Genomic DNA, 72,089 nt, shown 5'->3' with positions numbered 1-72,089 from the left:
CAGTGGACCTGGGTTCGAATCCTGACTTGACCACTTTTTCACTGAGAAGCTCAGGAAGAGCACTGACATTTGCTGAGCTTCAGTTTCCTCCCCAAGATAAGGTTGGGGGGGGTAAACACACAACCCCCAAGCCGAGTGTCCCAGAGGCGAAGAAGACTGCTTGCATGAAAGCTCTTGACACTAGCAGACATTAAATCATGAGCTCTTCCTGGCTGCTCTGATGACCAGGGTCAAGGTCATCACCCCAGACCAAGGGCAGGGCATAAACCTCTGCAACTTGGGCTCAATCCTAGAAAAGACCGGCTGGAGAAGAAACCATTGCTGCTTTCTTTCTGGACTCCAGCCGTGTGTGACACACACCAGGGGCACCCATGTAACTGTGCATATACCTACATCCCAAACTCAGCCCCAACCAGAGGCAGCCCAAGTTCAGGGTGTCCTTTGCTCATAAGCTGCACTGCCCAGGTCAGTAGCCATATGCGGCTATGTGTCAATATTTAAATTAATTTGATTTAAATGAAATTAAACATTTAATTTATCGGTCACAGTACCCACATGTTGCGTGCTCAGCGACCACACGTGGCTGCTGTAGTGAACAGTGTAGATGTGCAAGAACATTGCCATCATTGCAGAAGGTTCTATCAGACGGTGCTGCTCAATGGCTCAGTGCAGCTCCAGAAGACACCCCTAGAAAGTGCAGACTTCTGGTCATTTGCAAAAGTGTCCTCTCATTTCTGCAACAACTTCACTATATAGGGAAACAGAAACCTATAAAAATGTCATCTAGTGTCTGAAGTATTTGCGGGATGTGCCTATGAGAAAGCAGCTCCCTGGGTGGGTGAGGTCTGGGGGTCCCCCTGCAAGCCTCAGGCCCTGAAGCTGAAAGAAGCTTCTGCTCACTGGCTGACTGCTGTTAAAATACAGTCGATAAAGAGATGGTGCTTCTTGTTTCTTTAAACAAAAACTATTTTAAGGAATTCTTGTTTCAAAATGGCTTGGTGCTATTCACAGGAAGGAAAGAAAAAGGGCAGCCTTATGCAGTGAGGCTCTCTGGGAACCATAGCCAGGACAGCTCTGTGGGGGCCGAAACAAACTCAGGAGCCCCAGAACCTACAGAGTGGGGCTCCACATCCTCTACGCTCCAGCCCAGGCTCTTGGCGCCCAGAGGCCTGCTGTGGCTTGGCCGCGTGGCAGGACAACCTGTCTCCACGGGGTGGATTTGCCTGGAACGTGGATGGGATGGGCTTGCGCTGAGTTATAATAAACCTTCTCTCACTTCACATCCAGCTCTGCTTGCCCAGCCTTCTCTAGAGAGCCTTTTGGAATCTTCTTTTCGATTGCAGCCCTGGCTCCTGCCACATGGAACAGTTTGAACAATCTATTCCAGCCTTAGATGGGTTGTGTTCCTCCCCCAGGAGGTGTAGGGGCTGCTGGCAGTGCCTACCCATGCCCTCAGGCCATGCCACTTCAGGGAGCATGAACTCACCGTGGCTGCCAGCACCTGTGTCTCTTCTCCTGAGCTCACCTCACCCACAGGCAGATGTGGCCATCCATGGGTGTCCAAATTGTGTGCAACAGTGGGTGATAACACATGTGGCTACTCTGTCACCCCTTAGAGGAATAACTCAGGCATTGCCCCAGAGTCCGCAGCACTGGAGCCTTAGTCGCCCACGGTGGTCACGTGATCAATCCCGGTCTTTATACCATTACTTCCTGGGATCACCTCCCAAATCAAATGTTTATCTTCAACATTCTTGTTGTAGGGCCTGCTTCTGGGAAAATCTCACCGACCACTAAAGCTCCAATTAACCTTAGGTTGGGTTCTGGGAGAAGCTAAGACTGAAGTGCACAAGAAAGTTCTAGAATCAAGTGAGAAATGCGTGATTGAAACGGGAGGAGATGGCCTGTCTTTTGAAATCCACAGAGAAGAGGATCTGAGGGATTTCTCAGTGAAGGAGACCAGCTGCTTCTCTGTGGAGTTTGGAGCCGCTTATCCAGGGATCCCGAAGACTCAAGAGGATCCCCAAGTTTCAAATATGCTCTTCTAGACACTCAGACTGGTAACCATGTAGTGGAATCTGCCTGTACTTCTTCCAAATAATAGTTCTGGGGGGTTGAAAGGAACAAGAAAGGGGCACAAACTTCTCCCCTGTGAGGTCAGTTTCAAGCCCTCACCTAAGAGAGGCCTGGACTCCTAGCAGAGGCTCAGCTCAGAGTGGTGCCAAGCCCAGGGGGGTGCCAAGCTGACAGGGGTGTCCAGCCAACAGGGGTGCCCGGCCCAGGGGAGTGCCCAGCCCTTGGGCCCCAGGTCCAGTAATTGCTCCTCTGCCTTGTGTCAAGCAAGGGAGGCCGGAGGCCTAGTGAGCACCCAGAACTCACTGGAAACCAGAAGGCTTGGGCGCCAAACACAAGACACTGTGGTCCCAGGTGGGGATGGGGGAATGGGGGTCACAGGGAGGGAAGAGGCAGGTGCATCAAGTCCATCACTAGTCCCTGTGCAGGAGGAGACAGCAGGCTGCCATCACCCCATCTCTTCGCCGCAGAGAGATGGTCCTCTTTCTGCCTTCTTCCTCTTTTTGGCGAGGCTGACACCCTCCCTGGGCTCAGTCAGAGCCCCCCCACACATCCCTTCATCCCTACAGCATACCAGGAAGGCAACTCACAAAGAGGCCACAGCTCCTGGGCACATCCACACCCCAGCCCAGTGCCCTCCTGAAACCAGGGAGCGCAGCCGTCCTCTGGTGGAAAAGTGAGAACTTAAAAATGTCCTCATTGGCTGCATTTCAATGTCTCTGGAAAAGCATTCACAACCAACTCATGCTTGAGAGAAAGCTTTCATCCATAAATGCTAATAACAGCCTGAAGGCTGAATCCCAGGACCAAGGGTTTCCTCTCCTTGAAGAACCAAACTGTTATGTCTAATTCTCGGTTGACTTTTCCAGGTGGCTCCGCGGTTCCTTCAGTGTGGTGGCACTGGTGGCCCGTGGGAGGCAGCTGGCTGACAGCACCGACTGTCTTTGAGCTGGAAGAGTCAGGTGAGTTGCTTGATGTCTGGGAAAGGGGCTAGGTGTGGTCAGAGAAGCAAGTCCTACCTGTGTTTGCCTGCCTGGCCCCGGACCCTTCTCCCGCCTTTCCAGGGTCCACTGAGCACAGAGGAAATGGAGCCAGGTAGCTCGTTGCCTGGCTTATTGTGTTGTTTTGGCTTTTAACTTTTAATTTTAAATTAGTTTAATTTTAGATTTAGAGAAAAGCTGCAAAAAATAGTACAGAGAGTTCCCTTATATTCTTCAGCCTGCTTCCCCTAGCATCTGACATAACCACAGCATGATTACAAGAAAATTATCACCAGTGAATTGAAGTTAATGTTAGTTAACTAAATAGCAGGCCTTACTTAAATTTTACCAATTTTTCTAAAAATGTCCTTTTTCTGTTGCAGAATTTTATTCATGATCCCATACTGCATTCGTTGTTATTTTTTCTTTGTCTCCTGTGGTCTGTGACGGTTCCTCAGTCTTTTCTTGTCTCTAATGACTTTGACACTTTTGAAGAGTACTGGTCAGTAATTTTGTAGAATATCCCTCAGTTTGGGTTTGTTCAATGTTTTCTCATGATTGGAGTGAGAGTATGCATTTTTGGCAAGAATACCATTAAAATGATGTATGTCCTTATATCAAAGAGCTCACTATGTTAATATGTCTTGTTACTAATGATGTTAACCCGATCGTGTGGCTAACTTGGTATCTACCAGGTTTCTCCACTATAAATGGACTAATATAATATGTACTGTTTGGTGCCTTTTTTCTCAATAATAGTTTTTAGATTCATTCATCCATAATGTTGCGTGTATTGTTTGTTCCTTTTTATTGCTGTAAAGTGTTCCATTGTGTGACTATACCAGCACCTCTCTCACCTCCAGCACAGGTGAGGAACATCAGCATCTATCTCTCCATTGCCTACAGCAGTATTCGCATTCGTACCACTGAGTACAATTATATGGTGCACAACTAGTGCAGCTAAACATGGCAAGCTGGAATCCAAGGACTGCCTGAATCACAATGCAAGTTCTCAGATTTCTTTACCCCCAGAGAACTGATTCTATTGCATGCCGTCATTTGGGAAACTCAGGGTAAAGTCCACACTCTAGCATGGCAGCATGGTAAAGTGGTTAATGAACATGAGCCCTGAAGTCTGGCTCTGGGTTCAAATCTTGTTCTTGCCACTAGGTGACCTTGAGCAAGTTACTTCGTCTCTGTGACTGTTCCATCAGTAAAATAGGTTTAGTGATGATAGTCCCTGTGCCATAGGCTACTCCAAGGATTAAATTTAATTTAATTTTAAAAAAGCCTTGGCCAGGTGCAGTGGCTCATGCCTGTAATCCCAGCACTTTGGGAGGCTGAGGCAGGTGGATCACCCAAGGTCAGGAGTTTGAGACCAGCCTGGCCAACATGGCGAAACCCCAGCTCTACTAAAAATACAAAAATAGCTGGATGTGGTGGCAGGCACCTGTAATCCTAGCTACTCAGGAGGCTGAGGCAGGAGAATTGCTTGAACCTGGGAGGTGGAGGTTGCAGTGAGCCGAGATTGCGCCATTGCACTCCAGTCTGGGCGACAGAGCAAGACTCCATCTCAAAAAAGAAAAAAAGAAAGAAAGAAAGAAAGCATTTAGCATGGTGTCTGGCATAGAATAAACACTCAACATGTTAATAGTGTTATTGCTAATAAACATCATTGTTGGCAAGGCACGGTGGCTCATGGCTATAATCCCAGCACTTTGGGAGGCTGAAGCAGGCGGATCACCTGAGGTCAGCAGTTCGAGACCAACCTGATCAACATGGAGAAACTCCATCTCTACTAAAAATACAAAATTAGCTGGGCATGGTGGCGCATGCCTATAATCCCAGCTACTTGGGAGTCTGAGGCAGGAGAATCAGTTGAACCTGGGAGGCGGAGGTTGCAGTGAGCCGAGATTGTGCCATTGCACTCCAGCCTGGGCAACAAGAGTGAAACTCCATCTCAAAAATAAATAAATAAATAAACATCATTGTTGATTTTTGTGGATTATTTATTTCTTGTTATTAATATTATAATACTACTCATTAGCTTTGCAGCCTCCATCTCTGAGGGCATGGTTTGAATGAGCATGTATCCTGAGAGCTGCCAGCAAACAGAAGAGTCCCTACACCTCTTGGTACCTGAATGGTCCGGGGTCACCAACAAATAATAATACTCACAGCATGGGGTGTTCGTCAGGATTCTACAGAGACATAGAACCATTTGTGTGTGTGTGTGTGTGTGTGTGTGTGTGTATGCATGTGTGGAGAGAGGAGGAGAGAGAGAGGGGGGCTTGTTTTAATTGGCTCATGTGACTGTGGAGGCTGGCAGAACTCCCACTTTCTGTAGGGAGTCAGTCTCTTTTCTCTGAAGGCCTTCAACTGATTGGATGAGGCCCACCCACATTATGGAGGGCAATCTGCTTTCATCAAAGTCCACTGATATAACTGTTACTCTCACCTAAAAGAACTTTCACAACATCTAGACTAGTGTTTGACCAAATATTTTGGATGCCGTGGCCTAGCCAAGCTGACATATAACATTAACCATCACAGAGGGCTACAGTTTGTGGTCCCCCTTCGCATACAGAGGTTGACAACTCAAAAGCCCTACAGCAGTCAGTGCAGATAAAAATGGGGAGGGGGGGTGGGCTTACCAGGCGGACTTGCCTTGGGGCACAGGGGGACTTGGACTGCCTGGCAGTCCCTGCATCAAGTCATGGTGGCCCATGCTTGGACCTAGGCCAAGACATATCAGGACTGCCAGACAGTATTATTTCAAATAATGCCAAAATCTGAATTTCTAGGTGAAAGCTTCTATTTCTTTAATACTGTCAACTAGTTAAATGTTTTTAAATGTGTGCAGGACAAACGCACAAACCCAAGGGAAAGACGTGCCCTTGGGCAGCCCATTTGCAATCATGACCTACACGATCTTACTAAATCTGTCAGCTTCCTTGTTTTAGGTATTCACAGAGCTTCTAGTCATAAAAATTGTAGTTTTGTAGGGGCGTTGGTGAGTTCTTTGAAAGCAGGATTTCTCTGCAGATCCGGAGCAGTGCTTCCCACTCTTTAGCATGGATCAGAATCCCGGGAGGGCTGTGAAACAGCCACCACACCTCACCCTCATCTCTGATTCAGTGGGTAGGGGGTGGGCACAGAAAATCTGCTTTTCTAACAAGCGCCCAGGAGGTACTGATGTTGCTGGTACTGGAAGGTGCTGGTGGAGATGGCAAGTACTGTGGAAATAGACTCATCCTGTCTGGGCTTCTCAAACCAAAGCTGGCCTCTCCAACAATGGTAAGATAGTCACTGTATTCCCAGGGTGTCATCTTGACACTCCTCCAAATCCTCGCCCCCAAGTCACTTGACTCGACCTCCACATGGCTCGCTGGAAAGCCAGCAGGGAGCACAACTCTTACCTCCAAGCAGCTGCCCCATATATACCACCCCAGGCCCCTAAGAGGCTGAAGCTGAAATCCCCAACCCACCCTGGGTGGGCTCCGTGACACCCACAGGAAAAAGAGTGGAAAATCCTACAGAATTCCTGTGCGATCACAGTGGGGTGAAGTCCTGCCTCCACTGGCCCACCCAACCCAAATGGAAGTCAAGTGATGGCAGTAAGGGACACCCCAGCTCCCCTGCAGGAAACAGGATTTGCCCTGCTGAAATGAGCGGCCCTGCCCTGCCCGGCTGGGGTCTAACAGAGGCTTCCCGCCAAGGCCAAGAGCAAGAAGCCCAGCACTGCTCTCTGCCGCTCTTGGCTGCAGTGCCAGCAGGTCTCCCCAGCATCCTGCCAGTCTCTGTACCTCCTCCAGGCACGAACCAGGGTCTCCACAGCTAAGCCAACATGGGATTGGTCTTCTCCAGGCTAATCCAGCTGAACCACCCCCTCTGAATTAGAAAGGGCCCCAGGGCCCACGTCTAATTGGATACTCACAATGACCAGAAAATCAGGAAGAATGAACCCCAAACTGCTCACAAATGCCCCATTCTCCACTCCCCAAGGAGGCCCTGTCCACAAACAAATGGGCAAGCAACAGGCCCTTTCCCCAACCTCCTGGTGGGATGATGCCTTGGCGACGCCACACATTCCTTCTTGCCCAGACGCGGTTACCTCATGCGCCCAGCATTTCCTATGAAGAGGAAAAAGTCATGCCAAGCCCATCTCAGGAAACATGATCTCTGGCCAGAGAGGCAACAGTCTGAGAGGACCAGGCTCCTGCCATGTGGTCCCCAGGAGGCAAGGGAAACTCTGGGCTCTAAATCTACAGCCCCCACCTGAAAACAAAAATCAAAACCCCACTGATTTTGAAAAGAACAGAGTTTCTGTCTCTCTTTGATTCTTTACACTTTAACCAAATATCTTTTGCATTTATTATTTGGCTGGGAGACACGTGCCTCCCAGGGAAGCACCCACCAATATCCGGCCCCCTGGCCTGTGCCCCAGCCAGTGCCATCCACACCCTTTGTCAGCCAGCAAGGGGGCAAATAGATCCCCCAGGCATGGACTTGAAGCTGCAGCCTGCGGTGTGAGATGTGGTTCTTGGATCAGAGAAAGTCATGGATGTGCCCAAGGCAGGCATCTCGTCTCCTCCTCCTGTCACTTGTCTCAGCCTGTCAGTGAAGGAGGTCAGGAAGGGGCCCTGAAGGCACGCTCTCTCCCACCTGGATGGTCCCATGAGCAGCTGGAGTCCCTAAATCCAGCATCCTGGTGGTCTCCAGGCTCTGCAGCCACTTGTCTTAGGTCCAAGTTAGAAATGAGTTTGAGATACTACAGCACTGGTAGCAGAACTCTTATTTTTTTATTTTTTGTTTTGAGACAGGGTCTCACTCTGCAGTGGTGCAATCATAGCTCACTGTAGCCTGGAACTCCTGGACTCAAGTGATCCTCCTGCTTCAGCCTCCCAAGTAGCTGGGACTACAGGTGTGCACCACCACACCTGGCCAATAGTGGACTTAAAAGCACTAGTATTTGCATCTCCTCTTAGCCCATCCACCCCACTATCCCTACTCCTCTCTGGGCAATAAGCTTGGAGGGATCCCGTGTGGTGGCCCTGGGTTCCAGCCCTGGCTCAGTCATGGCAGCTGTGCAGGCAGGCCTAGCTCACGGGTCCAAATGGTGGCCCATGTACCATATGTCTGAGTATTTAGACACTATAAATCAAGCAAACAAACTGTTCAATAAAATATGTTCCATGCTCCTACTTTGACATATATGACCCATGAGGCTGGATTTGAGTTCAGGATTCTAGGACTCTGCACAGTTCTACTCCAGGGTGTAGCAGTCTAAGAAGAGTTCACCTGACCATGGCCTGGCCTCTTGCCTGTCCCTCAACAATTCTGTCTGGCATTGCAGGGGGTCTTGTGTGCATGCACACAGACACTCAGCCCGAAATCCAAGTCCCATCCACACGTCCGTGAAGAGCTACCACTTGATAGCTCCTGCACCTACATGCTTTAGTCTCAGGTCACTTTTCGGGGGACACACCTAGGAACGAGACCAACATGGGTCCTGGGAGGAGGCTCCATACCATTTGGGCAGAAAATCCAGGGTCGGGCTGGGCGTGGAGGCTCCTGACTATAATCCCAGAGCTTTGTGAGGCCAAGGCAGGAGGACTACTTTAATCCAGGAGTTCCAGACCAGCCTGGGCAACATAACGGGACCTTATCTCTACAAAAACATTCTTTTAAATTAGCTGGGCATGGTGACATGTGCCCGTGGTCCCAGCTACTCACGAGGTTGAAGTGGGAGGATCACCTGAGCCCAGGAGGTCAAGGCTGAAGTGAGCTATGATCACACCACTGCACTCCAGCACAGGCAACAGAACAAGACTGTGTCTTAAAAAAAAAAAAAAAAAAAAATCTAGGGCTCCAGGTACATGAAATATGGCCCAGAAGGTCTCAGGCCCTAGGTAGACATGATCCCATAGCAACCAGACTCCTCAGTCTGTAGGGAGGGACAAGGCCAGAGGAGGGCCAGAGAAGGGCCCTCTACAGTACTGGGTACAGGGTAGGGCCCCCTACTTGTGAGGGTCTAGGGCTGTATTGGTATGACCTTGGGATGCTCTCAATGTGTGAGTCTGCTCAGGCTGCCATCACAAACATCACAGACTGGGCGGCTCAAACAGAAATGTATTCTCATAGTTCTGGAGGCTGGAAGTTCAAGATCAAGGTGTCAGCAGGGCTGGTTTATCCTGCGCCCTCTCTCTTTGGCTTGCCTTCTTACTGTCTTCATGGCCTTTTCTCTGTGCATATGAACTTCTGCTCTTTTCCTCTTCTTCTAAGGACACTAATTATATCAGATTAGGGCCCCACCCGTATGGCCTATGACTCATTTAACCTTAATTACTTCTTTAAAGACCCAACCTCTAAATATAGTCACATTTGGGGGTGAGGGCTCCAGCATACATATTCTGGGGGAGACACAATTCATTCCATAGCACTCAACTTCTCTAAGCCTTAGTTGCCTCATCTGTAAAAAGGAGATGATAATAAGGCTTGCTCCATGAAGATGGTATAAAGATTAATTGGAATAAAGCAAGTAAAATGCCCAGCCCAGTGTCTGAAACATAGTAAGTTAAGTAAGCACTGCTGTGTAACAAATGACTCCAAGGCTTAGTGACCCAAGACAACCCCCATTCTACTATCTCTCACAATTTTATGGATTAGGAATCTGGGCAGGGCTGGGCTGGGCAACTGTTCTGCTCCTCATGTCTGTAGGACAGTCCCTTTGTGTCTAGAAAGTAAGTCGGCTGGTTTGAAGGAGCTTCACTTACATGTCTGGTACATTGGTGGGGACAGCTGGAAGGCTGACCTTAGCTGGGATATTGATCAGAGTACCCACACATGGCCTCTTCAGGATGACCAGCCCAGGGTGGTCAAACTTCTTACAAAGGGCAAGGCTCCCAGAGCAGGAGTCCCAACAGTGGAAGTGGAAGCTGCCAGACACAGACACCTAAGGCCTGGGCCCGGAAACTAGTATGGCAGCACTTCCACCATTTTCTACTGGCCAAGTGCCCACAGAGCCTCTCCAAATTCAAAAAGAAGGGACACAGGCCCCACATCCCAACAAGAAGAGTAGTAAAGAATGTGTGGCCATCTTTAACCTACCACAGCATCCAGGAAGTATTAACTATTATCATTTTTCAAACATGGAAGGTAAAAAACGGGAGGCCACAAGAGTGGTGGAGTCCTTGGTGGTCTTTGACACCTGGAATAGAAAAGGGTTAGTTTTTGGTACTTTTAATGTTCAGAGCCTCTCCCCTCTCTCATGACTCCACTACCTTACCCATCTCACGTCCAGTTTCAGGGACCCTTGCATCACACGAGTTAAACTTCAACTTAAAGTTCCTGTTGAGTGCGGTGCCTGTCAAGAGCTGCTGGTGGGAGACACATGGGCTTGCAGAGCTGCCCCGCCCTCCCTCATGAAGCTCGCATCCAGCCCAGGGAATAGGAAGATAAGCAGTGCTATGCTGGTAGTCAGCTTTCTAGGGGATGGGAGGACCCCGACTTGTAACATTTGCTGATTTCCCTGGCATAAGTAAACCAGGGCTGATTTCAAACTGCCAAAATGACTTTGATGAACCCAGAGTTGAGAAGAGATTCCCAAAACTGGCTCTTGCAAGCTGATGCGTGCTTGTTCCAAAGATGGAAACAATGCAGGGTCTGGTGAATGCCAAGCATAAACTGCAGGAAAGAGCAGGTCCAGTTGGGGGTAGGATGACGGGGATGAGGCATCCAGGATGAGGCTTGGAGGATGGGTAGAAATGACTGAAGGAGGACATTCCAAGCAGGAGGAATAGCTTTAAAAAAGATCTAAAGGGGGCTGGGCACGGTGGCTCACGCCTGTATTCCCAGCACTTTGGGAGGCCAATGCGGGCAGATCATGAGGTCAGGAGATTGAGACCATCCTGGCTAACAAGGTGAAATCTTGTCTCTACTAAAAATACAAAAAAATTAGCCGGGCGTGGTGGTGTGTGCCTGTAGTCCCAGCTACTTGGGAGGCTGAGGCAGGAGAATCGCTTGAACCTGGGAGGCAGAGGTTGCAGTGAGCCAAGATCACACCACTGCACTCCAACCTCGGTGACAGAGCAAGTCTCCATCTCAAAAAAAAAAAAAAAAAAAGAAAGAAAAAAGAAAAAAGAAAAGACCCAGAGGCAGGAAAACCCAAGGTATACCAAAGAACATCAAGGGGCAGGGTTTGTAGTGGACAGCACATGAAGGGTGGTTAAAGATCTGGGTAGAAGGCCAGGCGCCGTGGCTCACGCCTCTAATCCCAGCACTGTGGGAGGCCAAGGCGAGCAAATCACTTGAGGCCAGGAGTTCTAGACCAGCCTGGCCAACATGGCAAAACCTGGCTCTACTAAAAACACAAAAAATCAGCTGGGTGTCATGGCAGGCACCTGTAATCTCAGCTACTAAGGAGGCTGAGGCAGGAGAATCACTTGAACCAAGAGGCAGAGGTTGTAGTGAGCTGAGATCTTGCCACTGCACTCCAGCCTGGGCGACAGAGGGGGAAAAAAAAGATCTTGCTGGAAAAGGTGAAGTGGGCTCTAATGATGAAGGGATTTGAGAGCAAAGCTGGGGGGTTAACATGGTTAAAAGAAAAACTTTAGACACATTTAACAAAGTTTAATTGAGCAAGGAAGAATTGTCGAATTGGGCAGCCCCCAAACCAGAATAGGTTCAGAGAGACTCCAGTGCTGCCACATGGTCAGAAAGGATTTATGGACAGAAAAAAGAAAGCTGCAGCCAGAAGAAGGAAGTGTGGTACAGAAACAGCTGGACCGGTTACAACTGGGAGTTTGCCTTATTTAACAGTTGGCCACTTGTGATTGGCTGAAGCTGGGTGATTGACACAAGAGTAGGTTACAGTCTGTTTACACATCCGGCTAGGTTACAGTTGACTGTGTCTGGAGAAACCTTTAGGCCCAACTTACAAGATGCTGCTTTAGGCCAAACCTAACATACTTCATTTACTAGGGAGGGTGTCAGAAGGCTTTTGAGCAGGGATTGACATGATCTGGAGGGTGCATTGGAAGCGGGGTGAACTTGGAAAGTGGGACCCCCTGAAAGGAGACAAGGAGATGGGACTGCCGATGGAGCAGGGGAGAGTGGGCCCAGCTGCATAGATTGGCTCTACCATGGAGATGTCAAAGGTGTGGGCTGCGAGGCTGAAAGCCAGGATAGGGGATGATTTGCCCCGAGGAGCTGTTCTCCAGGGAAATCAGAAATCTTCATGGTCAAGTCTTGAAAAGTTTTGGTCTCCAGACAAAGGTTTCCAGTGGCAGCTCCTGGGGAGAATCTGGAAGCTGAGGACTTCCCCAAGGCCTTCTTTCCAGTAAGCAGCCCCCTGCAGCCACCGCACAGACCCCCTCAGGCCTCAGGTCCCTCTTGGGCCCGTCTCCACTGTGACAAGGGGAAGCCAGGACAGGGAAAGCTGAGGGTGAGTTTGAAATTGAGGTGCCTGGGGCTGGCAGATCAGTGCTTTGTTCCCCTGTCCTGTAGTATTCCACCACCCCCTGGCACTGTCCTGAATGACACGTGTGTTCCTTACACACATGCCATGCTCTACAGCCCATCTAGTGCGTCGGGAGGCAGCATCCCATTTAATCCATGCACATCCTGTCTGAGAGTCGCTATTTATAAGCCCATTTCATAGGTGAAGGAGCTGAGGCCCAAAGAGGTGAGGGACTTCAACAGGCAGTATGTGGCAGAACAAGGGCTCACAGGGCCTAACGCTTGTGCCTCAGAAGGTTCAGCCTATCTGGGGACACAAAACTTGCACTCACAAAATAACTGGAGGGAAATAAAGAAGAGCTCTTTCTGGGGTCTTTTCCAACTCAACAACCCTGACAACCCTGGCTCTAGAAAAGCCCCTTGGGGAACCCTGCCAGGACAACCTGTTTCATCTATAAGTGTTTATTACACAAACATATCTCTTATCCTTGATCCAAATGAAATCACTGCCATTCATATGTAACTAGGATATAACTGGGCCATGCTGGGGCCCATCTAAACACAGTGGCCTTTGAATAAACACAGATCTCTCCCAAAGCCCTGAAAACCTTTTTTTTCTCAAGTCTCTTGAGCAGGCAAACATAGCAGGAGAGGAAAGAGTTGGGGGTGGGGAGCCATGTGCCAAACCCAACGCTGCCCACTGCAAACTTCTTACAGAGTCCTTCTGTCTGTCTCTGTCTCCAAAGCCCACGCCACAGGGCAGGGGCTCACCCAGCCCTCCCTCTCACCCTCAAACTCTCCGCCCTGCTAGTGTCCTGTCTCACTCCCCCTTTTCCCTCCTCCCCCACTACAAGCCCTATTCCAGAGGTTTCCCTTCTGAGAGCAGCTCTAGAGGCTTTATTTTGAAAATCGAGGTAGCCCATTACCCCAGTTAGCACAACGAAGGGCTGGGTTAGGAAGTGGGTGCAGGGTCCTCCAGAGGCCAAGGGAGAGAGGAAGTGTTTGTGGAAGTCCCTTCTTTTACCAGGTGTGGTGAAAAAGATGCTGAGCGGCAGCTAAGGGTGCCTGGACTTAGCTCAGTCATTAAGTGTGCCACCTTGAGTAGGTGATTTCACCCTTGGACCTAAGAATAGAAACTGGGTATAGTGGCTCCTCCCTAAGGAGAGTACGAGGAAGACAGACGCTGTGAACTTTGAACCCACTGGGTTTGGAGATGAAGAGTGGTTCCTGCCAATGGCACAGCCTTAATCTGATCATAAGGAAACAAACAGACCTGAACTTGACAGCATTTCCCGAAACAATGGGTCCTTTAAAATGCCAGGGTCATGAAGGACAAAGAAGAAAGACCAAGAGACAAGACAGTGGAGGGCAAGGTGTAATCCGGGATCGAATCCTTGACTTGGGGAGGGAGTTTCTATAAGGGATTGTACATCAGATAGTAGCTATGAGTCAGTGTTCTATCTCTTGAATTTGATAAATTGCTCCGCGGGTATGTAAGAAGATGCCTTCGTGTTTAGGAGATAGAGGCTGAAATACTTAACGATAAAGGGGCAGGAGGTCTCCAACTTTCTAAAGTGTTTCAGAAATTAGTAACAGTTTGCGTATATATATGTGAATGTGTGTATATATACACATATATAAGAGAGAGAGGCAAATGTTACAAGTTGGGAAATCTGGATGATTTTTGTCTCGTTTTTGTAAGTCTTTTTCTAAGTGTGAAAGTATTTCAAAACAAAAAGTTAAAAAATAAAAATTGAAAAAAGCAGCAATACATAAGCGCTCTGAGTTTTATGAATTTTAATCAATTAAAGAAGCTTGTTGTTACTCCATTCATTCATTCAACAAATACTGGCTGAGCGCCTACCCTGTGTGGGACACTGTGCTAGGTGTCAGGATGCAGGGAACAAAAGGCCCGGCCTAGTGACCAGACCAAGGTTGGGTCTGCAGTGCATTCCAGGGGCCTCCCCATAACCCCTAATCCCTCCTGCTTTGAGACCCAGGCTCTCCTTGCCCTAGAGGCCAAGCTGTCACTGCTGCCAGGGGGCCCTTCCTGAGAACTGCCCTCACCTGAAGAGACCCACTTTGACCAAGCTTATGTCCCCTCCTGGCATCCAATGTCAGTTGGGCCCCCTTGCCTGGACTGGAATAACTCCAAAGACTATCCCAGCTTCAGATCTCCCACAGGGCCAGCTCCAGCCCTCATGGTGACAACATCGCAGTTCAACTCCTCCCTCTGCCCAAGAGCACTCTCCGAAAACTTCCTGCACATAACCTCTGTCTCAGAGTTTGTGTCTGAGGAACATGGTCATTACAGAGTCCCAACAGGAAACAAATGTCACAATCAAATTAAGAGCATTCCAGATGACTTATTAAAAGGACTGTCTACAAAGGTATGGGCAGGGTGTAGTAAGACCACCAAGAACGATGCAGTGACCTGGGGCTAAGAACAATTAAGCCTTTACTAAAGGAGATAGCCACGTGGAGAAGGCAACCATTGGTGGAGTAAGATCCTTCAGCTGAGACTCAGCCAGCCCGAGATGACCCAGCAGAGACGGAGCCACAGGAATAAACAAATGCCTTTCCTCACTCTCCTCATCCCCTTCCCGCCACTCCTGCCTGGGCCCCCCATTGGCCACACCCAGCCGAAAGTCTGAAGAAGGATGAGGGTGGCTCTGGTGGCGGACAGAAGACCTCAGTACAGTGTCCCATACAGCACCCGAGCTTGACCCCTCTGGGAGTATCTGATGAAAGTTCTGGACGCTCCCCAGGAAATGGATCATAAATACACACACACAATTTTACACTTAATTTTAAGGAATTCATGGCTGCTCTCCCAGGAAGCCCAGGCACCTGAGATTAAACACCGCAGTGCTATGAAGTGGTAGAAGCAGAGGCACAAAACATAGGTGATTGAAGGGAAGAGAAAAGCAGAAAGGGAGGGGCACTGATGTCCTCATCTTACAGAGCTGGGAATCAGCAACTGCTGTCAGAAGAGGAAATGCTCATGCAGGAGTCAAAAATAGTCATGAAAGTTCAGACATTGGGAATAGTGAGCTAAATGCTCATCTTACTTATTGGGGAGTGAATAGCTGTTGTCTAAAGATGGTAACTGAGGGATGGAGGTATACGTACGTGATTTGGAGTGTGGAGAAAATCCCTAAACAGCAACTGGCAAAAGATGTTGTCTTGGGGGAGTAGGACTGGGAGTGAACAGGGGCAAGTACAGCAGGAGAGGCACAATTGCTTTTCATTGTAAGCCTTTCTGATGTAACTGAGTTGTTGCCACTATATAACACACCACACACACACGTGTCTGTGTGTGTATATATATAACTTTGATAAGTATAATTTTTGTAAAGAAACCTTTCCCTATTAGGATCTTCCAGCACGTCTAACCTCACAAGGCCTCAGAGCCAGTTCAACCCACATACCCTTCCAGCAGACTGGCCTGTGCCCACCTGCAGAGCAGAAGTGGCCCTGCTTCAGCCACCTATTTCTGAGTCACAAAATACCCTGAAACTTGGTGACTCAAAACAACAAAAATGTATCATTTCTCTCCATTCTGTGGGTTGACCAGGTGGTTCCTTTGCTTCGCCTAGTGTCAGCTGGGACCCTGGGATGGCTGGAAGGTTACAGAATGGCCTCACTCACATGGCTCCACCGGGCTACTGGCTGGGGAACTGCGGAGCTGTTGACTGGCAGCCTTGGTTCCTCTCTGTGTGGGCCTCTCCACTTGGCTGCTTGGGCTTCCTCACAGAATGGCAGTGAGGGTCCAAGAAGGAGCTATTAAAGAAGTAAAGGCAGAAGCTGAAAATGACCGAAACCGTGATACTTACATGGCATCACTTGCACTGCATTCTACTCATCAAAAGAAGTCAAGGGTCACCTCAGGTCCAAGAGCAGGGAATTAGATTCAATCTCTGAATGACAGCAGTGGCAGAAACAGGAAGGCTTCATGGCAGAGGGAAAATACTCCACATGACCCTCCCATTGCTCCAACAATTTTCCCACCAGCCACACCTCCACGGACTGCCTACTGGAGACTTCCCATCCAAACTTGTGCTTCTGCACACGTCCCAGCCCTCAGACGCATCCTCTCTCTGTCTTCTCTGCCCAGTGCAACCCATGGTTCTACACTGATATGGTCACCTTGGCTTTCGGTGTTTTTATTGTTATTTTAGCCTTCATCAGATTTTATTATTTATTTATTTTTTTAATTTATAATCATCTTCTTTGAGAATGATTCACCAGATTTTAAAATCCCAGATGATATAAACTAAGTCTTCTAAAATAGTCTGTATATCCTAGTGAACATCATTTCCATCCCTCCCACTGAGAATTATAGTGAACAGATGCAATCAATGTTTAAATTATGTATCTATGAATATGTAATTTATATATCCATACTTACAAGGCTGCCACATTGCATAACTCCAGGGAGGCACTTTTATATTATAGACTATGCAAATGGTGTCCCCTGGAGGTATGCAGTACGCAGCTCATACAACTGAACATGGCCTTCCTGGATATGGATGTTTGGTAAGAGCATATCTTTTATTCCACCTCTCTAATGCATACTCATTTTAGGGCAGTGGCTCTCAATCTGCACATTATAATCACCTGGGCAGGCCACACTGCCAAGCACTTTAATCTGAATCACCTCATGGTGGGACCCAGGCATCGGCGTGTTTAAAGTTCCCTAGGTTATTTTAACATGTAGTCAAGGTTCAGAACCAGTACTCTCAGGGGATGCGTACAGAATCCTTGAAAAGGATTTTGTCTTTGGTAAAAGTGTAAAAATAATTGGCATTCATGTATAGAAAAAAAAATAGAAAGTTGCAGGAAACTCTAAAAAACAAAATAAAACAAAACCAGTTCCATGCACTGAAGAAAAACCCTGTTGGGGTTTTTCTTTCTTTTCTCCGTGAATATCCTTTGCCCCCTGCAGTCACACAGTGCAGAAAGCTTTGCTGGGCTTCACCCTACCTCTCACTTCAGGTGGGAAGTAGGGAGGGAGCGTGGGGCTGTTGTTGGTGAACTTTGCTTTTCCCTCTGGCCTTAGGCCAAAAATATGAAACTTTTTTGTTTGCAGAGATTGTCCTGTTCCTCCCTTAAACAATCTTTCCTGGCCCAACGGACACTGTAGGACTTAGTTGGGTCAATGTCATGGTCTATACCTTCTGTGGCCTAAGCTGGCTCCGGACATTGGAGAGAGAATTGTATTAGCCTTGCTGGGCCTCGGCCCTGCCCTCTCCATGGGGCATCTCCAGTGCAGGACCCTGGCTGATGGCCAGGCCGCTGCACATCCATTCTGTCATTATCCGGAGCAACCGCCCGCACCCCAGCCCCAGGTCTCCCACCTCATTTGGTTGGGTCCCTTGTTCCTGACCAGATGCCTGGTCTGGTTCTCCTCTTCCTCTCTTAGGAACTTGCTTGCTCCTTTGGGAACTCTGAGCCTCAGACCTGGCAGAGCAGGAGCGTTACCCACTGGCAACATCCAGCTGGCCCCATCGCTGACCACCTGCCACCTTTGGGACATTTGGCTCCTTATCTTGACCCTGGGCTTGACCTGCTATTGCTGCACCATCAGAGAAAATCTTCCTCAGCAGCCAGCCCTGGGGTTCCTCTACTCCCACCTCCACCCTGGTTCGGGCCCCACCTTCTGTGATGCAAGGGATTCTCGAGCGCATTTGCTCTCTCCACAAATGTTTACTGAAAGCCAATTATGCACCAGGCATGGCACTTGGTGCCCACATTAGAAGAGGTTCCTCCCTCCTGGAGCAGACAGCGAACACACTGTCCCTGAGAGGGGCGTTACCAGGTGATAAGACCCTGTCTGGGATTTGGGGACCGCTTCCCAGAGGAAAAGGGGCTGGGAGCTGAGACATGCAGGATGATGAGAAGCTGATGGGGTAAGGGAGCAAAAGCCTTCCAGAGAGAGGGAATGGCACACCTGAGGGTCTGTGTGGAGGCTGGAGGGAGGCCGTCGTGGTGGGGTCTCCCCAAGCCAGAGAGTAGAACCGGGTGAGGCTGTGAGGTGGCCGGGCCAGAGCACCAGATCCTGTGGGCCGAGCAAGATCTTAGCTGGCCTTCCAAGACCCTTCCACGGTTTCTAGGCAAGAGGGTGACACAATCAGACACACCCACTGACCAAACTATCCAGCTACAGATGCAGGAGCCACCATTAAACACTCCCCTTGTATCATCTGTGGAAGGAGACAGACACTGGGAATGTGATTTGCCTGCCAGGGTGGGAACTGGGTCACCCACTGGGGGGCAAGAGAAGAAGAAAGACTCTAGTATGTGTATGTTTGTACAGCTTCTTGGCCAGGCATGGTGGCTCACTCCTGTAATTCCACTGCTTTGAGTGGCTGAGATAGGAGGATTGCTTGAGGCCAGGAGTTCAAAACTAGCCTGGGCAACATAGTGAGATCCCACCTCTAAAAAAATAAAAAACAATTAGCTGAGTGCATTGGCACACATCTGTAGTCCCAGGTACTCAGGAGGCTGAGGTAAGAGGATCACTTGAGCCCAGGAATTCAAGGCTGCAGTGAACTATGATTGAGTCACTGCACTCCAGCCTAGAGGACAGAGTGAGACCCATCTCTAAAAAGGACACACATGCACACAAATAGAATAAAAATTATGATTAATCCTGTCCCTTCAAAAACACTTAAATTTGCTATAGTTTGAAGGTTTGTCTCCTTTGAAATTCATCTTAAAACTTAATTCCTAATATGGCAGCACTGAGAGGTGGGGCCTTTAAAAAGGGACTGGATCATGAGGGCCATTCGTGTATTAATAGGTTCTTGGGTTATCATGGCAGTCGGTCATTAGAAAGCCAGCTTGACTCTTGCTCCTACCTCTGCCACAAGATCCCCTGCAGCACCTCAGGACTCTGCAGAAGAAGGCCACCAGCAAGAAGGCCCTCACCAGATGCAGCTCCTCAGCCTTGAACTTCCCAGCTCCAGAACTGTAAGAAATAAATTTCATTTCTTAACAAATTACCCAGTCTCAGATATTCAGTTATAGCAACAGAAAACAGACTAATACAAGCCCGAATCTCTTCCTGAAGAGCAATCAGTCAAATCCAAATTGAGGCACCGTCTGCCAAACAAATGACTGAATGCTTTGAAATGTCAGGGTCATGAAAGACAAGACAGGCCCAAAGGTGGCTCCAGGTGAGAGGAGCTTGAGCGGAGGCACAATGGAGGGAGGCGGGCCTTGGCTGGATAAAAAGGGACATGGACATGACAAGGACAACTTGCAACATTTGGACATGGGCCATGTAAAGAGACCAGGCTTGTATCTACATTAAATTCATTGAGGGTGGTCATGGTTTCGTTCTTATGTGAGAAAACGCTCACTATCTTAGGAGAGACATGTGGAAATATCTGGATAAAATCTCAAGATATCTCTGCAACTATTCTCAAATATATAAAGAAACAAAAAGGCCTGGTGCAGGGGCTCACACATGTCAACCCAGCGCTTTGGGAGGCCAAGACAGGGCGATTGCTTGAGGCCAGGAGTTTGAGACCAGCATAGGCAACATAGTGAGACCCCGTCTCTATAAAGAATAAAAAAATTAGCCAGCGGTGGTAGCGCACATCTGTAGTCCCGGCTACTCAGGAGGCTGAGGCAGGAGGATCACTTGAGCCAGGAGTTCAAGGTTGCAGTGAGCTATGATCATGCCACCATACTCCAGCCTGGGAAAGAGTGAGACCCTGTCTCTAAAAATATAAATAAATAAAAAGAGAGGGAAATGATAAAAAAAGGAAAGAAAGAAGGTGGGGTAGGGAGAGAAAGAGAAAGAAGAAAGGAAATAAAAAAAAAGAAAGAGAAGAAGAGTGATGGGGGAAAGGAGAGAAGGGAAGGAAAGATACTGATTTTTTTTGACCAATGAATATGTTTATATAGAGAGAGATATAGCAAATGTGGCAAAATATTAACTGCTGGTAAATTTCATAGTTATTATTCTTGCAAGTTTTCTATGGCTTAGAATTTTTCAAGATGAAAAGTCTGGGAAAATTAAGACGAACATAAAATAGAAACACTTTTTAAACAATTGTTTATGATTGGAAAAAAAAGAATCTGACTGTTGACAGATTCCAGGACCACTGCGACTCTTCATATTTTAAGAAAAAACAAATCTCTCCCATTTAGCCTCATGGCTGGGTGATCTATCCCCACCCCTACGGATGACAGGATGTAAAAATCACTTACTTTGGACTCCACAAAATGGGCGAAACACCCCACTGTGAAGAGGCTGGGGGAGCTACATATTCAGAGGACTCTCGGTTCTGTTCAAGCACATAGACATTTCCAACAGTGTCATGTCCTGACCTTTCTCACATGCCAAGCTAAAGTCATTTTTCTTTGAATAAGCTGAGATTTAGAAAAAGAAAACAATGATCCCGGTGGCCTTTAAAGAGTGAATGTTATAAAGGGCATTCCCCGCACTGGGGCTGGGGGCCAAGGTGAGGGCTGGTGGCCTGGGTCACATGGGCTCCAATGATGCTGCTCCCATCACGTGCAGCAGCAGCAGTCAGCCTCATCCGGGAATCAGAGCCTGGACCGGCCACTGTGTTGCCTTTACTCTTAGAACTGGAGATAATGAAAACTAGAACTCATTACATCTGTAGGTGCCCAACATCGAGTGTGCCATGTGGGCATGGGTCTTGGGAGAGGAGCATTTTGACGGTGCTCCTAAGAACCCAAAGGAAGACAGTGGCCCAGGGAGTGGCATTCTGGTTGGCTGATAGGGCCTGCAGTGGGTGTGCACGCAGCCATGGCTTCCAGGGAAGCCCTGAGATGCAACGAGAATGGGGGACACTAACAATGCTCTTGATCCCACCCTCTCAGGCCACCCGACTGCTCTTAGTGCTGCCGGAGCATCTGAGACACGTGCACGTTCTGCTTTCTGATGACAGCATCCTAGGGAGCCAAGAGCTCAGGCTCTGGAGTTGAGAGCTGGTTCAAATTCTACACTTGTTACCTGCAGACTGGGACTTGGGAAGGCTGAACTTCTCCAAGCCTGTCTTCCTCATCCCTGAGATGGGGTAGAAGGAGGAGTGCGCTGATGATTAAACGAGATGAAGCCTCTTACTCTCATATATGGTGCAGATCGGAGCCCCCAGCGGGTGCCCCACAGGTGGTAGCCCAGCCAGGAAGCTGACCAGGGCAGCAACCTGGAAATATGACAAGATGGAGCAAATCACACTCCCCAGAGATTGGAAGGAGCACTTTGTCCAACTGTGGGGATGAAGGTGGGGCGGAGTAGTACCGAGCATCACTAGGCTGCCTTCTGGGGAAAGAAGGACTCTGTAACCGGAGGGCCTTTCCTTTTCTGAGTAGAGTTTCCAAGTTTGGATTCTGAACTGAACCATCTAAGAAGATAATGCTGAGGCAAAGGCGCATCCAGCCGTTCCCCTCCTCTCCGCCTCCCTTCTAAATAACATCAGGTGCTGCATACACTATGGTGGTCCCATAAGATGACCATGGAGCTGAAAAATTCCTGCCAAGGAAGTCGAGGCTGCAGTCAGCCATGTTTGCATCCCTGCACTCCAGCCTGAGCAACAGGGCGAGACCCTGTCTCAAAAAAAAAAAAAAAAAAAATTCCTGTTGCCTGGTGACGTCATAGCTGTCATCATGTTGTACAATGCATTACTTGTGTGTTTGTGGGGATGCTGGTGTAAACAAACCGACTGCACTGCCAGTCATATAAAAGTCTAGCACATATAAATAATGTATGTGCAGTGCATGATACTTGATAATGATTAATAAACTACTATGTTACTGGTTTATGTATTTGCTATAATTTTAATCATTATTTTAGAGCATATACCTTCCACTAATTAAAAAAAAAAAGTTAATTGTAAAACAGCCTCAGGCAGGTCCTTTGGGAGTTGTTCCAGAAGAAGGAAGGCATTGTTATCCTGGGAGATGACAGCTCCATGCATGTTACTGCACCGGAAGCCCTTCCAGTGGGACAAGACGTGGAGGTGGAAGACAGTGATATTGACAACCCTGACCCTAGACCTAGGCTAATGTGTGCGTTTTTGTCTTTGTTTTTAACAAAAAAGTTCAAACAGTTAAAACAATTAAAAACAGAAAAAATTCATAGAATAAGGATGTAAAGAAAGTACTTTTGTACAGCTGTATGAATGTGCTTGTGTTTTAAGGTAAGGGTTATTACAAAAGAGTCAAAAAGTTAAAGCAAATTAAAAAGTTTATAAAATGAAAAAGTTACAGTAAGCTAAGGTTAATTTATTATTGACAAAAGAAAAACATATTTTCTAAATTAGCCTCGGTGTACAGTGTTTCTGAAGTCTATAGTGGTGTACAGCAGTGTCCGAGGCCTTCACATTCACTCACCACTGACTCACCCAGAGCAACTTCCAGTCCTGCGAGCTCCATTCGTGGTAAGTGCTCCATAGAAGTGGACACTTTTTATCTTTTATACCATATTCTCACCCTACCTTTTCTCTGTGTAAATATAAAAACACTTACATTGTGTTACAACTGCTTGCAGTATTCAGGACAAAGACATACTGTGCAAGTTTGTAACCTGAGAGCAACAGACTACACCACACAGCCTAGGTGTGTAGCAGGCTGTACAATCTAGGTTTGTGTAAGTCACTCTGTGATGTTCACACAACAAGGAAATTGCCTAATAATGCATTTCCCAGAACACATCCCCCCATTAAAGGGACACATGACTGTACATGCCAAGGAAACATTTAAGGAGCATCCACTTCAAAATTTACATCAGTGGAGAAAAGAATGATTATTCAAAAGATCCCAATTCAGCCAGGTGCAGTGGCTCACGCCTGTAATCCCAGCACTTTAGGAGGCCGAGGCAAGAGAATCACTTGAGGCCAAGAGTCCAAGACCAGCCTGACCAACATGGTGAAATCCCATCTTTACTAAAACTACAAAAATTAGCCAGATGTGGTGGCACATGCCTGCAATCCCAGCTACTTGGGAGGGTGAGACAGGAGAATTGCTTGAACCCGGGAGGTGGAGGTCGCAGTGAGCTGAGATCGCACCACTGCACTCCAGCCTGGGCAACAGAGTGAGACTCCATCTCAAAACAAACAAACAAATAAAAGATCCCAATTGACTGGGATAACCAAGTGGTCATCTGGGAAAAATAAATTCCAGATGGATCAGAAATTTAATCCCTAAAACTAAAACCATAAAAGCATTAAAAATAGAATACTTTAAAAAAAAAAAAACCTCAAAGTGAGAAAGATCTTTCTTAACATAACACAAAATCTGGAATACATTTTAAAAAATAATAATAAATTTGATTATATAAAAAAATGTAATTCAAATGTCAAATAAAAGTCGAAACACAACCAACAAAGCAAAAAAAGTGTTTACAACACATGCAGTTGGCAAAGGACAGTTTCCTTAATATATAAAGCGCTTTTAGAATCAATAAGAAAAAGAACAACAACCCAATAGGAAAGAAATGGCAAAGGATAGAGCAAAGCTCATAGAAATTGACCCACAACTGACCATTTTTTTTTTTTTTTTTTTTGAGACCGAGTCTCACTCTGTTGCCCAGGCTGGAGTGCAACGGCACAATCTTGGCTCGCTGCAACCTCCGCCTCCTGGGCTCAAGCAATTCTCCTGCCTCAGCCTCCCGAGTAGCTGGGATTAGAGGTGCATGCCACCACACCTGGCTAATTTTTGTATTTTAGTAGACGGGTTTCATCATGTTGGCCAGGTTGGTCTCGAACTCTTGACCTCAGGTGATCCGCCCACCTGGGCCTCTCAAAGTGCTGGGATTACAGGAGTGAGCCACCTTGCCCGGCCCCACAACTGACTTTTAAACATAGGAGAAGATGCTTGACCACACTAGTATTAAAAGCAAAAATTATAATTATGATGGTATACCAATTACTTTTAGCTAATAGACTGGCAAAAAGTTTCATAGCACCGTGTGTTGATGAGAGTATAGAGAGACAGACATTCTCAAATATTATTACCAGGAGTAAAAAATCAGTACTATTACTCTAGAGGGCATTTTGACAATATTTATAAAAATTTAAAATGAACATATCTTTTGGCTAAGCAATCCCACTTCTGGGATTTATCCTAGAGACACGTGGGCACACATGCCAAACAATCTAGTGACAAAGCTTTCTGAGATAGCAACATTGGAAGCAACCCAAGTGCTTGGCAATAAGAAATTGGTTAAATAAATGTACCATCCTGCAAGGGAATACTAGCAACCATTTTTTAAAATGAAGCAGTACTTTATGTGCTGATATGAAATTATCTTCAAAATATATTAACATATATATATGCTCTTGCGTAAAATATCTCTGGAAAATGCACAGGGCACTGGTTGCCTCTGCAGGGGGGAAATGGAGGCAGGGAGAGAGGCCACTTATGTTCATGTTTGATTGCATTAACATGCACATGTATTACCTATTTTTAAAAATAACATTTCTATAGTTATGACACTTGGGTAGGTCGGCCATGGCTTCCCTAAGGATAAGGTTAGTCCCTTGATTCAGGAGCCAAATGCCAAAGGGACTCCAACAGTGGTTCAGGTTTGGAAACAGCCCGCAGGAATCTGTGCTGACCCATCGGAGGACCGAGTGGAACATGGCAGCTCCAAGGCAGAGCCAGCCTGAAACCCTGTGAACGTGCTTTAGGCCAACCAGACGGTCAGAGTGAGATGGGGTGGGGGTGGGGGACACCCTGAGTCAGGGAGCCAGTGACTTCCAGGAGAAGAGTGAGGAGAAAATTCAACGCTTTCCTCATGAAAGGAGGCAGAGCCAGGACAACATTCAAGGAGGCCAGGGGGATGCTGAGGGGGCCTGGCTGGGGGGCCTGACTGGGGGGCCTGGCAGGAGCATGGAGAGCCCCTTCGCAGACAAACACCTGGGCCTAGTCCCTGAGAAGCACTGAGGCACCCACCAGGCTGGAAGCAGAGCCCTTCCCGCCCCTGCCCCGGCCACAACCACAGTTTGCTGGCGTTTGCTGGCGTCCACCTCAGGCCCAGCTGAGTCAAGGAATTCCAAGGAACGGCCACCTCTTCCCATGCCCACCAAGCCGACCTTCCAGGGTTTCCGTGGGATGTTTGGTCACACTGGGCTCAGAAATCTGCACTCTGTAAACTCACCAGTTTCTCCGTGACTAGGGTTTCCCTTTGTGCCTCAGTGTTCCTTTGGGAAATGTTCAGCCTTTTTTTGGCCTAGTTAAGGAGAAAGGAATTTTTCCAGACTCAGTCAAAGATGTTGGCTCAGCTTGATTGGGAGGGAAGGGTGATTTTAATAAGGCTGGGGGTGGTGGTGGGGACAATGTGTGACACCCCCCCCAGGAAGTGGGACTGCACACGGCACTGGGGTGGGCAGTTCTGGCTCCTCCTGACCTGGCCGTCCCTCCCCAGTGCCATGAGTTTTGAGCCTGGTTGCCTTGGTGACCAGTTTTCAGTCCCTGTTCACCCCCTAACCATCGCATGTTCTCTCGAGCCTCCTTCCATCCCCAGCACAGTCCACACACAATGTAAGTGCTCAAAAGTTGGCCTGTAGCACTGAGTTGAGGGGCTGTCAGCCCCGGTGAGCCCTGGTGTCTCATCACGATCTCCCCATGGCTGTCTCCACCCCTCTTCCAGAAAAGCTATTGAGAAATAGAACTCTTTGACATCACCTCTAGCTAAAGTTGCTGAAAACAGCTCAGAGGAGTGAATTCCACAGAGCCCTATGCCCAGCCTAGATTCCTGGGGCTTCTTGTCTCATGGAGTCTGCAGAGCTGGCGTCCAGACCCCTCATCCTGGACCGCTACCCCCCATCGGCCTCCTCCACGTAGTCTTCTTGCTCCCTCTGCACTCTGACTTTCTGCCAAACCATTTCCCTCCTGGCTTCAAACTTTTGTCGGGAAAGAGATGAAATCAGCACTTGGAGAGCCGGAAAGGGAAAAACAGCTGCTTTTCACAAAATGGGCTAGGGCGGGGGAAGGGGAGCAGCACAGCTGGTTCTTGGTGGGAAAGCCAGAGTCTGGTGGGAACGTACAGCTCACAGCAGGAGAGACAAACACACACACCTAGAGGGGCCCAGCGGCAGCAGCTCAAGGGCTTGCTTGCCAATGGCACCTTGCGCAATATTCTTCAGATATAGTCACATCTGGTGTCCACATTAACTATCCTAGGGCTGTAGAGATTTTCTCCATTTTAGAGAGGTAGGCACAAAAAAAAAAAAAAAAAAAAAAGATTTCTCTTTCCCCTTAGTTCTCCTATAAGAATAATTATAGTGCATGTGCTTGAGATACAATAGAGAGTGGTGGGCCTGTGGCATCAAGGCCGCCAGGTAAAATTGCTCAGGTTGGGTGGACTCTGTGGCATCTTGCAACTGTGGCCATGTGGCTATGTGGGCCTCTGATAACAACTATGATTTTTCAAGAGGAGCCAGGGATCTGGATTTTTATGTAAAAATTACCTGAGATTTAATAATTGGCAACTAATTCAGAAGCTTTACAGTATTGAGCAGTCAGTAGTACATTGTGGGCCAAGCAAAACATGTCTGTGGGTAGAGTTGGGGCTGAGGGCTGGAGTTTGAATCCTCCTTTATGGGTGAGAACTGACACGTGTACCCCAGCCAGGAGCAGGCATTGTCGGCACTCTACCCATCCCCCAAATCCCTTCCTCCCTTTTTTGTGTCCAGCTCCGAAGGGCTTTCGCTTCCTGCAGTATTCACCTGACTTACCTCATGGCATAACCTGTTTCTTACCATTCCACTTTTCACCTGCTTCCTCAGTGATAACTCTAATATAATAGTTGTTTTTTGTTTGTTTGTTTGTTTGTTTGTTTGTTGAGACAGAGTCTCACTGTCGCCCAGGCTGGAGTGCAGTGCTACGATCTCAGCTTGCTGCAACCTCCACCTCCTGGGTTCAAGCAATTCTCCTGCCTCAGCCTCCCGAGTAACTGGGACTAAGGCGCCCACCACTACACCCAGCTAATGTTTTGTATTTTTAGTAGAAATGGAGTTTTGCCATGTTGGCAAGGCTAGTCTTGAACTCCTGACCTCAAGTGATTCGCCTGCCTTGGCCTCCCAAAGTGCTGAGATTACAGGTGTGAGCCACTGTGCCCAGCCTATCATAAGAGTATTTTAAAATATCAGTGGCTTATCAGGCACGATGCTAGGTGCTTGACATAAATATTTGTTTAAAATCAACACATCTAAGGGAGGTCACATTAATGCTTCATTTACTAAATGTCTAATGGTTTTTGAGTTATAAGGCAAGGTTTCAAAAGCCTAATCAATTTATGTATATATAAAGTTAACGTATCCACATCCTTATGATGCAGGTAATGGGATTATTCACTTTTTTTTTTTTTTCAGATGGAGTCTGGCACTGTCACCCAGGCTGGAGGGTAATGGCGCGATCTTGGCTCACTGCAATCTCTGCCTCCCAGGTTCAAGCGATTCTCCTGCCTCAGCCTCCCGAATAGCTAGGATTATAGGTGCCTGTCACCATACCCGGCTAATTTTTTGTATTTTCAGTAGAGACTGCGTTTCACTATGTTGACCAGGCTGGTCTTGAACTCCTGATCTCGTGATCCACCTGCCTCAGCTTCCCAAAGTGCTGAGATTACAGGTGTGAGCCACTGCGCCCGGCCTATTCACATTTTATGTATAAGGAAAGTGAGGCCCAAAAACATCTGACCACAGCTTATAAGCAGCATTTCCTGGGGGTCTTCTTCAGAGGGCTCCCTTCACCTTGCTTGGAGGAACAGAGAGCCCAAGGTGCCTAGAAATTTGCATTCTCCTCCCACACCTGCAATCCTTGTCCAATGACTAATGGGCACAAGAATTTGAAAGTCCAGCTCCCTTGACTTGGGTTAAAATAACTTAAGTGTCCCCTGCACTCAGAGCTCCCCCTCAGGAGACGTCACCTGTGATCACCCCTGGCTTGGCTTCCTCTCTACCCCAACCTGCTTCCTTCAGCCCCTTCCCAGTTTGCCCTGGGAGCACTTCCTTAATAAATCACAGGCACACGAGTCCTTGTCCCAGATCTGTTCTGGAAAAATCCACACTTAAGCACAGCCAAGGCTAGTGGGCAACTCCCCTTACAGGAGAGAAAGAATCACCCTGCCAGGGGCTGGTACAATTGTTTGAGAGCCTTGGGGGACATAGGCTATGAAAGGACATTGCTTTCTCTGAGAACCAAGTAGCATGCTGGGGCCCCTCCTGCAGCCTCTCTGCTCTCCCACCCCACCCCTTCCTCCATACATCACCCCTGCATATAGATATGTCGTTGCTGCCAAGCATCCTTCCACCCCTCCCGCTGCCCTGGCTACCACGAAGATGGTGTGTGTCTGACCCTGCCCCAGCTCCAGAGTCCTGACTGGAGTAAGTCCTAGCTACCTTGTCATAGTGGTTGGTACAAATAACGCAGACCGAAGTCACTTCGCATATGAGATTCCCATGGAACACCACAGGGAGTGGCCCAGAGGCTGGGAACACAAATTCAGTCTCAAGGGTGTACAGGCTTGGAACACAGGGAAAGCCAGCAGAAAATCAAGTGGATCTACAGAAATGGGCAGACAAGAAAAGTGAAAGGAAAGGACACCAGAGCCCAAACCTGGCTTCTGTTGCTTGCCAACAAAAGCATTGTGACAATTCCCAGGACTGCCAGAGACTTGTTGTGTGTTTTGGAAATTCACAGAGCACCTAAGACTAAGCAGAAATACAGAGGAGGTAGACACTGGTCCAGTGTGGCTGGTAGATGCTGACGGTGGGAAGCACAGGATCTGCCCAGGGTGTTGGGTGCTTCTGCAGAAGGGCCAGCCCTGCCACGAACATGAAAACTCCTTGCCTGATCCCTGCAGCTCCAGCCAGTCACTAAATGACAGCCATGTGACTACTGTGCATGATGGGCTCACCAAGTGCATCCGATACAGCTTGTGAATTCAAGGACCTTGCAATCTAGTTAGAGGGACCACATTGGCTGCATAGGGTGGGGGTAAGGGCATGGTTTGGGGATGAGATGGACTTGGGTCTGGGTAGCACCAAATCTCTGTGGGCCTCAAGTTCCTTATACGTAAATGAGAGATAATACCATTATCTACGCCATAAGGATGTGTTGACTTTTGAAAAATATATTTTTATAATTAATCAGGCTTTGAAACCTTGACTCGCATATAATTCAAAACCATTAGACATTTTGTAAATGAAGCATTAATTTGATCTTCCTTAGATGTGCTGACTTTTAAACATATTTATGTCAAGTACCCAGCATCATGCCTGATGAGCAATTAATATTTTAAAATATTGACTATTATGTTAGAGTTATCATTAATGAAGGCAGGTGAAAAGTGAAATGGTAAGAAACAGCTTATGCTGTGCCCTGAGAGACACAGACAAGGGGGAAGGTTTTTCTAGGAAAGCTTAGGAAGAGACAGGCTTGTGCCTGCTTTAAAAGAGGGGGTGAGGGGAACTAATGCTGTTACAAGGGTCTCCACCTCTCATCAGAGAAGTGGTGGGAGCCACATGAGGAAAGAGGGTTTGCATGGGCAGGATTCCATCACCAATTTGAGCTTCAATCCCAACATGGCTTTCATTCCAAGGTCTTTACCCAGAAGTCTGATTTGAGGGATAAGAATCGGGGAAATGTCTTGGCTCCCACGTTAGTGTATGTGATGAAAAGAGACAGGAACTGACATTTACTGGACCTCTACAATGTACCAGGCCCTGTGTAGGTGTTTTTATAAATAGTGTATCTGTCAGCTATTCCCACAATAAAGCTGTGTAACAAAATTCACAGCATACAACATCTTCAGGTTACATGGAATTTGGCTGGTCTAAGCGGGGCTCAGCTGGACCTGACTCCTGGCCGTAGGATGGGTTCAATTCCGCTTAGTATGTTTCTTATACTTCTGGAACCAGCAGCTACCTAAAAAATTATTTTCTACAATGATGGTAAAAAAGTGCAGGAGCCAGCTTAACAGCACAAGCCCACTCAAGCCTTCAATTACATCATGTCTGTCAACATCCTTGACCATAGCAAGTCACATGGCTAAGACCAAAGCTAAGGGACATTAAGTATACTCTGCCACCCGAGGCCATAGCAAGAGTGTGGACATCTAATATTAATGCTACTACAGGGAAGTGAAAAGAGGAAATTATTATTCTACCTTCTACAGAAGCTGTTTTATTCTATCCTCTTCAACAACCCCAACAGGCAGCCATTATTAACCCCAATGTAGAGATTTTAAAAACCCAGGCTCGGAAAATGCCACAGTAATTTAGAGTGTCTAAGCCGCCAAACTAAGATTTGTGCCTTGTCTGCCTGGCTCCAAAAACTGGGGTCTTCTGCCATTCTAGGCAGCCTGTTAAATTGAGAATTTGCATTTTAAACCATCCATCTGTGGGCAACAGTGACCTATCATAAACCATGGTCAAAATCAGAGAGAAGGATTTGAGTACAAGTAGGTGATTTGGGAGGTGATCTCAAGAAGCACCATAGAAAAATGTGGAAGAGAAACAGGGAAGAGAAGCCAAGAAAGGGGGCTTACTGGAGCCAGTTACTGCTGTGGGAGGATGGGCTATTGAGGACAGGGGTGACCAATAGAAGAGGGTCACACACTTCAGAGTTGCTGCAACCAACAGGCAGGGAGCTGGGGTCCTTGTCCATCAACTTCCAGGAGCCATTGAGAAGCACCAGTCTGGTTCACTGGGTCTCAATCTAAAATCATCTGGGAGTTTGTTGTTGTTGTTGTTGTTGTTGTTGCTGTTGTTGTTGAGACAGTGTCTCACTCTGTCACCCAGGCTGGAGTGCAGTGGCGTGATCTCGGCTCACTGCAACCTACCTTCACCTCCCAGGTTCAACAATTTTCCTACCTCTGCCTCCAGAGTAGCTTGGATTACAGGTGTGTGCCACCACGCTCAATTAAATTTTGTACTTTTAGTAGAGATGGGGGTTCACCATGTTGGCCAGGCTGATCTCGGAACTCCTGACCTCAAGTGATCCACCCGCCTCGGCCTCCCAAAGTTCTAGGATTATGAGTCACTGCACCTGGCCAAGTTTTGTTTTTTTGTTGTTGTTTTTGTTTTTGTTTTGTTTTGTGATGCCTGGGTCTCACCTCCAGTGATTTTGAGCTGATGAGGCTGTGTCAGCCTGAGCATGGGACTGGTGAAAGCTCCCCCAGTGACCTGTTGGACATGGTAGTTTGGGAAGCTCTGGTTTAGCTGGTTCCTCAGATCCCTCTGAGCCTACAAGTTCAAGGCCTCTTTGAACAAGCTCAGCTGAGGATGGAAACCCTGAGAAAGTGGCCCGTGCAGCTGGAGATAAATCATTCATTGGCCGGGGCTGCAGCTGGTGGCGGCTTGAGAAATGAGCTTTTTGGCCTTAACTCCACTGTTTGTGCTCCCGTGACCATAAGGGAACTCAACGCACAGACTTTCTTTTTAGAAAGAAAAAAAAATGTCAAGCATATTTTCCGAGGTTTAATTTCCCTCCAATGTCCTGAAGAAACCTTTTGAAAAGCTTAGACTGCCTCAACCCCAGTCTCTAGTAATAACATCAAACACTTTGAAATGGAGACCCAGTGTGACTTTGCTCAAGTAAATAAAACCCAGGGAAGGAGAGAAATTAAAAAGAGCATGGGTTTAAGAGAAGTCAAATCTCCACCAAAAAGGTGGAAGAGGGAAGCTAGTTGGTGGAGTAGGATGGGAGGCAGATGCCGAATCCCAAGAGTTTAAAATTCAGGAAAAGAAGAGAAATGCACTGTCTTTGCCAGATTTAGCAAATAAAAATATGGGATGCCTAGTTCAATTTGAATTTCAGATAAACAATGAATTTTTTTTTAGTGTGTGTCCTGTGCAATATTTGGGACATACTTACACTAAAAATATTATTCATTGCCCATCTGAAATTCAAATTGAACTGGGCATCCTGGATTTTATCTGGCAACCCTAAAACATACAAAAATTGGTCTCAACTGGTCAGGACACCCTTAACCAGGTGTCTCTGAGTTAAATTGGGTGCCTCTGTGCTAAAGGAGATGTCTCTGGTCTTAACTGGGCATCCCTGGCCTTCTCCCATTTGTAACTGGAGTGGAAATACCCATAAAGGAAGATAAGGAAATAAATAGATGGAAAGGAGAGGAGACCGAGAAAAAAGGGGTCTTCACGGGAAGGGCAGGGGCACCAGCATCCCTCTGCCTGCTTTCTCCCGCCCCTGAGCTCTCAGCACAGCCTGAGGTCAAGAGTCCCTGTCAAGAGTGAGAATCCGCCTTTCCCTCTGTGAGCTGAGGATTTGGAGGAAGTTCTGCAGAAATCGGGAGGGCTGTCTGCCCCAGCTCTGGAGAAATGAGATGGGGTGCTGGAGGTTTAACCCCCATGCACGTACTCGGGGCCACCCCTTCCCCATGGCCTGCCCTCCTTTGCCCAATCCTTTCCTCCTTGTGCTGCCTCCATCCACCCTCTTCTCTTCTCCTCCCTCCTCATCTCTTACCCTCCAAATAAGGAAGCCAGAGGCAGTGGCGTGGTCAGGGAGGATGCCTGCAGGTCTGGTCCCCGCCCCTAGGCAGAATCCAGTTGCCAACGAGGCAGCTGGGGAGGGTTTGGAGGAGGGGCTGTGGGTGCTGGGTGGTGCTGGGGATCCTGGCTCACTGACCGCACAGGGCCCCACCGCTGGCTCTGGAGGACTCAGTGTAGCTGTCTCAGGCCTGCCAAGACGCCTGCATTGGAACCACGTCAAGGTGAGAAGAGGGCCTGGCCTGCAAGGCAGCAAAGAACAGCTTCACTCCTTCACTGCCAGTGGCTCTGGGAGGTGGAAGATGATGTGGCCCAGTCATTCCACTCCCAGGAACTAACCCAAAAAAAATAATCCAGCCCAAGAAAGAGAGCTGTGCTCAGAAGTATTCACAGCAACATAAGGGAAGTGGTTTCACAAACCTTGGCATGTCAGCACCGTGGAATGTTCCTTTATTTCACCCGACATTTAAGTGACCACTTGGTGACAGGCATCCTGCCAGCTACTGGGTACACAAAGGAGGGTATAAGCCGATCCCTTTTCTCTGGGGTTCACGAGCAAAATGTGGGAGGTTGAGAATGCAGCTTCCAGAGCCAGGTAGCGATGGGTCTGTACACCTGTCTGTCCCCTCATCTGTAAAGTGGTGACACCCCATAGGAAGTGGTGAGGGCCAGTGGGGTGACACGCATCACACACACAGCACAGTGCCTGACATGCAGTGAGTGCTCAGCAGTTACCAACTACCCTCATGGCTCCTCCTACTCCTGCAGGGATGTGACAGGCATGGTGACAGGAGGATGTGTGAGCCGTTAAGAGTTCACAGAAGAGGATGTGTAGGCACCACCACTGAAGTATGTGCAAATGCTGAGAGCACAAGGAGTGATGGGGTTTAATTCTACTGGAGATGTCACCAAAGGTCACCATAGGCCTTAACTCAGCTGGGTCTTGAAGGATGTATAGAAGTTTGCTGGATGGACAAGAAATGAAAAGATATGCCAGGTAGAAGCAAACCTGTGGGCCCAGTGTGGGCAAATTCAACTCGACCAGGCTCAGCTCTCCATCACGGTCCCCAGCCTTTTGGTGATGATCTCAATCTACTTAAGATGTTTTCAAGCCAACATTGAAAGGGAAGGTTCTGGGTCTCTACCCTTTTTTTCCCATGATTCTTAGCCCCTGTGCAAATGTTCCCACCTTTCCCAGCAGTCTTTGCACTCTTCATATCAAGAGATATTAGAAAGACCAGGAGTGAGCCATTTCAATGTCCACTGGTGCACAACCAGGTGAAACGATCCCACGTTCTTGAAGGAAGGGTCTGTGGTGATAATATTGATCATAACCGTCAACAGACACGACATCTTACTTTTTTTTCTTTTCCTTTTTTCTTTTTTGAGAACAGGGTCTCACTCTCTTGCCCAGGCTGGAGTGCAATTGCGCAATCACAGCTCACTGCAGCCTCCAACTTCTAGGCCACAGCCATCTTCCCACCTCAGCCTCCAAAGTAGCTGGGATTACTGGGCTCTGCAGTAGGGCAGCCCTGGGTTTGAACCTAGATTCACTATTACTAGCTGAGTGACCTTGAGCAGGTCAAGCATGCACCACCACACCTGGCTAATTTTTTCTTTTCTTTTCTTTTCTTTTCTTTCTTTCTTTCTTTCTTTCTTTCTTTCTTTCTTTCTTTCTTTCTTTCTTTCTTTCTCTCTCTCTTTCTTTCTCTCTTTCTTTCTCTCTCTTTCTTTCTTTCTTCCCTCCCTTCCTCCTTTCTTTCCTTCCTTCCTTCCTTCCTTCCTTCCTTCCTTCCTTCCTTCCTTCCTTCCTTCCTTCTCTCTGTTTCTCTCTCTTTCTCTCTTTCTTTAGGGATGGGATCTTGCTATGTCGCCCAGGCTGGTCTCTAACTCCTGGGCTCAAGCAATCTTCCCGCTTCGTTCTCCCAAAGTGTTGGGATTACGGCATGAGCCCTCACACCCGACTGTTTACTCTCTACTGAGTACTTTACAAACACCATCTCTGTCAATTAGGTATCCTTATCCCCGAGCTTAGATAATGCAGCTGAGTTGACGCGGCCTGCTGAAGGCCACCCAGCTACTAGTAGTGAATCTAGGTTCAAACCCAGGGCTGCCAGAGCCCATTCCCTTACACTGGGTCATGTTACTAAAAATGCCAAAAAAGGCCGGGCGCAGTGGCTCATGCATGTAATCCCAGCACTTTGGGAGGCCAAGCCGGGTGGATCACAAGGTCAAAAGATCAAGACCATCCTGGCCCACATGGTGAAACCCCGTCTGTACTAAAAATACAAAAAATTAGCCGGGCGTGGTGGCGGGCGCCTGTAGTCCCAGCTACTCGGGAGGCTGAGGCAGGAGAATGGCATGAACCTGGGAGGCAGAGCTTGCAGTGAGCCAAGATCATGCCACTGCACTCCAGCCTGGGTGACAGAGCGAGACTCCGTCTCAAAAAAAACCAGAAGACAAACAAACAAACAAAAAATACAAAAATTAGCTGAGTGTGGTGGCACGGGCCTATAGTCCCAGCTACTCTGGAGGCTGAGGCAGAAGAATTGCTTGAATCCAGGAGGTGGAGATTGTAGCGAGCCAAAATCGCACCATTGCACTCCAGCCTGATGACAGAGCAAGACTCTATCTCAAAAAAAAAAAAAAAAAAAAAAAAAAAATGCCAAAGAGCTAAGTCAGGGCTTTGATCAAGAGAGGAGAGAAGACAGGGTTGAGCTCTTCACTTGAGAGAAGGGGTTAGCTGGTGATGTTGTCATAAGCTTACGAGGGGCCACAGCTCTAGACCTGAGTGTTACACATTGACCCTCCTCTTGGCACCAGACACTGCCCTGCTTGTCGTTTCTGTATGGATCAGGGTCCCAGCACAAAACCAAAACCATGCTAGATCTTCCAACCCAGGGAGTTTAATAGAGGCAACTTGTTTTGCAGCTTTGAATTGATGAACAGCCGTATGAGGATGTCGAGGTCACCCAGAGTTTAGTAACAACAGGAAGCCACTGCTACCATCACTAAGGCTGGGACAGGAAAGGACAAAGGGACAAGGTGGGGTCATCAGAGTTGATGGTTCTGGGGCCTCTGGCAGGAGCTGGAGCCACAGCAGAGAGGCAGACACTGCCTGACACACCCCCAGAAGCAGAGTGGGGAGACACACCCTGACCTCTCCCCGCCTCTGCCCTCCAGGCTTCTATTCATTTGTCCAAGCCTATCTGAAGCCCGAGGGCAGGGGCCCTGGAAGGGACCCTCTCCACACTGTAGAACAGAAAGCGGAAAGGAGAGAAAAGGGTCTGAGAGAAAACAGGAGGAGGCCAGGCACAATGTCTACCCCAGCAACTGCTCTTCAAGGTCATTGTTTTTACCCCATTTTAGAGATGAGGAAACTGAGGAATCACTCACATCTCCACACGTGCACCTACACATGTACACATCACATACACATATGTACACACACAACCATTATGCACATCATACACACAGGCTCACTGCTTCACTTTGAAGAGGTTAAATGACTGAGCCAACCAAGATGAGGCAACTTTTAGGTTGATGGAGACCTAATTTAAACCCAGGTCACTATATCGGTTTTCACAGCTCAGGCCAAACTGGTCACCTCCAGGACTTTGTGAATCATGAAGAATCCAACAACAAAACAACAGCAACAACAACAACAACGTAACGATGTAAGGAGCCTTGAAGTTCCAAAGGCTTAGCCCGTGTGGGGCCAGGGGTCAAGCGCCCTCGGATGACGATGGTGCTCATATTTCCCTCTCCTCCTCAGCTCCCTAAGTCCCAGCTGCAGAAGAACATTCTATTAAGCCACAGTCAGCACTCTGGTTTTGGGGACTAAAGGCAATTTTTATTTCCTTCTTTGTGCTCTTCTCTATTTTCTAGAAGGTTTTATTGTTGTCATTTTTGAGAGTTTTTTGTTTGCTTGTTTTGAGACAGAGTCTGGCTCTGTTGCCCAGGCTGGAGTGCAGTGATGTGATCTTGGCTCACTGTAACCTCCGCTTCCGGGGCTCAAACCATCCTCCCACTTCAGCCTCCTGAGTAGCTGGGACTACAGGTGCATGCCATCCCACTAGCTAATTTTGTATTTTTTGTTTCACCATGTTGCCCAGGCTGGTCTGGAACTCCTGGACTCAAGCGATCCTCCTGCCTTGGCCTCCCAAAGTGCTGGGATTACAGGTATGAGCCACTGCACCTGGCCTATTTTCCAGTTTTTACAAGGAGCATGCACTGCTTTGTTACTGGGAAGGACAGATCATCTTTAGGCAATATTACACGGTAGCAGGCCCCAGATGAAGGCTTAGCAGAAAGAAAGTTGGGGCAAAAGAATGGTGGCAGGAAAGAGGACTGGCCAATACAGATGGCGTGTCACCGTCCTGCTCCCTCCTTCCCTGGAAGGGGACAAAACCAGGCACCATTCACATGCCATGGTCTGGGCTATTCTTAGCATACACTCACACATATGCACACAAACCTCAGGTGCAAAAATAGACACATGCACTTACACATATGACACACATAAATATACACACACAAACACACACACACGCCCTCGCAAGCATGCCTGCCCATGATGCACGTGCATACATACACACACATATTTGCTCACACATTCACACACATATAAACACACCTCTCATGCACACACACTCACATATCCACACGTGCACCTACACATGTACACATCACATACATGTATGTACACACACAACTATTACGCACATCATACACACAGGCTCACTGCTTCACTTTGAAAATGGGATTTGGCAAAACTTTCCTGGCACAACCATCTCACAAGGGTGTCTCTGGCCTCCTCCTCTGAGCAACTCCCGATAATGCTTTCCAGGAGCAGGGGTGCCTTCTCTCTGGGCCCCAGAACATGCATTGCAGGTGTCGTCTCAGGGTGGGCTCCAGAGAGCATTTCCCTGTGTAACCACAGGCTGGGAGGTCCAGCCCGTCCCCTTGAGCACTGGGCAACCCGTCAGCACCCAGGAGGAGCTCAGCACTCAGGAAGGCTTCCAGAAGCTCCCTTCAAAACCTCAGAAGCAGCTCCACACCCTAAGGAGAGGCTGCAGTTTGCAGAGTTCACACTTCCCTGGAGGAAGCCTATGAAGCCAGACCCACCTGGGCCCTCAGAAAGGCCCCTGGAGTCAGAATGCTTGGATGCAGTCCCTGCTCCTCTCTGAGGCTTGGTTTTCTCATCAGTAATGGAACAGACCTTTGAGCTCTCACCAAGGGCTTGTAGCTAATACTATTGACCGAGCCTCTCAACCTTCAAGGCAGCTGGAGAGGAGTTTAATTCAGAGGATAACATGCACCCAAAGTCCTTAGCCATCAGTGTTTATTGCTGGGGGTTCCATAGTCCCTGCTGGTATAAATATATACGTAACTTGCTCCCCCCAGAGAGCCCAGATGGCTGGGAGGATGAGGGGAACCGCACACACCTGTGCAGTCACCCCCACCACCCCCACAGGTTAGCCACAGCCCAGTGGTTTGGCAAAAACATCTGCCCCATGCTTCGTGTATAACATACTGAGCAGCAGAGGCCCAGGATGGGAGGGGCAGCTGGGAGCTGAGGGCCTCCAGGATGGTCTCAAACAGGAAGGGATGGCAGGAGCTATGCCTGCAGGTGCGGGGACAGGGTCGCATGAATCAGGTAGGCAAGTCGTGGGCCTGTGACTTTTGAGGACCAAAGAGTGGGACATGCTCAGGATGGGCTGAAATGTCCCTCTGTCACCTTCCAAAGGGGGTGCCTAGCAGAGATCCAACTTAGGGTTTTTGCTTCTTTAGAGAAAAACATTGTCAGCTACATCACAGAATGGGTGGGAATAGGAAGTTAACTTGGAAAGACATGAATTGTCATTCCTTGGAAAAGGGCAATGAGCTTCCAATGGTCCAAGGAATCAGGAATGAGTCCACTGGGAAGTAGGGTAACTCTGGTGTCTCCAGAGAGCCAGGTCTGCAGTGACACCAGGAAGCCCTGCAATCGTGCTGGGCTTTGACCTGCTGGGTGAGGCCCCTGCCCCGGGCTTCAGGCCCTGCCGAGCTCCATCCTGGCTCTTCTGGGCCATAGTCCTCCCCAGAGTAAGGAGCTGGTGAGGCCAGGGGACATGCCCAGCTAGATGATCACACACACCCCCTTCTAGAAGGTACCCCTTGTCCTGAGGGTGGCCAAGGGGCTGCTGTCTGCAAGAGAATGATAGAATGTGGTTGGCCAGATGTGTGTGCCCAGGGCACCTCAGCATGAAGGGGACTGGGAGGTGGGAAGGGAAGGAGAGGGAAAAGGGAGGCCTCCTACCCAGGCTAAAATCCCCACCCAGTGATTTCTGCTTAGACTGGCCACCCTTGTCATAAAGGAGGCCAGGAAAGGTGACTGTGCTATGCTTAATAATAGAGGCTCTGTAACTGGTAAGATCAGGAAAGACGATTGAGGGCAGGCAGCTGGCAGCCCTTCTGTGCTTCATTTTTCTACTAAATGCAACAGAGGGGAGAGGGTAGCCCCACCCCAGAGAGTCCCTACCACAGAGCAGACCCCCTTAGCACCCAGAATCACTCCAGGAGCTGAGGACTATATCCAGCACCCACACCTTAAACTTGACCAGATGCAATTACTCAACCATCCACTCACATTTTCCTCAGCCAGCCACTGAGGTCAGAGCCAGCAGGACTTCCTGCTGCTGCCCTGGAGATCCCTGTTGGCACTGGAGACTCCTGGACACAGAACGTGTTATGAGTCAGAAGCAAATGTGGAATTCTCTACTTCCTGCCGTCACCCACACGTGGGGCGTATCCACTACTGCTGTATAACAAATCATCCCAAGAATGTAGTAGTTAAAGATAACAACAGTTTACTTTAACTCACAAGTCTGTGGATGGTCTGAATGGTTCTTTGGATCTGGACTGGGCTCAGCTAGCCTCAAATGGGCCTCACCCCTGCATCTGGAGTGAGCTGCTGGCTCATCTGGGCACGAGCTGGTCCCAATGGTCTCAGCGGGAACGGCTCCTTCTGCTTTGCATTCTCGCCTCCTCTGGGAGGCTGGCCCAGGCACGCTCACAGCACAGGTTGGACGGGTTTCCAAGGGAGCAGTGGAAGTGTGCTGGGCCTCTTGAGGCCTGGACTTGGTTGCACCACATTCTATTGGCCAAGTCGCAAGACCAGCGTGGATTCAAGGGGTGGAGAAATAGACTCCATCTGTTGATGGGAGGAGCAACAAAGGCACATCGTGAAGGGATAGGATAGGGGAGGGAATAACTATGGCTATTTTTGCTTACAAACAGCCTACTACAGGAAGTGTGGCCATTTGTCTTCCAGCACAGAGTCAGCATGCAAGCTGCCCTGGCAAAATTCCTATGAAAATTCTTATGCAAACTTATGGCCATTTGGAGGTTACGTGGTGAGAACATTCAGATATATGTAGATATCTGACCATGGTAGCTGCAGCACTCAGGGCCCCACCAGAAAAACAGAGCCCCAGCCAAGTAGTTCAACAGTGAATTAGTACTAGAAACTACAGCTTGACCTTTGAACAATGAGGAAGTTAGGGTCATCAACTCCTCGCGTAATTGAAAATCCACATATAACTTTTGACTCCCCAAAAAGGTTAGTAATAGCCTACTGTTGACCGGAAGGCTTATTGATAACACAAAGAGTTGACTAATGCATATTTTATATGTTATAAATATTATTACTGTATTCTTACAATAAAGTAAGCTAGAGAAAAGAAAATGTTATTAAGAAAATCATATGAAGAAAAAATAAATTTATTACTCATTAAGTGGAAGTGGATCATCATAAAGATCTTCATCCTCATTGTCTCTACGTTGAGTAGGCTGAGGAGGAGGAGGAAGGGGAGGGATTGGTCCTGCTGTCTCAGCGTGGCAGAGGCAGAAGAGGGTGAGAAGGTGGAAGGGCCGGCGGGAGAGGCAGGCACACTCGGTGTAACTTTATGGAAATATATCATAATTTCTGTCTGACTTTTTCCCTTTCTCATTTCTCTGAAAATGTTTCTGTGCAGTACCAATTCTTCTTCCACCATTTGCTTTAGTTTCAGTGCCCAAACCATAGAAGGGTCCATGTGGTAAAAGAAGTCAAAACTGACTTTTTTTTTTTGAGATGGAGTCCTGCTGTCACCCAGGCTGGAGTGAAGTGGCGCGACCTTGGCTCACTGCAACATCCACCTCCCAGGTTCAAGCAATTCTCCTGTCTCAACCTCACAACTAGCTAGGACTACAGGCACATGTCACCAAGCCTGGCTAATTTTTGTACTTTTAGTAGAGATGGAGTTTCACCATAATGGTCAGGCTGGTCTCGAACTCCTGACCTCAGGTGATCCACCTGCCTCAGCCTCCCAAAGTGCTAGGATTACAGGTGTGAGCCACTGCGCCTGGTCAACAGTCTTAAGTCATTGGAACCCTTCTGCCAGATTGTCTAATGTCAGTCTCTTTTCTCACACTGCCTCTTCTATGTTCTTTTTTCTTCTAAGCCAGACAAATTTAGCAGTGGGGGTTGTATACCAACTTCAGTGACACTAACGTTAATAAGTTCTGATAATCCACTACCATGTCTTGTTTCTCATTGTCTGGCTCTGGTTCAGAAGCATTTATCTCTATCAAGTGGTCTTCTGTTAATTCCTTTGTGTGGTGTCTGTTAGCTCTTGAATTTCTCCAAAATCCGTATCTTGAAACCCGTCACTCCCTGACCTTGTTGCCATATTCACAATCTCTTTTCTTGATTGGCTCTGTCATAAATCCTGTGAAGTCATGCACATCTAGACACAGTTTTCTCTAGCAGGAATTTAATGTTTCAGACTTGATGGTTTTCACAGCTTTTTCTATAACAACAACGGCATCTTCGATGGTGTAATCCCACCAGACTTTCATGATGTTTTCTCTGTTGGGGTTCTCTCTCATAGCACTGACAATTCTTTCCATGGAATACTGAGTGTATCGAACCTTAAAGGTCCTTATGACCCTGATCTAGAGGCTGAATTGGAGACATTGTGTTTGGGGGAAAGGAGACCACTTTGACACCTTCGCTGTTGAACTCATGGGGTTCTGGGTGGCAAGGGGCATGGTCCAGGGTCAAGAGAACTTTAAAAGGCAGTCCCTACCTCACAAGGTACTTTCTGACTTCAGGAACAAAGCATGGAAGGAATCAGTATAGAAAAAGAGCTCTCCTTATCCAGGCCTTCTTGCACAACCAAAAGACTGGCAACTGGTGCTTATCTTTTCCCTTCAAGGATCAGGGTTTAGCAGCTTTATAGATAAGAGCAGTCCCAATCACAAACCTACTGCATTTGCCCAAAACAATAGAGTTAACCCATCCCTTCTTGCCTTAAATCCTGGTGCTCACTTCTCTTCCTTACTAATAGATGTTCTTTGTCCATTTTTATTTCCAGAATTGAGTACCTTCATCCGCATTTAAAAACCTGTTCAGGTAGACATCCTTTCTCCTCAATGATTTTCTTAAATCATTTCTTTTTTTTTTTTTTGAGATGGAGTCTCGCTCTGTCGCCCAGGCTAGAGTGCAATGGTGCGATCTCAGCTCACCGCAAGCTCCGCCTTCTGGGCTCAGCCATTCTCCTACCTCAGCCTCCCAAGTAGCTGGGACTACAGGCACCCGCCACCGCACCCGGCTAATTTTTTGTATTCTTGGTAGAGATGGGGTTTCACCGCAATCTCGATCTCCTGACCTCGTGATCCGCCTGCCTTGACCTCCCAAAGTGCTGGGATTACAGGCATGAGCCACCACACCCGGCCCTTAAATCATTTCTTAATGGCATCTGGGAACTCGTCTGCTGCCTCTTGGTCAGCAGCAGCTGCTTCTCCTGTTATCTTGACATTTTTTAAGCCAAACCTCTTTCTAAAATTATCAAACCATCCTTTGCTATCATTAAATGCTCCAGCTTTAGATCCTCCAGCACCCTTTTGCTTTAAGTTGTCATAAAATGACTTTACTTTTTCGTAAATCATATTAGAGTCTCTAGGTATGCAATCCTGCACCCACATGAAAGCTGCATTTTCAATATGAAAGGAATTTTGCAAAAAAAGTGCAAAGTTTTTGTACCTGCTGGCCCAGCAATGGCCTCACAAATTTCCTTTTGTTTTTTACAACGGTTGTTAGGCTGGTTCATTTGTTTTTAAAATAGCAGGCAACCTCAGCTGCAGACCTCAGTCTATGGTAAACATCAAGCAATTCAACTTTCTTATAATGTCATGGCTTTCTTCTGCTTCTTGGGAGCACCCCCAGCACCACTAGTGGCACTTCATGTGGGTCCCATGGTGCTATTCAAGGTTTATGGTATTGCACTGAACACAAAGAAAAATACACAAGAATCAGAAGAGATCACTTTTCACTGCAATATGCAGTGTATCATTAGAGACAAACTGCTCACAGGGAGATGATCAGCATCATATGGTGTTTAAGTGGATACTTGCAACAGGAGCTTGCCACAATAGCAACAAGAGGTGGCTATGAAATTATGACAGTAGTATGATATCAGTACAGTTAATTCGATGCAGTTATGATTTAATACTGTATCTTCATTTGTTTCCATTTATCTTGACTGAAAATCACCATGTATGGTCTGTGTTCGTACGTGTAAGTTTTGACAAATTTTAACTTTTTAGAATAGATTTGTGTGTATTTTATGGTAGTAAATGATAAAATAGACTCATGTCTACATATATTTTATGCATTTATGACATACCTAACTTTTCCTGAATTTTCTTAATATTTCTAGACCATGCTGCAAGCTTTTTAAAATTATCACCAATCTCCAAAAAATGTTTATTGAAAAAAATCCATGTTGAAGTGGACCTGTGCAGTTCAAACCCATGCTGTTCAAGGGTCACCTGTACTTGCAAAGGTGATGGAAAAGCTGAAAACCTAAACAGGGGAGGGTAGAACAACCCAGAAAGTAGAAACGGCTACTTCCCCAGGGCTGGAGGAACAAGGGAAGAGAGGGTATTATTAGGAGCTGAAGTTACGGAGGAGACTTGGCCACTGCTGGAGGCATCACCTGAAACAGAAAGGGCTGGAGAGAGAATTATCCTGGCTTCTCTCTTCCTACCAAGCTCAATCTCCTGCCACTGCTTCCCATTGACTGAACTTGTCAGGAAGCCAGGGTGCAGGGGAGCCTGGGAAATGTAGTCCGCAGAGGTCAGGGCCATGCAACACAGCACAGCAGAGAAGGATGAGGGATGGATCTGAGGACAAACAGGAAAGTGACAGTCTCCACTGCCTGAGCTGTGTGATGGGGATGAGAAGGGCCCTGTGCCTACCTGAAGGCAGGAGATTGCCTCAGCTGACAGCTTTGCATCTTTTCTGATTCCTACACAAATGGAAAGCATGAGCGGCAAGGGAGAAGTCTTTGTCACCCTGCCCCCAACAGGAGGGGACTGTGGAAGAATGATCTTAGGTGGGGAGATGACCTGTGGTCTGGGGAACCAGGATGGCTGGGTTCTTGAGTGGCCCTGCCAGCCAGAGCTGGAGATCAATCCCCGCATTAGCAGGAGCAAACATCCAATATTGTGGGGAAGTCACTATAGTAGCTGCTGTAGATGAAGCATCCACTGGTCCAGGAACTAACCTTCATGCTTTAGGTGGATAATTTCATGTAATCCTTTTTTATTTTATTTATTTATTTATTTATTTGAGACGGAGTCTTGCTGTTTCACCCAGGCTGGAGTGCAGTGGCACCAACTCGGCTCACTGCAAGCTCCTCCTCCCACATTCACGCCATTCTCCTGCCTCAGCCTCCCAAGTAGCTGGGACTACAGGCGCCTGCCACCATGCCCGGCTAATTTTTTGTATTTTTAGTAGAGATGGGGTTTCACCATGTTAGCCAGGATAGTCTCGATCTCCTGACCTCGTGATCCGCCCACCTCGGCCTCCCAAAGTGCTGGGATTACAGGCGTGAGCCACTGTGCCTGGCCTCATGTAATCCTTTTAATAACCCTTTGAGATAAGCACCAAGAGTGTTCCATAAAACCTAGAAAAAATTATAGCCAAAAAAAAAGATTGTTCCAGTCCACATATAACTGAACAAAAAAGTCCTGAAACTGAAAAATGAAAAGTCCCAGAAGGTCTGAGTGTAGTGTGGCTGCTTGAGGCCAAATTAGACCTTCTGGTCAACATGATTTCCTGTAAGTGAATAGATAAAAACAAGCTTCTGTATATGTTCTATGTACTGAATCATACGGTATCACTATATATGTTTTTTCATTCAATATTTCTTACAATCCAGCGTTGTAAAAGTTTCACATGACATAACACTTTAGAGGAAGAAATGAAAGATCAGGTTGGATGTGGTGGCTCATGCTTGTAATCCCAGCACTTTGGGAGGCTAAGGCGAGAGGATCCCTTGAGCCCAGGAGTTTAAGACCAGCCTGGGCAACATGGTGAAACCCCACTTCTACAAATAATAAAAAAAATTATCCAAGCACGGTGGCACATGCCTGTAGTCCCAGATACTCCGGAGGCTGAGGTGGGAGGGTCGCTTGAGCCCAGGAAGTTGAGGATGTAATGAGCCGAGATCATGCCACTGCACTCCAGCCTGGGTGACAGAGTGAGACCCTGTTGAAAGAAAGAAAGAGAGAAAGAGAGAAAAGAAAGAAAGAAAAGGAAAAGAAAGAGAGAGAGAAAGAAAGAGAGAGACAGGGAGGGAGGGAGGGACGGAGGGACAGAAAGAAATGGAAGATCAGAGAAATGGAGTAACCTGCCTAGGATCACACAGCTTGTCAATGAGAGGCACTGAGTTGCTCAGTGATGGAATGTCTAATGTTGGGTGTGTATGTACTGACTGTGTCCCAAGGCCAGTTATAACTTGGGGAAGTCACCACTACCTCCCTGTCATACAATGGGTACATTGTTTGTCAATGGCATGTGGTTGTACACACCTCCAGGGGTGAACAGTCAAAAGTCAGGAGCGTCTCCAGCTCTCCCTCATAAAAAATACTGTATCCTCTAGGGAGTGGGGTTCTCTAGTCCAGCCCCATGTGATAAGCAGTCCCAGTGGGGCCAGGAGATTTGCTCAAGGTCACACAGCTGGTTAGAGGGGAACCACACACCATCACCGCGTGCAGCTGCAAATCTGTTTCATGGCCTGCTTCCTCTCTTCTTCCCTAGAATGCCTTTTTTTTCTACCACAGAGTTTCTACAGTTCAAACCTGGAGGGCAGGTTGGGTTTTGTTTGGTTTTTCACACACTCCTTCACAGATTACAGGTGAGATTTTACTCCTGAACTGAAAGTAGAAAATTATTGTTAGCTTTAACACACGGCTCTTTCTCTCTTCCCCAACCCAGATACATTAGGATCCTCTTGTCCTATCAAAAAAAAAGTAATAATAATAATAATAATTCTATGGGGCAGAAAAGAGAAGAATTTGTGAGTTTCCCATTCCTGGCTGGACATTTCCCACAAATGGCAGTTAAGTCTTCATTGACTAATAGGAAAAGGGCAGCTCCAGCACCATGACTTCACGGCACAGGCAAAGTCAAAGGCGAGGAGAGCTCACCTTAACTCTGGTGTATAGACACAGACTCCATGCCTCTTGTCCAACTCTTCCATCAGGGAGCCAGAACGTCCACATCTTCCAGGTTCCTGTAGGCTGTGTTTAGGGAGAGATGTAAGACTCTACTGGAACTTATGTGTTGGGAGGGCCAACAGTGCTGACACTTGGTCTTCTTGCTCTTGGTTGATGGATAACAGGGAACATGAAGCTATCTATATCTCACTGAGATAGAGATGGACATTCCAGTCAAAAGCTAAGCTACTTCTGAATGCAAAGATGGTGTATCAGCTTTTGCTGCATAACAAACCACTCCAAAATGTAGTGGTTAAAATAACTATTATTTATTTAGCACATGAGTCCTCATATTAGCCATTTGGGTTGTGCCCAGCTGGGCTCATTCGTATGTCTTTGGCCAGCTGCTGGGTTTGCTGGGCCTGTGGGATCTGAGATGGCTCAGCTGAGACGGTATGCCTCTGCTCCACGTGGTCTCATCCTCAGCAGCATAGCCTGAGCTTTATGCACAGTAGACTGGGCTTTATCCATGGTAACCAACAGGCTCCCAAGACAAGAGCAGCAGTACTCAGGGCCTCTTGAGGCCCAGGCTTGGAACTGTCATAAGGTGACTCCCAACATATTCCAATGGCTAAGTCAAGTCAAAAGGCCATCCCTGACTCAAGGACTGGAAATCAGCCCCAGAAGCTACAAAGTCACATTGGAAAGGGGCATAGATTTAGGGAGGGAGAAGGATTGTCACCATGTTTGCAAATGATCTTCCCCTATATCCGTTCAAAATTCTTCTAGGAACAAAGTAGGAATTTCAGGAAAAAAAAAAAGTATTGAATCAAATAATACACCCAAGTAAGAGTTTGTGGCACCAGCCTGTTGTACACCTACTAAGTGCAAGCCTTAAGCCTCTGCAGTGGGCAGACCCTAAGCAGTAGCAAGCTGGAGCCTGCTAGCACTGACTCATGAAAGCCAACTGTTAAATGCTCAGGAATTTTGTGAGCCAGTTGTTAAACCATCATAGCTTGAAACTGACCATGGTGGGAGCATTTACATCATGGGAATTGGCTAGCACTACAAATCAGGGTGCTTTTTCTCCTGGAGAGCTGGTTTACCCACACACCATCCCTGTTAAGCTGAAGGAAATACTGTCTCTTCCAACCTAAGGAGTAAGACAGATACACAATGAAAGATTATCACATGCCAATCAGGCATGATGACTTTAATACAAGAAATAAACTGAGAGACTGGAGGCAGCAGGGAAAGGAACTCATCATTTCTGGAGTGTAGAAATTACGTAAGGCATCATGGAGGAGGTGGTCTTTTCAGCTGGGCCTTGAAGGAAATACAGAGATAGCCACAGCCAGAGGGAAGGCTGCAGCCTGCAGAACAGCCAGGCACAGGCAGAGTTGCCTTCAGAGAGCAGGCAGCCAGCCTAGTGGAAGGGGCTTAGACCACAGGTGTTTTATTTAGTACCACTTTTGCTTCAAGTGACAGAAAATCCCAAACAACAATAACTTAAGCAAGTTGGTTTAATTCTCTCCCTATAAGCGATTTTAGGAAATGATCGTGAATGATCGGTGCTCTGCAGGCACAGCGGCTCTGCCTCCGACCAGCCCTCACATCTCCTCTTGTCCCAGAATCTCCCAGAACAGGTGCATGGTCTTCTTGTCCTTCTCTCTCCTTCTTGGGTGCTGCAGGCCATCCGGCAGCCTAGGATCTGAATCCAGTTTCCTCACTCGCAGCTGTGTGAGCTCAGAAAGGTTGCCTAACGTTTCTGAATCCTGGTTTCTAACTCGGTAAAATGGAGCAACGTAACTCACAGAGGGTTACAACAATGTGGGGTATAGTGTCTGTGCAGAACTTAGCATGGTGGCCAACCCAGGGTGGGCACTCAGGGGAAGTAGGGTGTGTGTGTGTGTGTGTGTGTGCGTGTGTGCGTGTGTGTGTGTGTGTATGTGTGTGATGAAAGAGAGACAGAGAGCCTCTCCAGGCCCTGGCCAGAGACCCCTTGGCCTCCTCCTGCCTGCTGGGAGAGGCAAGGTCTCTCTTTTTCCCAGGCTTGAGTGATGGAGCTGTTGGGGACGGAGCCCTGGCAGCCTGGCCCTTGTGGAGTTTGGTTCTGCGTGGGCAGCTGTGTGAACCTTGACCACTTCAGACCAGCTTCACTGAGGTAGCCACTTCAAAGGGCCCGTGAGGATGCCTGCCCCAGTCCCCAGCCCATCCACCCTCACCCACAGCCCACGCCCCATGAGAGGGGACTGTGCCTGGAAAGGGCCTCTCTGGGAAATGCTGTCTACCCCTCCAGGATCAAGGGGTAGGGCAGTCGGGTTGCAGCTGCGGAGGAGGTGAAGGCAGGAAGTATGCTAGGTCAGTGACCCAGGCAAATATTTGGCAGATCAATGCTCAAGGTTGACCTCAAGTGTTTACCACTGGGTCACCAGGAAGTGGCTTCTTGCCACTCTCACCCACGCCTCCCCTCATGGCAGCCTTCAGGGATGGGGGCTTTTCCGGCTGTGGTCAGGGGCTCACCCGTCCACCTAGCCCCCTGGCCTAGAGCGCCCTGCCTTGCCCACCTAACTGGAGGTGGTCTTGGGACACATCATTTTCTCCTCAGAGTGAGTGGTTGTCAGAGGCCAGATCCCACCAGGGGAGCCTCCTGCCCTGTGCTGGGTCCTCTCCTAGGGAAAGGCCAGCCCACTCGCTCTCCCCCAAACAACCGGGGGCACACATACCTCGCCTCTCTCCAACAGATAAGGACGTCCCTCTCCCTGGCCCCTGAGGGAGGGCATGGGAGGAAGGTGGGAGCCAGACCCACATCCCCTCTGCGGCTGGAGGGGGGCCTTGCACCGGCTCAGAAAGGTGCGGAGCATTGCCTGCAGCCCAGAGGGAAACAGCGCCTCTCCGAGCACTTTGTTCCACTTGCTGGCGGGCTAAAAATACACTGGCACAGCCAAAGGCAGTCCTTGAGAGCCCAGGGGAGTTGGCAGTGGGGAATAGCTATCCTAACACCTGGCACTATTAAAGGAGCATCGCAGGATTAGCCAACCCCCTGGGCCCTGCCTGCACCCGTCGTCCCTACTCTGCACTCAGTTCACTCTTCCTGCAGCCGCGTCCGGGCTTCCCTGCACCCTGCTCCACCCCTGCCCACTGTTTCCCCCGGCTGGACCATCTGCATCCCTGGTTGGAGCCTGGGGCTGCCTACGTGACTGCGCTTTTGCAGATGTCAAAACAGCAGCTCTCCCGAAAAACACCGAGAATGCTTCCAATTCCTCCAGCGAAGCTACCATTCGCCGTAAAGCTGAAAATGAAAATCCTTTTAGTGGGCCACAACCCAGTTTGTGAATTTCTTAAATTCAAGAAATGTGCATTGACACCCTGCTTCTATAGGCCTTAATCTTTCCAGGACCTCAAGCCTCTTTGAGAGTCTGAAGAAAGACAGGGAGTCAGAAAAAACAAAAAAAAAATGCTCCTAAGCAGCAATTGCCAAGCACTTTTAGGGAACTGGATTTTGGGGAAATGGACATCATGAACCCCATCCACACATGCGCACACTCTGAGTTCAGAACGCTTGATTTGCTGGAAGCCAGGCACTGAGCTAGACCCTGAGATAGAGAGATGAGGAAGTGGGGGAACTGCCGGGCATGCAAATGCCACCAATGCTACTGGCATGTTTCAAGACAGGTGAGAACCAGGGCCTCAGGGCTGCGGGGGTGGGGCGGGGGGGAAGATGGACCAGGGTGTAACTAGAATATGGAGAAAAGGGTGCATTTGAATGGGGCTTTGAAGGACAAACGTGATCTTACCAGGGAGAAAACGTAGGGTTAGAGAATTTGTGTACATAGAATTTGTGCTCCTAGCAGGGCATGAAAAAGAAAAAACCTGTTTGGAAGCAGGGCAGGCCTGAGGGTTTGCAAGGGATATGCAGGCTGAGTGGATTCATTTTCTGTTGCTGTGTAACAGTCTACCACAAACTGAGAGGCTAGGCACAACACACATTTATTATCTCAGCTTCTGCGGGCCAGGGGTCCACCCAGCTAGGGTAGGTCCTCTGCTCGGGGGCTCTCCAGGCTGCACCAGGGGTCACAGGGACCTGGACAGGAAGGAATCCGCACCTGAGTTCATTCAGGATTTTAGCAGGATTCATCTCCTGTGACTCTAGAACTGAGAGCCCCACCTTCCTACTGGCTGGCGACTGGAAGCTGCCCTCAGCTCCTAGAAGCTACCACAGTTCCCTGCTATGCGCCCTCTCCATGGGCAGCTCCCAACACAGCTGCTGCCTTTTCAAGGCCAGCAGAATCTCTATAAAGTCTGCTAAGACCAAACCTTCTATCACATACAGAGTGATAGCCCATATTCTTGCTTCTTGCTAGGAGCAAGTCACAGGTTGCACCTGCACTCAAGAGGTGGGGATTCTGTGGGGCGTAACAGCGAAGAGTGGAGCTCACAGGGCCATTTCAAGTTCTGTCGGCTGAGGGAAGACTTTGCTGGAAAACAGGCTTGGAGAGAGTTCTGAATGTCCTTGCATGCCGGTTTGAAATGTATGGGAGACAGGGAGTCACAGAAAGGGGATGAGGAGGGAAGGATGGGATTAGAGGCCAAAAGTTCAAGGGGAAAGTAGTTTCTTATCTTTTTTCTTTTCTTTTCTTTTCTTCTTTTCTTCTTTTTCTTTCTTTTTTTTTTTTTTTTTTTTTGACAGAGTCTTGCTCTGTTGCCCAGGCTGTAGTGTAGTGGTGCAATCTCACCTCACTGCAACCTCTGCCTCCTGGGTTCAAGCAATTCTCCCACCTCAGCCTCCTGAGTAGCTGTGATTACTGGTGCATGCCACCATGACCAACTAATTTTTGTATTTTTAGCAGAGACGGGATTTTGCCATGTTGGTCAGGCTGGTCTCAAACTCCTGACTTCAGGTGATCTGCCTGCCTTGGCCTCCCAAAGTGCTGGGATTAAAGGCGTGAGCCACAGCGCCCAGCCTGAAGGTACTTTTTATGTTTGGGAGGGGAAAGGATGAGGAGCCATGGCCATGGGATGGTGAAGAAAGACCCAGTGTCTACCTCACTGACCTGCATTTCCTCTTGGTCTCTATGCAAGTGTCACCTGATCAGTAAAGCTCTCCCTGTCCACCTGACATAAAACACCCGCCCACCTCCTCTCTCAAACCCTCACCCAGCCTTACTGTCTCACAGCTTACCAGCACATGTCATACCATGTGTTTGCTTCTTTATCTGTTTATTGTCTTTCTCTCCCTTGTAGAATAGAAGGAGTTTGTTTGGCTGACTGCTATATCTCCAGCCACTACAACAGTGCCTGGGGTATTGTACCTACTCAATCAATATTTGCTAACTAAACGAATGAATGAATGTATGTATTCAAAAGATCTTCTGGCAGTAGACTTGCTAGAACTTCCCATAATTAAAAGGCGGTAGAGGAAGAAGTAAGCCATTAGTGATGCTCTAAGCTTTCTGCCTTGACAGATTGGAAGGTGATGCTCGGTGACATGGGAAGAAATAGGTCACAGTGGGAAGCAGATCTGGATTGAACTTTGGTCTAGTGGACCTGAGACATCCAGGTAGCAGCCAGGTCAGGAGAGAAAGGGGGGTGTTAGAAATGTGAGATCCAGAGCTCATGGGGTAAGTAGGAGAGAAGGGAGTAGATTATGTAGTCAGTGCTAACAGATGAAGTCGTGGGGTTCAATGAGAGAGAGGAGAACCAAGGACATATGCTGGGAAAGAAGCAGCCAGTCTGCAAGGTAGGAGGAGACTCTCGGGTCCCCAAGAAAGAGTTCCAAGAAGGAAGGCAGGTCCTGTTCAAACTACGGAGAGGGCAAGCAAACAAGGTGAGATGTGAAAGGATTTGGTGATTAGAGGGTGACTGGTGACCACAGGGAGAGAATCTCAGAGAAGTGGAGGCTTCCGGGTCAGTGAGAGGCTGAGAAAGAAGGAACACGAGGCAGTGGCAAGAACAGATTTTATGGCCAGGCGCGGTGGCTCACGCTTGTAATCCCAGCACTTTGGGAGGCCAAGGCGGGCGGATCACGAGGTCAGGAGATCGAGACCACGGTGAAACCCCGTCACTACTAAAAATACAAGAAATTAGCCGGGCGTAGTGGTGGGAGCCTGTAGTCCCAGCTACTCCGAGAGGCTGAGGCAGGAGAATGGCGTGAACCCGGGAGGCGGAGCTTGCAGTGAGCCGAGATTGTGCCACTGCACTCCAGCCTGGGCGACAGAGCGAGACTCTGTCTCAAAAAAAAAAAAAAAAGAACAGATTTTATGGTGAGGAAGAGAGGAAGGAAGGAGGGAGGGAAGAGGATGGATCCAGGAGTGAGAGAAGGAGATTCTGGGATGGACAGAAGGTGCTAGCCTAAATAAGCAGCTCAGCAAACTCACCCTGAGTATCCCCTCCCCTGCTGTGCCCCGCCCTCCTTTCAGTGGGATGTGGGAGAAACAGAAGAGAGACTTGAGCACACACTCAAGGACATCTGGGTCCGTTGAACCTGCTCCAACCTTGGGCTTGTCCTAGCTACCAAGAAAAACTTGCAAGGAGGTACTCAGTGGGAACTTACGGGAACCCTGGGGGCTACTCTGTTGCACATGGCAGATCCTGGTTCTCATTGTTCTCCTGGACTGGAACCCCTTACAGCCTGTGGCAGACGGCATTTTCTAAAAACAGCCACCACAGTATCTCCCATCCCACTTGCTCTTATACAAGTGACCTTGGCACACCCCTATCGAGGGGTAAAGTCAGTGGTCCTTCATCTCGAGCCTGGGCAGGCCTCTGTGACCTCCTTGGCTGGTGGAGCCCACCATAAACCATGTCAGGTAACCTCATCCTCACGGTTGGACAAGGCCACACAGCTTCTGCAGGTTTCTCTTTCTTGGCACATGTGCCTTCGAAGCCCTGAGCCATCGTGTAATAAGTTATCCCAAAGCCGCCACACAGAGAAGCCCATATGGAGAGAAACTGAGGCCGCCAACCCCAGCCCCCAGCCCCACCTGAGCTCCTAGCAAATCACATCCAGGCCACAGCACTCATGATGGCCACAATCTGCCTTGCTCTCTAGGGTTCCCCAAGGCCCTGCTCCCCATCCCTGCTGTGTGCTCCCTGGGAAGGCTAGCTTCACTGCCCCCCCATACACCTACCCGGGCCTAGCGGGGATCAACAAACAGGCCCTGGGTACAGCACCTCCTGAGCAAGCCTTAACAGTGTCTGCACAGGTCACCTGCCCAGCTCCCAGCTCCGCACCCACCCTACTCCAGAAACATGGAAAATCCAGGGACCATCCCAGGCCCAGCTGAGCTCCAGGAAGAAACCAGGCGTGCTGCCAAGAATTACACACAATGGACTTTGGGCCGATTGCCCAAGCTGGACTAATAATGCCCCCACCTTCTTAGAAAGGGCACTCTTTCCGGAACCAAGGCCATAGCCTGAAACAAAAGCCAGATGTCAGTAGAGCAGGACATGCCAGGTGGGAGGGGTTGCCAGGGTGTGGGAGGCACACACTTGATGCCTCTCACACCCTATCAGCCCCAGGCAGGCAGGATGCAGGGAGTGAAGGAGACCCCATGTGTAAGGACTATCATCACCCTATTACTGCAGGCAGCTGACTGCTTCTGAAGGTGGACCTCCGAGGCCCCTGGGATTCAGCACCCTCATCCCTGCCTTTAGCAATGGGGATAAATCGAGGTTGGGGGGCACAACAAGCTGTGCTCCCTGAAAGCAAAACAGATAAGTACAAATCAGGAAAGAATTGTTTCCTGTCTTGTATTTGTGTTAGGATACATGTAATCTGTGGCTGGGCATGGTGGCTCATGCCTGTAATCCCAGCACGTTGGGAGGCCGAGGCGGGCGGATCACCTGAGGGTCGGAAGTTCGAGAACAACCTTACCAACATGGAGAAACCCTGTCTACTAAAAATACAAAATTAGCCGGGCGTGGTGGCACATGCCTGTAATCCCAGCTACTTGGGAAGCTGAGGCAGGAGAATTGCTTGAACCCGGGAGGCGGAGGTTGCGGTGAGCCAAGATCGCGCCATTGCACTCCAGCCTAGGCAACAAGAGCAAAACTCCAAAAAAAAAAAAAAAAAAAAAAAAGATACACATAATCTGTACCTCTGGAGCATTTAAAGTAAGACCTGCTTTATTGTCTTATTCTCAATTTATCTTAATAAATATTTCTTGAGCACCTATGACGTGCCAAGCACCATAGATATATTTTCATAAATACATATGTGCATGAATATGCAAAGGATGTCTCTAGAATAGTGGTTCTCAACCAGGGCTGCCAGGGAACGATTGTCAACATCTGGAGGCATTTTTAGCTGTCACAACTAGGAAGGTGCTACAAAAATCGAGTGGGGAGAGGCCAGGGATGCTACAAAACATCCTGCAATACACAGGACAGCCCCTGCAATACAGCAAAGACTTCTCTGGTCCAAAGTGTCATTCGTAATGAGATTAAGAAACTCTAAAAGGATACAGAAGAAACGAGTTCATAGTGAACACCCCTATTGCAGGGACTAGGGGGCCAGTGTGCATGGGTATGCAAAACCATTAGTTTTCCTTGTGTGCCCTTGTGAGGAAGGGCATTTTGTAGAGTCTCTTATGAAGTGCATGTATTACTTATTTTTAGAAAAGAATAACTGTGACTTGACTGAGCCATAATTATTTAGTGGTCTTCTCTTGATTGCTGGGGGAAGGAATTTAAAGAGGAGGAAAAGCAAGGGCCTGCCACAGTACCTGGGACCCACAGTCCTGAATCCACCTAGTTTTCCTCTACACCTGAGTGTCCCCGCCTGGCACCAGTGCATGGTGGCCCAGTCGGTTCTTTCCTGCAGGGACCATCGTATACATTGCAGGATGTTCAGCAGCATCCTGGCCTCTCCCTCCCCAGATGCCAGTGGCACTGTCTTCCCCATTTCAACAACCCAAAATATCTCCAGACGTTTCCAGATGTCCTATGGGGAGCAAAAACATCCCTGGTTGGGAACCACTGTGCTAGATTTACTCTGTGAAAATCTAAACACAAAGAAGTCCCCACTCACTGACCTCAGGGACCTATGGCCCAACTGGATCCTCAGGGAGACACGGACCCACAGACAGGCCATGCCCTGGGCCAAAGGACTAAGGACACGGAGACAGCAGACACTGCATGGAGCCAAGGGTAGGGGGAGAATGTCTCCTGCAGGAAACGTTGCCCACAGATTACTGAGCATAGAGAGGGGCCTCTTGGGCTCCCCTAAAACATCTGCCCATTTCTTTTTTTTTTTTTTTTTTTTTTTTTTGAGACAGAGTCTCGCTCTGTCGCCCAGGCTGGAGTACAGTGCAGTGGCGCGGTCTTGGCTCACTGCAAGCTCCACCTCCTGGGTTCACGCCATTCTCCTGCCTCAGCCCCCTGAGTAGCTGGGACTACAGACACCCACCACCACGCCAGGCTAATTTTTTGTATTTTTAGAGACGGGGTTTCACCGAGTTAGCCAGGATGGTCTCAGTCTCCTGAACTTGTGATCTGCCTGCCTCAGCCTCCCAAAGTCCCGGGATTACAGGCGTGAGCCAGTGCACCTGGCCCACATCTGCCCATTTCACAGAGAAGGAGGTGGAGCAGACAGGTGATGTGGCCCCAGTCACAGAGTGAATGACGGCTAGGAGAAGCTGGGACGGCTCTATTCCCTGTAGCATCCCAACACGTCCTGGGAGACTTTCCTTGTTCTTTATCCACTCCCTGGCTCCATGGACACCCCCAAGTCTCCTGGTGCCCGCTTCTTGAAAGGGGGTCACCTAAGATGGCTCATGACTAGCATCGTATATTTTCTGCATTTACCTTGTATTTCTAGATAAACAATCACTCCACTGCTCTCAAACACCACAGTGGCTGCACACAGGTGTCTCCTAGGGGCTGGAGGATCGCATCCGCAGCTGCACACCACAGGCCCAGGAAATGTCCGCCACCATTACGCTGTGCCACCTTCCGCAGCTACAGGCAGCTGAGACCCAGGGAAACCCAGTTTACAAAACTCTCTGACATCTAGACAAGTGAGAGTGGCAGGGAGGAATAGCATGAGAACTAAAACCCACCTTGTTTCAACTCCTTAAGGAAGGCAGCTCAGGGTGAGTCCAGCCTTGGGCAATGAAGTCAGCCAAGACATTCCTTCCACTGGGTTAGAAAAAGTCAGATATCAAAGAACCTAGGCTTTAAAGCCAAACTCCCTGGGATTGTAACCCCATTCTGTGACTTCCTGGCTGTGTGATCTCAGACAAGTTACTCAACCTCTCTGAGCCTGAGTAGCTGCATCTATACGACAGAGATAATAACAGTGACCACTCTATAGTATCATCAGTCAGCTGAGATAATGCAAGTGAAGTTCTTAGCACAGAGACCAGCACATTGTAACTACATGTTACATGATTCCTGCTATTATTTTATTCTTAAGCATAAATATAATAACCGCTACCTTACTGAGGCTCATGAGCTGGTATGTGGGGCCCCATAGAAATTTTCACAAATAAAGTCCAGTTTGGAGGCAACAGGGCTGGAAAACTACGAAATATCTGATCATTTATATAACATCCCTCCTCCCACCATCCCATATTGAAAATATAAAAGGATCTTTTAAAAACGAATTTTAGTGGATCTTTTAAAAACAAATTTTAGCCCGTCTGAACAGCTAAGACCTGACTGCCCTGTTCTTGGTTTCAGCTGTTTTCCAGCTGCAGTGTTTTTCCCATTGATCAGAGAGAAATCCCCAAGGTCTGGCCGAGGAAGCTTTTAATTGCTCTGGATGGACCGATTTTTGGCTTAGCTGCTCAAGCATATAATTGAATGAGGAGGAAAAAGAATATCACTTTGAGATTGCTTTGAGATGAATATACAGTCAGACATCCCCGCTCCTGACCAGATCTCAAAGATTCTCCTAGCCTGACTCCCACAATCTCTGCAGACAGAGAACACGAAGCATTCACTTCATTTTCCTGATCTTTATCAAAATAATAACAAGAGTGATCATAACAATCGCTGTCCTTTATCATATGTGCTTGTAGGTTGGAATTCCCCAAAAGTGAACTCTGAGACAAGGATCTGAGTCCATTGACTTTCTTTGGAGGGAATCCTGGAAGCACAAGGAAGAAAGACAGAGAATGGAAGACAGCCAGGGACGCAAGTTATGGCTGGGGCCGCTGGAGCTCAAGCGCCCTGGGGACTCTGGGAGCCAGTGCAGCACGCACACTTCAGCATCATCTCATCCAGGGATGAGGGCACTGGGGAATTTATGCCCCAGATCCCATCAGCCATTGGTTGAGGGCTGTTCCTAGGCTGTATTAATTCCCTGGCACTTCCAGCCACCCCCACTGCAGGCAGCCCAAAGAACGGGGCCCTGGGGCAAAAGAGCCACAAGTCAGGCCTTCTGCAAAGGTACCAGCAGCATCCCTCCAGCACGCAAATATGACACAACCCCAAAATATGATCATTGCCCACTTCTCCACTCAAAAGACCCAGGGGATTTGTGACCTAATTGAATATATAATTTTTTATAAGTAGATAAAAGAGTTAAATATCTATTTATACCATTTAATTTACCCTACATGCTCATAATCACATATTATATGTTAATGATATATTAATTTAGAAAAGTTGCTATCTCTGCCCTCATTCCATGACTCAGTTTTATTCCAGCTCTTCCAATTCATCATTGCTCTCGTGGTCTTTGTCATCATCAAAGCCACCTTTTGAATCATCTTAGTTTCCCAAGCACATCTTCTTTCCTCCCCTCTGGGTTCTTGGCGATACAGCATTTTTGGAATCTGTAGGATGCTTTCACTGAAATTTTTATCCCAAGCCTTGAGCACCTATTTGCATAACATTAGGGCAGCTGGCTGTTCCATTCATCTCGGAGGTGCCAATGTGTGCTCTCCATAATGTAACCACGGATGGTATGGCTTTCTTAAGTGTCCTTAAAGGACTCGCTCACTCTCACAGTGCAACACTGTGATGCCACACCCTTGGAAATTTGTTCCAAATCTGGGTTACATTTCCTAGCTTCCTTTTTAGCAACTCCTTCACGATAACCTTAGTAAATAGCCAAAAAAAACCACCAATCAAGGTTGTTTCAGATAACATCTCGCCTAAACAGCACTTGGTTGTTTAAAGTAACGTAGTTTGGAGCACCCCACAACGTGAAAGACTGTGTGAGTCTTCCTTGAAAATAGAAAGTCTCATTCCAGAGATCATCTGGGGAGGGGGGATCTTTGGTGAGTATCCAATTCTGATAGTGGTTTTGACAGTCACTTGCATAAACTCATCTTAATCTTCACAACCACCCCAGGAGGTGGGTTCTATCATTATTCCCATTTAACAACTGGAGAAATTGAGGCCTGAGTGGCTCAATAAGCAGTGGAGTGACAGTGGTGGGTGTTACTTGGGGATATGCACACCTTCCCCCACCATATGGCCACCCCTGATGGGGGAGAGCTGTGCCCATGGGCATAGCTGGTAGACTCCTGGGCCAACCAGCAACCCCTAAGGAGCAAAAAGCCCCAGCTGGCCCAGCAGCCGTGGTGAGGTCCTCACTCAGTTCCCTCCACTTTCCTGAGTAAGGAAAGAAAAGGGCAACTTTCACCCTTCCTGCTGAAAACCTCTCCAAGGAAATGCAAAGAAAAGTCCCCTCTTAGGGATCTGGAGTTGATTCCAAAACCTACACCCAAGACCATTTCAAATAGGAAAGCAAAAGTGTGCAAGAGTTTTTAAAACAAGACAAAATGGAAAAATCTTGACTCCCCCTTTCTTGTCTCTCTTGCTAATCCGTCCATGACACTTTGGGTATTTACTGATTAACAGAACTGAAGAACTGGCGAGGGCTGTGAGGGAGAAGATTCAGCCTGGTATCATAGGGAGACTGGGCTTTGGGAGCTAGCAGGACTGATCTCACTGCCTTCAGGCTCTCTCAGCCTCAGTTTCACCACCTGTAAGATGGGTAATAATCCCTACCTCGCAGTGCAGTGATGGTGATGAAGATTAAGTGGAATGCAGCAGTCAACATAAGTCAGAAATCGATAGTGTCGATCCCATCCTGCACGGTCCCTCCTTTCCTCTTCTGTTTCCAGACAGGTTATAGGGGTGGGGTGCTACAATGGGTCCGACTGGGTCCCTCTGGAGTTGGGAGAGAGAGTTACCATAACGAGGAGTGGAGACCTGGATGCCTGGCTTCCTGCTCTTGCCTTTCTCAGGCACCTCTTCCCACTGGGAGAAGACCACGCAGCCTGTCTGCCAGAAAGCCCTCCACCCAACCCCAGACCACCCCAGTCCTGCCTGTGGCCACAGCCGTGTTTGGGACCCTCGTCTCCCCAAGGTGAGGTGAGTGGATGGAAGCCCCACAGCTGCAGCTGCATCCCTGCCTTCCAGAAACCAGGTATGGGAGCTAAAGTGGAGGAAACCGAGCGGGAGAAGAGAGGTCAACAGTCCCAGCAAAGAGAAGACGGGGTGTTCTCCCCAAAAGGGCCCCTGAGGGGCACACGCTGGAGGCAGGGCTGCTGAAGCCCCAGACCAAGCCGAGGGCATCCTGGGTTACACTGGTGGGTCTCAGAGCTGCTGGAAGGCTGCGCCTGGCCTCGCGCTCCCATCTCTTCACAGCTGCGAACTGTGAAGGGTTCTCAAAGGCGGGGTTTCAATTTTGCAAACGGTTCTTCAGAAAAGTGTGCCTCCCAGCTTCCCGCGGCCAGCCACGTCAGCAAAACATACCTCAGGAGAGGAGTCCGCTGCCAAGGAGGCTGGGAAACAGCCCGGAAGCCCAGTGCGCCTCGGGAGGATCTGTTTCCAATTAGCTGGTGGCCGTTCCCCCCAACTCGTTACCATAACCAGATTTGGGGTAAGTGAGCATGCCCCATTTCATGAACGGTTGTCAGAGAATCCCCAAATCCTACTCTCTGACGGGCCACACAGGCCCCCCAGCTCAGGCAGCCCGGGGTCCTCAGGAGAAAAACGAGAGACTTGCTCAAGGCGGCTTCTCTCCAGTTCAGACATTCTCTGATTTCGAGTTTTCCCTGGACCTCCTTTAGAATAATTCCACAGAGTCTAGTACACTAGCCCCCTTAGTAATCCCTCATTATGTAAAAAAGAAAGAAAAGGAATATGTGAACTTTCTAGATATAGCACTCACACAACTCACAATTTAAAAAAATTCAGCAACAGGGTCTTGCTCTGTCACCCAGGCTGGAGTGCAGTGGTGCAGTCATAGCTCACGGCAGCCTCAAACTCCTGAGTTCAAGCGATCCTTCTACCTCAGCCTCCTGAGTAACTGGGAACACAGGTGTGCACCACCACAGCTGGCTAATTTCTTAGGTATTATTATTTTTTTGTAGAGACAGAGTCCAGGCTGGTCTTGAACTACTGGCCTCAAGCAATCCTTCCACCATGGCCTCCCAAAGTGCTGGGATAACAGGTGTGAGCCACTACACCCCGCCCAGAGTGCACAATTTAGTTGTCAAGGAAAGATGGGTAGACAGTTATTTTTTGGCAGCCCCTTTCCCCTTTCTATTGCCTACTCCCCAAAACAGTGACGGATACAGGGTGCCAAGCCATTATCTTTTCTAATTCAAGAGTCAGATAACATTAAAGAACAATTTTTGGAAAAAAGACAAAACTATGACTCTCATTAAAATATAAAGATTTTATTTAACTCATTAATTAATGGGAAGTAGTTAAGATGTTCTAACTGGTTAAAAGGAGAATTCCAAGAACCACACACATGTAAGTCAACAGGAGGCTGAAATGAACTTGCAGAGGAAGTTTATCCACAGGGCAACCATCGAGTGCATTCCACGGGACACAAGGAATTTGCATTTCTATGAACTCAAGTCATTTGCACTATTATCAGTTCTCTAAGACTTACAGAATTGTAAATGGCTCAAAGGCAATGGAAGGCAGTGATAAACTGGAAGAGCGCTCTAGGCTGGACATTCAGTGACATTTGCTCTTTTTTGTCCATTTGAAAGTCTTTCACTAATTTTTCCTGATGGTAATATAGGAGACCAAATGGTGGAAGGGTCAATAAAGGCTACATTTGGAGGAAACTGATTCCTCCAGATTGGAATCCTGTGGAAAATTCTTGGAGGAGACAGAAGTTGAGCTTAATTTTGAGGGCTGGTGAAGATTTGGAGGCTGCGAGGGAGCCTCCAAATTATTCTTTAATGTTATTTAACTCTTGAATTAGGTATCACGCCTGTAATATCACCACTTTGGGAGGCTGAGGAGGGAGGATCACTTGAACCTAGGCATTCTAGACCAGTCTGGGAAACATGGTGAGAGCTTGTCTGTACAAAAAAAAAAATTTTTTTAATTAGTTGGGCATAGTGGTGTGCACCTGTGGTCCCAGCTACTCCGGAGACTGAAGTGGGAGAATCGCCTGAGCCCAGGAGGTCAAGGTGGCAGTGAGCCATGATCATGTCACTGTACTCCAGCCTGAGCAACACAGCAAGAAACTTTCTCCAGAAAAAATAAAAGAAAGATATGAAGAGGAGCACATCTGGCTACAGAGGCTACAGAGGCGAGTGTGGGTGGAAGTTTGGAGGGAGGAAGGAACCAGGCATGTTCTGCTGGCAGGGTGCACTTGTCTGCCCAGAAAAGTGGGTTTGTGAAGGAAGCAGGTGACAAGGTTGGAAATGTAAACTGGGACATCCTTGTGGTTTTTTACTGTGGCTCTCAGCTTCTTAACAGTCCTGGAGAAAGAGAGGTAAGAGGACAAATAAAGATGGTGTAAATGGTGTGAAGATAGTTATCTGAAAAGGCTGCTGGGAGGTGCTGGTCTTTTGTTCTGTTCATAGTACACAATTTTGGGTGCCTTCCTAGTGACCCTACATTTTTTGGAAGTGTGATCCCCCTTCTTGCTGAGGAGGAAGAAGCAAACAATCAGGTTTGAGACAGATAGCCCCCCCACTTATGAGAGGGGGACAGAATTTGAACTCAGAAAGACCCAATCACAGTCAGGTAGTATTGACCCGGGAGTGGTATTGACCCGGAAGTGGTAAGAACATATAAAACTGGAGCCCTGGTTGTTACCACAGCAACCCGTAGTCTGTTGCATGCTGAGTTTGGGGGAGCAGAAGAGTCTCGGGGGGATAGTCAGTCCGCAGGGAGACTAGCACAGGCCGGCAGAGAAGTGACCCAGCCCCAGGTTGCCTGGTAAACTTCTGTTCCCAGGAGGCTGCTGGGAGGCTCCTCTGGTAATCAGTTCCCTGAGTCCAGGGTTTCCTAATAGGAACCCATCTCCCTCCAGTTCACTTGAAGGGCTCTCTGTTTCTTTCCCTCAAACAGGCTTCATGGAGTATAATGGACCCAGAGCCATCTCCTTCCCCAACACCAACTCTACCTGCATTTTAGGCCAGGTTTGTAGGAGAGTTGAATGAAGATTGAATGAATGAATGATGAAAAGTACAAAATGCCATCACTTCACTTCCTTCAGGAAGACCCAGGATACTCTGCTGCATCCTCCACCTGTTTGTGAACTAAATGTCAATGATGGCTTTTACTAAGCACTTACTATGTGCCAGGCACTGCGCTGAGCTCTGCACCTTTAAGAGGCAGCAAGTGGTGACTGGTTCAGAGCTGGCTCAGAGCTGCCTGAGTTGGAAGCCTCGGATAGGAAAACGGAAGCTTAAAGAGGTTAAGCCCTGGCCAAGCACAGTAGCTCATGCCTGTAATCCCAGCACTTTGGGAGGCCAAGGCGGGAGGATCACGTGGGCCCAGAAGTTCAAGACTAGCCTGGGCAACAAAGTGAAACCTCATTTCTACAAAACATTTAAAAATTAGACAGGTGTGGTGGCACACGCCTATAATCCCAGCTACTCCAGAGGCTGAAGCTGGAATATCCCCTGAGCCCACGAGTTCAAGGCTGCAGTGAGCTATGATCATGCCACTGCACTCCAGCCTGGGTGACAGAGCAAGACCCTGTCACTAAAAAAGTTGGGGAGGGGGTCAAGCCCTCTCCTGAGCTAGTAATAGTGGGACTGAGGTTCAAGCCTATGGCTGATTCCAGATCCTGTTTACAGAGCCGTTATGTGATGTAATCAAAGTATTGATTATGCATCTACTAGGCACACCATGCAAGGTGCTGGGGACGCTGCTGTCACCAGCACACCCAGTCCTGGCCCACATGGGGCTGCCACCCCAGCCCCCAGTGCTCTCCCTGGAGCCTGAATCCTAGCTATCCCTTCCGAGCCACCCCTCTGGCTTCCAAGCACCTGCGCTACCCACTCCCACCCCTCCCTGGAAGGGATGGCGCAGCCTGGGAGCCAGCTGCTCTGGGGGCTCAGACCTGTGGGCCGGATAGTCCATGTGTCAGGGAAGGAAAGGGAAGCCCATAGCAGGAGGGACACCCTCTTATGGGTGGTAGCAACTCCATCGAGCCCAGGCTGCATCGTTCACTGAGGCTGCTAATGTTTGAACCTATCTTTGAATAAGATCCACCTCTTGAACGGGCAAGTCCAAGCTGTAGTAAACCTTGAGGGAGACCCACAGTCCAGCTGCAAGGCCCTGCCCCACTCTTGGCCGCTGGCAGAAGCTCCAGGCTTGCTGAGGGGTGCCACGTAGCAGAGGCAGTCTCCGCCTCTAGCCCATCCCACTCCTCCATCTGCTTCTCGTTAGCTTCAAAAGTGAGGCCTGGCGCTGTGCCCTGGGCAGGAGGGAGAGCTTGGTGTGACCGCTCACAGAGCTTCACCTCCCTTGCCTGGGGTTTCTCTTCTCCTGCCCCATCCATCGTCAGCACAGCTGACGACTTCTGGGGCTCCTCTCTCTACCTCCCCCACCTTCCCAGCACCCCCCTCCCCTGTCCATCTATAGCAACCACCTCCCTGGACAGCCCCACCCACCCACACACTCATACACACACCCCTCTCACTCCCCCGGCACTGAGTCCCTCCAGGCTTCCTTCCTTATCCCCTTAGAGCCCTGCAGCCCTCAGGCAGTGTAACCCAGAGGTTCAGTGGCATTCGCTCTGGCATCAGAAGGGTCTGGGTTCAAATCCCTTGTGCACTGCTTGCTGGCTGTGTGACTTTGGGCAAGTTGCTTAATCTCTCTGGTCCTCAGTTTTTGCATCTGTAAAATGGGGATGATATTAACAGTACCTACTTCATAGGGCTATCATGAGGATTAAATAAAATAGTACAAGTAAAGGGCCCAGCATATAATCAGGGCTGGTCCACGTTGGGTATAAAAAGGACAAATTAGGACTTGGAATCTTACTCTGCCTAAGGAGACCTGCAGTTGGCTGAAGGAGGACCTGCCTTCAGGGACAGAAATTAAGGTTTTATTTTAGAATAAGCCTGAGGGAGGAGGAGGCTGGAGGAACCTGTCTCTATATTCTGGATACCTCAAAGACAGTTAAATTCTGCCATGGTGAGCATTTATTGAGCACTATCTGTGTGCCAGGCACTGTGTGGGGAAACCACAATCCCTGCAGATCAAGGAGCTCTGATTCTAGTGCCAGAAAAAAATGTAAAGAGAAAGGGCCACCATGCCACACACAGAAGACAGCAAGGGAAGAGGCCAGAAAGTGCTATGAACAAGGAGGAAACAGCTCCAAGTTGTTGGGCAGTCGGGCGCTGGGTCTCAAAGGAGGGCCACTTTCATGGACAGAAGGCACCGCTCTTACTGAGCACTGGGGGCCTGGTGGGTCCCATGTGCTGTCCAGGAGAAGCAGGCAGAATTCCTAAGCCCCATTAGGCCAATGAGGAAGTCGAGGCACCGAGAGTAAGGGGCATCTGCTTCCCCACCAGCTGACTTCTATTCTAGAAAGGAATGTTCTCCACAACCCCAAACCGTCAGCTCTTTCTGCTTCCAAACTTGGCAGGAGTTTGCAGGGAAGACAAAGAAGAGAGGGGGAGGAGCAAGGTGGATCAGCCGGGCTGGCTTGCCCAGGGCCTGGCATGGAGGATGGACTTTGTCCCGCGTGGGTGAGGGGTGTTCACACACAGGCGTCCACACCCCCACATTGCTCCACCAGGCACAAGGCCAGATTTTGTCCTTGTAATTCCCAGAACTGCCCTGAAGCAGGACTGCTCACTACTGTGCATGGTTTAAAATGCAGTGGGGGGTTTTGGAAAGTTTTTTCATTTGTTTTGATACGGGGTCTCACTCCGTCACCCAGGCTGGAGTACAGTGGCATGATCATGGCTCACCACAGCCTCAACCTCCCGGGCTCAGGTGATCCTCCCATCTCAGCATCCTGAGTAGCTGAGACTACAGGCACTTGCCACCATGCCAGGCTAATTTTTTCCATATTTTTTATAAAGACGGGGTTTTACCATATTGCCCAGGCTGATCCACCCGCCTCAGCCTCCCAAAGTTCTGAGATTACAGGCATGAACCATGGTACCTGGCCAAATATGCAGTGGTTTTAAAAGAAGCCTGCTCAGGGAGAGGAGAAACGAGTCCTGTCAGATCTGCTCCCCCTGGAGAATGGCTTCCTCACCAGCCCAGCCCCTGTCTTGCCCAGGGGGAAGCAGGCATGAGGAGGACCAAGGGGGCACTGCCATGTACTGGCCCCGAGTGAGCCAGGCCCTCTGCTGGGATCCTCACAGATGTCAGTCTCCTTGATCCTTAAAATCAGAGCACTGGAGTCAGTCTCTTGACAGCAAGCCAAGTGGAGCGCCTGTGTCTGAGCAGTAGGACAGAGACCCAGCTCTGCCTGAGCAGCGGAGACATCTCAGATCTCAGGTTTGCAAAGGAACTGCTTCCCCCTCAGATGCTGCAGGAGGAAAGAAGGGGAGGCAGGGGGCTGTCCTGGCTCACTCTGAGCCCACCTGGCCCGGGTAGCAGGAACAGGAACTCCTTAGTGGGGACGAGGTTAGAGTAGGAGGTGCTGGCCGGCTGCGGCCCCTCACAGGCAGGGCAGCCAGTTACATTTGAATTACAGATAAAATCAGAAATACTTGTAGTTTAAGCATGGCCCATGTACTAGGGCAGTGGCAATGGGGGTAAAGAAGGGGACAGGTTTAAGATTGTATTTGAAGGAACTGAAATCAGGATCTTGAAGAGATGATATCTGAGCACCCAGGTTCATTGTGGTGTTATTCACAATGGCCAAGATCTGGAAACAACCTAAATGTCCGTCAGTGGAAAAATGGATAAAGAAATTGTGGTATACACCTATGAGGGAATATTATTCAACATTTAAAAAGAAGGAAATCCAGGGCCAGGGTGGTTGGTCACACCTGTAATCACAGCACTTTGGGAGACGAAGGCAGGAGAATCAATCACTTGAAACCAGAAGTTTGAGACCAGCCTGGGCAACAAAGCAAGATCCTGTCTCTACAAAAAATTTAAAACTTAGCCGGGTATCACGGCGCATGCCTGGAGTTTCAGCTGCTCAGGAGGATGATGCAGGAGGATCACTTGAGCCCAGGAGCTGGAGGCTGCACTGAGCTATGACAGCACTGTTGCATTCCAGCCTGGCAACAGAGCGAGACCTTGTCTCTGAAAAGGAGAAAGAAAGAAGAAAGGAGGGAAGGAAGGAAGGGAGGGAGGGATCAATCCTGCCATTTGTGACAACATGGATGGACCTGGAGGACATGATGAGATACTGAAGCAACTCAGACAAAGAAAATCAAATACTGCACTTTCTCTCTTATACATGGAACGGAAAACAGCCAAACTGATAGAAGCAGAAGGTAGAATGATGGTTGCCAGGGACTGGGAAGCGGGAGAAACAGGGTGATGTTCGTCAAAGGGTACAATGTCTCAGTTACGCAGGATGAATACACTCTGGAGATCTACCGTACAACTAGGGCCTGTGATTAACAATACTGTACTGTACACTTACAAATTTGCTAACAGAGTAGATCTCATGTTTAGTCCTCTTACCTCATAAGGAAATGAAAAAGAAACAGAGGAGACGGAAGGACACTTACAGTGATAGATAAGTTTATGGCCTTGATGAATGTTATCGCAGGTGTGTACATATCTCCATCACATCAGGTTGTATACATTAAATATCTACAGGCCGGGCGTGGTGGCTCATGCCTGTAATCCCAGCACTTTGGGAGGCCATGGCGGGTGGCTCACTTGAGGTCAGGAGTTTGAGACCACCTGGGCAACATGGTAAAACCCCATCTCTACTAAAAATGCAAAAATTAGCCAGGCATGTTGGCTCATGCCTGTAATCCCAGCTACTCGGGAGGCTGAGGTATGAGAATCACTTGAACTTGGGAGGCAGAGGTTGCAGTGAGCTGAGATTGCACCACTGCACTCCAGCCTGGAAGACAGAGCGAAATTCTGTCTCAAAAAAAAAAAAAAAAAAAAAACCTGCAGCTTTTTGTGTGTCAATCGTATATACCTCCATAATATGGTTTTAAAAAAACATGTGATTTGGAGATGGATGCTCTGTGGATTGGTAATAAATTGGATGTAGGAGACAAGGACATGGGAGAAATCAAGAACAACCCCCAGGCTTCAGGCTTCAGCTACCTCTGGGTTCATGGGACCACTTACTGGGGATGGGAGAGCAGGGCAGGATCAGATTAGAGTGGGGAACCAAGCCTTCCGTTTCCGGTGCTGTTAAATTTGGGAGGATTATTTGAGCCCGAAGTGGAGACTACGGTTATGCAAGCCTGGAGATTCCGGTATTAAGGGAAGGTCTGGCTGTGGCGTTACCAGCACCTGGGTGAAATTTAAAGCCATGGTTCTGGATGCAATCTTGTAGAAAGTGAGAGTTCAGAGAGCAGACGACTGTCCAGAACTAGGCCTTGAAGACTCCTCAACGCTGAAGGTCACCAAGAGGAGGGACAGCCAAGGAAACTGAGTCGCAGCAGCCGTGGAGGCAGGCGGGTGGGCACAGAGGGCAACAGAGGGGAGGTTTCTGTGAGGAGTGGGGATGATCGTGTTAGATGTTACTAGGAGGACTGATAAGACGGGAAGGGGCTGCCAAAGCCAGCCTGCAGTGAATTGAAGGGGGAACATGAGGAGAGGAAGCCAAGGCAGCCAACGTACCCACCACCATCAGGAAGTCCTGCAGTGCTGGCTGGGGCTGGGGGCAGATGGAGCAGAGGCCACTGGAGGGCCAGTGAGATCGGGCAGGTCTCCATCGGTGACCTTTGGATGGGTTCCCTGCCTGGAAACATAGAGACAAATCCTGACTGCCCTTGAATTGGCAGTGGGACTTCAGGCAAACTGAGTCAAGTGAGAGATAGTATATAAGCGTGTTTTAATGTGTGTTGAGTGATACAGAGTGGGAGGGATGAACACCTCATGGTAGGTACATGCACACAGGGGGCCCCGCTCAGCAACAGCAGGGGACAAGCTACTGAAACCCACAGCAACGAGGACAGATTTCAGAATCACTACAGGGAGGGAAAGAAGCCAGAACTCAGAAGGGCACCTGCAGTACAAATCAGTTCTAAGAAGTTTTAGAACAGGAAACACTCATCTATAATGAAATAAAAACCTGAACAGGGTTTGCCGCAGGGGGCAGTGTGGGGGTGGCCTGACTGGCAAGGGACACGAAGGAAACTTCTGGGGGGACGGGAACATCTTTCCGTTGGGAGGCGTCTGATTTAACAGATGTCTGCATTTGTCACAATCCAGCAAATGGTGCACTTAAGATTGGAAAATTTCACTCTATGTAAATTTTACCTAAAATGAACTATAAAGGCATTCCTGAATGCTACTTAATGATATACATGTGGAAGCCTTTGGGAGTGAAGTGTACTGAGGTTTGCGGCTCCCCTTGAAAGGTGGAAAACAATAAGATGAAGTAATGGGTAGATGGAGAGCTGTGTGATGAAGAGATACAGTAAAATGCCATCCAGGGGGTGCATATGTGGGTGTTCACTGGAAAATGCATTCAACTTTTCTGTGTGTTTGAAAATGTTTATAATAAAATGTTGAGGGGAAATAAAGAAAAGAGGATTTTTTTTTTTTTTTTGAGACAGAGTTTCGCTCTTTGTTGCCCAGGCTGGAGTGCAGTGGCATGATCTCGGCTCACTAAAACCTCCGCCTCCTGGGTTCAAACGATTCTCCTGTCTCAGCTTCCCAAGTAGCTGGGATTATAGGCACCCACCACCACACCCAGCTAATTTTTGTATTTTCAGTAGAGACAGGGTTTTGCCATGTTGGCCAGGCTGGTCTTGAACTCCTGACCTCAGGTGAACTGCCCACCTCGGCCTCCCAAAGTGCTGGGATTACAGGTGTGAGCCACGGCACCTGGCCAAGAAGACTTTTCATCCAATGCAAAGATACTTGTTGGGCACCTACCATTATGTCAGATGCTGCAAGGCAGGGGACGCAATGCTGATGGAGATGTCCAAAGCTACGGCACGAGGTGTCATCCAAGTGACAGGCAACTGAGCCAGCTCCTCAGAGCAGAGCGCTGTCATTGTCCCTTCTCAGAGAGGACACCCAGGGCCAGAGGCGAAGGAGGAAAGCACAAGTAGGTCTGCTAGGAACTAATTTAAAGAAGCAAGTCAGCTGGGCTAGGTGGCTCACACCTATACTCCCAGCACTTTGGGAGGCCAAGGCAGGAGGATCACGAGCCCAGGAGTTCAAGGCCAGCCTGGGCAGCATGGCAAGACCCTATCTCTACAAAAAAAATTAAAAAAAAAAAAGAACAAGTCTCTGGGGCCTGTGCAGAGGGCAGCAGGGAGACTGGGCCCCCGGAGATTTGGGTTGGGATATTCAACACATGCCTCGGATAGTGAAAACACAGTCAGGTTTGGGAACAACCACTTCAGCCCCAGGGGTTGAAATATGCCCCCATCTAACTGCCCACTGCTTGGGGCTTCTGAACGTTTCAGCCCCTCCGTTATAAACAAGGGAACAGGAAACCCAGGACTGCCCTCCCCACCAAAGCTGTATCTGTAGGAATGTTCACCATAGCCTTGTTTTTTGTTGTTGTTTGTTTGTTTGTTTGTTTTGTTTTTGAGACAGAGTCTCTCTCTGTCACCCAGGCTGCAGTGCAGTGGCACAATCTTGGCTCACTAAAACCTCTGTCTCTCGGGTTCAAGCGATTCTCCAGCCCCAGCCTCCTGAGTAGCTGGGATTACAGGTGTCCGCCACAACACTTGGCTAATTTTTGTATTTTTAGTAGAGATGGGGTTTTGCCATCTTGGCCAGGCTGGTCTCGAACTCCTGACCTCAGGTGATATGCCTGTCTCAGCCTCTCATAGTGCTAGGATTACAGGCGTGAGCCACCACGTCCAGACACCATGGCCTTGTTTTTAAGAGTGAACATGTGGCAGCCGCTGCCACATGCAGCTACAGGGGACCAGGTCAGTCATTTATGATGGTTTAAAGTGCAGTGGAACTCCATGCAACTGTCAGAATTAGTGAAATAAATCTATAGGTCCTGACTTTGAACTGCCCAAAACTTAATATATTGTTAAATAAAATATATATACACACACAGACATATAATATATACATTATGATCCCATTTACATAAAACTATATGTAAGTAAATGTGTATAGATACATATATATGGGTGTGAATATAAATATATATAAATACACACACAGAGCACCATAATAAAGTCCACCAAAATGCTAATAACAGTGATCTCTTCATAATGGAATTTGAATCATTTTTTCTTCACTTTCTTCTTGGTATTTCTCTACATTGTTTAAAATTTTACAATAAGTATATATAATTTTAATGAAGCAATTATTTAAAAAAAAAAAAATTGGACACAGGAAGGGGAACATCACACTCCGGGGACTGTTGTGGGGTGGGGGGAGCGGGGAGGGACAGCATTAGGAGATACACCTAATGCTAAATGACGAGTTAATGGGTGCAGGAAATCAACATGGCACATGGATACATATGTAACAAACCTGCACATTGTGCACATGTACCCTAAAACCCTAAAGTATAATAAAAAAAAAAAAATTGTGCAAGAGGTTTCAGTGTAAGTTGATGTCCACAAAGTGCTTAAGAGACTGTAACTTTGGCCAGGCACAGTGGCTCATAACTGTAATCCCAGCACTTTGGGAGGCCAAGGCAGGAGGATCACCTGAGGTCAGAAGTTTGAGACCAGCCTGGCCAACATGGTGAAACCCCATCTCTACTAAAAATACAAAAATTAGCCGGGCATGGTGGCGAGAACCTGTAATCTTAGCTACTCGGGAGGCTGAGGCAGGAAAATTACTTGAACCCAGGAGGTGGAGGTTACAGTGAGCCGAGATCACACCATTGCACTCCAGCCTGGGCAAAAAGAGTGAGACTCTGTCTCAAAAAAAAAGAGAGGTTTTCACTTAGCCCCGGCATGGTGGTGGAAGCCTGAGTCGGGGAGAGGTTGGCGAGGTGGGCTAAGGACTCTCTCGAGCTATGACTGAGAGCTCTCCTGTCCCCTCCCTGAGCCCTGAGGCAGGACTGGCTATATTTTTGTGGGGTTCAGTGCAAAATGAAAATGTGGGCCCCTTGTTCAAAAGGTATTAAGAATTCCAAGATAGTGACAGCAGAGTATGAAGCCAAGTGCAAGGGCTCATCTGGGCATGGGACCCCGTGTGACTCCACAGGTCACAAGCCCATGAGGCTGGCCCTCCTGGCAGGACCATGTGAGCAAATTACACAGCAGGGGATGAGGCCAGG

The sequence above is a fragment of the Symphalangus syndactylus genome, chromosome 24 (genome assembly GCF_028878055.3).
Source record: "Symphalangus syndactylus isolate Jambi chromosome 24, NHGRI_mSymSyn1-v2.1_pri, whole genome shotgun sequence".
In the NCBI taxonomy this organism is placed as follows: domain Eukaryota; kingdom Metazoa; phylum Chordata; class Mammalia; order Primates; family Hylobatidae; genus Symphalangus; species Symphalangus syndactylus.
The sequence above is the reverse complement of the archived record's forward strand: the minus strand, read 5'-3'. Positions refer to the sequence as shown.